Raw genomic sequence first — 52,733 nt, forward strand, 5'->3', positions numbered from 1 at the left:
TTAACGATGTGATTTATCTTTGAGTATTAATAGTGGCATGGTATGTACAACTAGGAAAACACCTTTTCCTAAAGCACATTTCTTGCTCTGGCCAGAGACTCCTTGCACTATTAACTCATCAGATCACATAGGATATCTTCACCCGTAGGCGAACGGTGAATCCCCGACTACAATGTGTTTGCTCCTACGTATTTCGAAACTACACCCAACCTCGCCACCTGATGACCCTCAATGGAGTCGGTAAACGGATCAAAGTGCATGCTAGTACGTATAGCCCCTACATTGTCCCGGGTCAAAGGACTAATGGTGTACAACCATAACTGCGGACTATTCCACTCGATAAGTGAGAACCACTTGGACAGTCCGAGGGAGGGTTGCTCAGTGCATCATCATATGATCACCCATCTGTGTGAATGGACATCTCCATGCCCTTGCCAATGAAACATGGCGTTTACATCACAGATGCTAGTCTCGAGCTCGAGCGACCTTTATCCTTGTTTTAGGCGGCTGATTCGACTAGGAACCTGTTTAGAATATACGGTACACTTCCTAATGAGTTTCATGATCTTACGTTGCGACGCAGACCTCATGGTACCTTTTGTATATTCAAGGACTTTATCTATGCAGCTTGCATGGGTATACAGATAAAGTATAATGCCATAATCGAACGAAATCGTAAAATATTATTAAAATAAAGATTGTTTTACATTAGAGTCAATAAAAGCCCTAGCCACAAGTTGGCTTGCCGGGCACCTACTCTAACAATCTCCCACTTGCCCTATAGCCAACTACCCATAGATCTTAGACCCATTGCTTTGCGATGCTTCTCTTAACAATGGTCCTGGCAGGGGCTTCGTTAGTGGATCAGCAACGTTATCTGCGGAGGATACTATCTCTACCGATATGTCTCCTCTTCCCACAATCTCCCGGATTATATGGAACTTCCTCAGTATATGTTTGGATCGCTGATGAGACCTGGCTCCTTTGCTTGCGCAACGGCACCGGTGTTGTCACAGTAGACCGGGACTGGATCAACTGTTTGAGGAATGATACCCAACTTTTGGATGAAATTCCTCATCCAAACAACCTCCTTTGCTACATCCGATGCAGCTATATGTTCCGCCTCAGTGGTTGAATCCGCTGTAGTGTCTTGCTTGGAACTCTTCCAAGAGACAGCACCACCATTGAGCTTGAATACAAATCCAGAGGTAGATTTCGAATCATCCACATCTGATTGGAAGCAAGAATCAGTGTAGCCTTCCAATTTTAATTCTCCACTCACGTATACCAAGAACAAATTCTTAGTTCTTCTCAAGTACTTAAGAATGTCCTTTACTGCTTTCCAATGCAGTAGTTCGGGATTCGACTTATATCGGCTTGCAACACTCAATGCATATGCAATATCAGGTCGAGTAGATATCATACCATAAATAATACTGCCTATGACAGACGCATATGGAATGCGGCTCATGGTCTCTATCTCTTCATCAGTCTTTGGGCACATAGACTTGGATAGATTCACACCATGAGACATTGGGAGATATCCTCTCATGGACTCCTCCATAGAGAATCTCCTCAGTATGGTATCGATATATGTGGATTGGGTGAGCCCTAACATCCTCTTTGATCTATCCCTATGGATCTGTATTCCTAATACATATGATGTTGCACCCATATCCTTCATGGAGAACTTACTAGCTAACCATACTTTAGTTGACTGCAACATCCCTACATCATTCCCAATGAGTAGTATGTCATCAACATAAATTACTAGGAATGTCATTGTACTCCCACTAACCTTCTTGTATACACAAGGTTTCTCAGGATTTTTGGTAAAATCAAACTCTTTGATAGTGTTGTCAAACCTGAGGTTCCAGCTCCTTGATGCCTATTTGAGTCCATAAATGGATCTCTGAAGTTTGCATACTTTATGCTCACTTCCTACTGATGTGAAAACTTCAGGTTGAGACATGTAAATCTCTTCCTTAATCTATCTATTAAGGAACGCTGTTTTCACATTCATCTACCATATTTCATAATCATACCATGATGTTATGGCTAGAAGTATCATAATAGACTTGAACATTATGATTGGAGAAAAGGTTTCCTCATAGACAACACCTTGCCTTTGAGTATATCCTTTTGCTACCAGTCTAGCTTTGAAGGTCACCACCTTCCCATTCGCTCCAAGTTTTCTTTTGTAAATCCATTTGTATCCTATGAGAACAATTCCCTTAGGTCGATCTACTAAGGACCATACTTGGATCGAATACATGGAGTCCATCTCGGACTGCATGGCTTCAAGCCATCTAGATGAATCGGCATCAGACAATGCTTCCTTGAAATTTCTTGGATCACATCCAGGAATGGGCTCATCTTGGCCCTCTTCAAGAAGCATGCTCAACCTATTAGGCGGCCTTGAGATCCTTTCGGATTTTCTAAGAGCTTGTGTTTCTTTGATTGGCTGTTGGGGTGTGGGTTCTGCTATTTGTGTAGTAAATGGTTCTCGAATCTCATCGAGTTCTATCATCCCGCCTTTTCTATCCAATAGAAATTCCTTCTCTAAGAATGTGGCATTCCTTGAAACAAACACCTTTGTTCCACTAGGATAATAGAATTAACATCCAACAGAGTTCTTTGGATACCCCACAAAGTAGCACAAATTGGCTCTACTATCCAATTTGTCTCTCACTGCCTGCTTCACGTAAGCAGGGCATTCCCATATTCTTAAGTAATAATATTTGGGTGGCTTTCCCATCCATATCCCATATGGAGTTTTATTCACTGTCTTTGAATGGACTTGATTCAACAACCTTATCAATGTTTCAGGCTCATATCCCCAAAGGGATGACGACAACTCAGTGAATCCCATCATAGATCGGACCATATCCATCAATGTCCGAGTACGACGTTCTGACACACCATTCAACTCGGTGTGGCAGGCGAAGTCCACTGTGAGAGAATCTCATTCTCTTTAAGGTAGTCTTGAAACTCAGTACTCGAGTATTCTCCACCTCGATCTAATCGTAGTGTTCTAATACTCTTTCCTAACTGTTTTTCTACTTCTGCTCTGAATTCTTTAAACTTTTCAAAGTCTTCAGACTTGTATTTCATTAAATACACATACCCAAACCTCGAATGGTCATTGGTAAAGGTGATGAAGTAGGAATGGCCATATTTTGTGCTAACACTTAGCGGGCCACACACATCTATTTGGATCAAATCCAACAGATTATGTGCACATTCCACTTTCCCTAGGAAAGGCGTCTTGGTCATTTTTTCTTTCAGACAGGATTCACATGTCTCTAGAGAGTATATGTCTGACGAATCAAACATGCCATCTCCCACTAGCTTGTGCATCCTTCTTTGAGAAATATGTCCTAGTCTAACGTGCCACAAATGTGTTTGGTTTAGACTATCTTGTTTTTCTTTTGGTTGTCGTTGAAATCGTGTTTATTTGGACATTAACTTATCATTGCCAAAACATTTCTGGCCCATATAATTTCTTATGCCCTGACTTCTTGCAGTGAATCAAACATGTTCTAACATTTCGGAATATGTCAAATTCCAGGCCCACCGCCTTCTCAATAGACCCAATCATACTAACATCATGCTCATGGCAAGAGCCCCATCTTGCATGCGTGTAGTAATGTGTTCTTGAAAGTGGCGTGCATCATTATGCGAGTTTCATGCACCATGCAACTCTTGCATGTGCATTCGAATGTCAACAGCATTCAATATTTCCTCAAAACTGTCTCTACAGTTCATTTGACTTAGAAGTAAGCATATTACACTTTAGCTTGCATACTATGGTCCCACCATCTTGCACGCTTTGTCAGTTCAGCAAGACTGACATTAGTGTGTATGCTATCCGAACTTAGAACAATTTTCCCAGCCAATCTTGAAGATTAGTGTTCGGTTAGCTTGTTTTATTAACAGATATGAATTATGTAACGAAATCATAAATATACTGATATGGAAACAGAATAAACGTTACTGACTATTTTAAAATATTTTGTAAGACGTAAAATATGGACTTTTGTTTTTACGAATTGCCTCCCACTATTTTGACATTTTCACCACCCTCTGATGAAAAACGAGAAATCCAATTTCCTTAGTGAGTACGCAAGGCCCAATTGCGAAATTATGATCCCAAATAATATCAGCCAATCATAACTTCCAAAAGGTAGAGCCCAATTGCAACTCTTTTCAACTCTTACCTAATTTTGCCTCACGTTTGAGGAGGGTCCAATAATATGATCCCCTTTCTCTTCACGTGTCGAGCCCGACCCCTCAATGTTGAACCTTAATGGACGGTCGCCATGAGATCCCCCAATAATATGAGCCAGACACTGACCGCGGGTAGCGTTCATCATGCAACCACCGTTGATGGAAGGCAAGGAATTATTAAACTTTCTTTTAATTATCCTTTTAATGGGCTTGATTTAAATTTTGGATCTCATCCAAAATGAGGGATTTTAATTTTAAAAATTTGTATCATCATTAATTTTAAAACTCGTGCCATGATTGTTTGTATGATTGCCGGATTCATGCAACTCTTGTTATTATATTAATAATAGCGCACATACTGATTATTTATAATATATCACATACATCATAAATAATAATAAAGGATGATCGATAACCGAGAGCTAATTGATACGTACGAGCCACATACGGATCCATGTCCATAACCTAGGGAAATGCAGGGATGCAAATGCAACTATTACATAAGCTTCCAAAATTTACATGTCTTCGATCTTCAAAACTCTTTCGAGGATCTCGGGCCCACCGTCTTCAAATCTTGATCTCCCACTAATTCTAATATTTACATTAAATATCCATGGCACATTGGGATACAAATTTAGGGGTGGGAACGGACCATAAACCAAGTCCACTTTAAATTATCAAATAATAAAAAATACAACATGTAAAAACCTAACATACACCTAGCACATTGGTCATGGCTCTCGATCATCCTTTTAACATATAATATCATATATTATATAAATCCGATAATATCACATATTATCAATAAATTGTGTATCTCGTAAATTATCACTAACCGCCATAATTATCAAATTAAATAAACACTTTTATTTAATTTCAAATAATTAAATTTCTTGTAAAACACCTTTTACCATAAAATAATTAAAATCATATTTCAATTATTTATTTTGTAAGAAATTGATTTTATAAAATTATTGCAGGGGTAAAATCGTCCGTATTTTCGTAAAATATCAATTTAACCCAAAATTTTAAAAAATCAGAAAATCGCCCCCGGGCCCGAACAATTCAAGTCCACGACCCAGCGCGGTGCCCGAGACGTTCCCAGGCACCCGCCTGCGCCGCCCGCCCGCTGCCCGATCCGATCGAGCGCTGGCTGGCGCGCTGTGCGCTGGCCGCGCGCACGCTGGCGCCTGCCGTGCGCGCGCGGTGCGCTCCTGCCGTGCGGCGCCTGCGCGCTCGGAACAGTTCCGGGCAGATCCAAAATTTTTTTTTTTTAAATTTTTCAAAACTGATTTTTCAGAAATAATTTTAGGGGCGTTTTTCATAAAAATTATTACGCGGTTAGAAATAATAAACTCAACACAATTTAATTAAAACAAACGATTGAGAATAACCTGGCTCTGATACCACTGTTGGTACATCGTATTCTCGCACCCAAGACGCAGCGGAAGTTTAAAATTTTTGTTCTTGGGTGTCGTGTGATTAAAACCATTCATAGGGTGTTTAAATAATTATACCTTTGCGTTTTAACCGCTGGACTCCAAACTATTCCGGTTTTTACGCGGAGATAGTCCTTCTTGTAAATCCCTACCAACGTCTCTTCAATTTTGATCGCCTAATTAGGTCCACGATCAGAAACTTTGTTCCTTGCTTCGATTGCACTAGAAATCGCAAACAATTTCTTCGTTGAGACTGGACATCCGAATTTCCTAAATCCGGAGTCGGTGTAGCGACGACACAAGGAAGAAACTTGTGGCCAAAATTTTCTTCAGCCGTAAGTTTTCCCCCAAAACCTTTTAAATGGCCGAGAGCTTTTTTTCTAAAAAAGGGTGGGAAATTTTTTTTCTCTTCTTTTATAATTGATTCTCAATCAATTATTAATTAAGCTAATTATCTCCATAATCATGTTTGACATTGACTTCATTTCCAATTTTGCCGTGAGGTTGCTTTGCAATTGAGAAGGAATTCTTGTGAATTTTATGGAAAAAAAAATCTCTCTTGAATTATGCCCTATCATGGTATATTTATAGAGTGAGACTCCTAATCTAATTAGGAGTCCTTCTCCCACAAGAACTCTATATTTTCATTATAATTAAATTCTCATATAATTAATATATAATGTATTTATTAACCTTTAATAATACATGATATAATAATATCATATACCCATATTTTATATCACCATATAAAATATATATATATACATGTATATGCATATTAAATTAAATAACCATTATTTAATTTATAAATTAACTCTTTAGTTAATTTAATTCTAGACTATTCTAGAATATTTATGAGAATTTGTACATGTTAGTAGTCACCACTACTAGCACCACTTATTTAATTAATAAATTCAAAATTCACTAAATAAATGATTTCGAATTCATTATAACCCCGATCGACGATCTGAAAGAACCGATGTACCAAGGATACAACTCTTGTTCATATAATGAAAATCGAAATTTCGAATATCAAAATTTTCACTTACCATATTGGGCAGCTACCAGTTTTAGTGAACTCCTTCACAAAACAGGCAGTTCCACTCTCCTTCCTTATTTAGCAATCATGCCAATTTCCATCCTATGGAATCAGCTCATAACTCCTTTATAAGCTTCTTGTTTGATCTCCATCAAACTATAGTCGCCAAATTCCAACTCCTTGAAATTTGACTATCTCAACGGGAACACAGAATCCGATACTTGTGTGACCCTCAATGGTTCAAGGATACAGCTAGCCGTGGGTTCACATCTCCATGTGATTCAGAATAACATTTATTCTTATTCGGGTTTACCCTAGTTAACCCCATTCTTTTCATCAACTCCTTGATCAAGAATGTCAGAACTTATTTCTGATTGCACCCATCGGATCATGGTAAGAGCGTCTAGTAGCATCGCCCCATGATCCCATAGGTATCACTGATAGTGCCTGCAAGAACCTTTAGTCATGGTTAGCGTACAGTACGGTCCCTTCAACACATATATCCCGATCGAATCTGCAACCATTGGTATATCGAGAGTTGCATATGAATTCGATAACGATGTGATTTATCTTTGAGTATTAATAGTGGCATGGTATGTACAACTAGGAAAACACCTTTTCCTAAAGCACATTTCTTGCTCTGGCCAGAGACTCCTTGCACTATTAACTCATCAGATCACATAGGATATCTTCACCCGTAGGCGAACGGTGAATCCCCGACTACAATGTGTTTGCTCCTACGTATTTCGAAACTACACCCAACCTCGCCACCTGATGACCCTCAATGGAGTCGGTAAACGGATCAAAGTGCATGCTAGTACGTATAGCCCCTACATTGTCCCGGGTCAAAGGACTAATGGTGTACAACCATAACTGCGGACTATTCCACTCGATAAGTGAGAACCACTTGGACAGTCCGAGGGAGGGTTGCTCAGTGCATCATCATATGATCACCCATCTGTGTGAATGGACATCTCCATGTCCTTGCCAATGAAACATGGCGTTTACATCACAGATGCTAGTCTCGAGCTCGAGCGACCTTTATCCTTGTTTTAGGCGGCTGATTCGACTAGGAACCTGTTTAGAATATACGGTACACNCTTGCCGGACACCTACTCTAACAGATGGATCTAAGAAATGACAGACACAAAGTTACTTTTGCATCAGAGATAATAAAAGTCAAACATTGCAAGTGTTTGAATGTTCGAATCGAGAGAAACTATTAAAATGAGAGTTTCTTCATTCGTTTGAAGCTCCCGATTTTCACATAAGCTTATGTAAGGATTATTGGTCTAAAAAATCGAATTCCCTTGATTGTTTGACATAATGATCACCGATGGATTTCAATGCACCAAGAACACAACAATAGAAATTCAAGAATTAAAGTAGTAAAAAAAGAGACAACACAATTTTACGTGGTTCGATCAAAATTTATCTACATCCACACGAAGATGAACCATTTTATTCACGCTCAATCATAGTACAACAACATGTTAAAATCAAACTATGTTTCTCAATTTCAATCTTCTCCCATCACAAACTCAATACCAGAAAATTCCAAAGAAACAAATCTCTTGTGTGTTTTTCCCACTACTTTCTCAAGGTTGTAAAATTTCACCAACTGTTTTGATTTTATAACTGATATAACTGTATGCCTTAAATCTGTTGTGCCTTTTTCCAAGTTCGAAAATTCAATCCCTTGAGTACTAGTTTCCATGGTGGTGAGGAAGACTCGGCACTTTCACCCCATCCAAGTATTTGTGCAACAAGGCGACATTGTTGAACCTCCCCAAATGTTCTTCCAGATCTGTAATCTCGTCGTAATCCTTAATGGTCGGCTGATAAAAATTGAGTGGGAGGTCTTCATTTAGTATTTCTAGAGAGAGCGGGCTATCACTGTCCAATGGCGCCGATCGACCTTTTGTCTGCCCAACCTGCTAATTTCCTCCCACAAGGCTTCCAAAATCTCAGGCGGAGGATCTGGCGGCAGCGGTGGTGATGGAGCTTGATTTAGGCGGAGGGCCTCCTCCGTGGACATATTGATAAACTAGGTCAACTGATCCATACTGAGATTCGTCACGCCTCTTCCTTGATTGCCATTAGGACATGTTCTTTTTCTTTTTCGTCCTCACATAACTACGTCTTTTGCTCAAAAGTTCTCACAGACCGCGCCAATTGATGTTAGTGAAAATCATGATACCCGATGGGAGATTAGATCCGAGTCAGTGAGTGACCTTAAAGAATATTGAATCTCATTTTGGAATCTCAGGTCAGACCATCAGATGATCTGGAAACACAAACATGAACGTTAGAAGGGGGTCGGAAGATTGTTCAGCATAGACCTTCCGATGCTCAAGTAAGAGAATATGAAAATATAGAGAGTATTTTGTGTTCTCAATATGAGTAAATATGTGAATGAATAAACAATCATTGGAACCATATGATTTATAGGAGAAAGTTATTATATGAATAGAGTTCTTTGACGATTAAAACACTAGTCTTTGTAGGGTTCAAAATATTTTGCAATTCTTCCCTTGTTTGACTCTTGATCCTCGGAATCCTAGATAAGATTAAATTAAATATCTATTAGCCTTATTTATGTGGATTACATATTGATATATTTGAGCGGGAGTTCATTTGAGGCATGAGCTCGTCTAACGTGTAGTGAGCTGGTCCAAGTTTTAATTTTATGGGAGCTCGGCTCGAGAGGTTGGCCAAGACTTTCTCAATCGCTGCGGTGATATGTGTTGGGAGGCCGATAAGACCTTGCTTGGAGGTCGGCTCGAGAGGTCGGCAACGCCTTGCTAACCGATAAATTTATGGAAGTATGGGAGGTCGATTGGGCTAAGCTCTAGAATGACCTCCCAACGAATCTGATTAAATGGAGCTCAATGTGAGTCCCTAGATGACCTGATGGATCTGGGTGAATGGGATGACCTTCCGGTGCAATCTGACCCTTGGGATGACCTCCCGAGGCCACCTGGATATTGGGCTCGACTTCGCACGGACTATCGAGAGAAAGATGAATCTAACCACTGGGGTATCAGTAGTAATTTTTCTATATTTTTCTAGAAATTAAAATGATTCATTTTTTTGCAGAAATTAAACTTATTTAGCTTTTAAGCACGTAAAATCTATTTACATTCAATTTTTTTAAAAAAAAAAAAAAACAAGAAGTCAGCAAGATTCTATGAAATTCTTTTTATGATTTCATGACATTTTATAAAAATTCATAACTCAATAACACTCTGTTATTTTAAAAAGTTTATTAAAAGTCTAGAATGAACATTGCACCCCCTAAATTACTTTATTTGAAGTCTTGCAAACTAACTACACATAATCTTATAAAAAGAACACTCCAAAAAATCTTACTTTTTATATAAGTTCTCAATTATTTGTATGTAAATTAATATAACTCTGAAAAATGATTGTAACAAAAACTATTGCATAAGCTTATATATGGGTTAATTGTGACTCAGTTCTTGAGCTCATACATAAATTAAGATTTAGCCTTCATGTAACAAAAACAATAATAATAACTTAGTTTTATCTCTCTGATTTTACATTTTTTTCCATGAAAGCTCTCTAAACGTTGAAACCCAAAAATTATAGTTCACATACTCAATTTTGAGTTAGTTGGTATTATATTGTTTTTACTCCCGTAATTTTTTGTCATTTTTTACCGAAAAACACGATGAATTCTAATTTTAAAAAAATACTAATTGCAAAACTAAATATGAAAAATCATTGAAAAAAAATGCAAGTTTAATGAAAACATAATGGGAAGAATATGAGAAAGCAACACTTTGATTCCCCATGGCGTTTCCCACTCGTTTACTTCTCACTTTTAGGTCAGAAGTGGCGACTGACGTAAGAAATTTTGTTTTATTATCAGCTTTTTTCTTAAATGTTGTCATAAAGAATGGGAATGGAGACGGTACTTAATTTGGTTGAAACAAAAAAATCGCGTATTGCATTGGAAATAGCAGCAGAAATTTGCTATTTTTTAACTTCTCATCCAAACAAATAACAATATAACATAAGCCAACCCCACACACATACCCGTCTCTATTATAAATATATTTTTCTATATATTTATTTTTTTACTTTATTAAATATTTAGTTTAATAACAACTGATGAAAATTAGTGAAGGGTCGCAGTGCAATTTGAGAGGGGTGATATTGAAAATAAATTACGCCAAATCGATGATAATTTAGGAAGAGATGAGTTGTGATTATAGCATGTTTGGCTTTTGATCTATATTGATGATGGACCGAATCTTGGTTATAGCGTGTGTAGCTCTGGAAATATATAGATATATACATGTGTTAGATGTATATCTATAGTATAAAAATTTTATATGTGTGTTAGATGTGTATATGTAATATAAAACTTTCATATCACATGTATATTTTATTGGTAAGATGCATGTGAAATCATATCACTTTATGTTAGATTATTAATTTATGTATTATTTAATTTTATGTTAGATCTAACTAGTATATATAGATAGATGCATGCGTTATAATGTACTTAGTTATGTATTTTGAATAAAATTTTGAAAATGGATATAATGACCATCGGACCAGGATGATGAGGCTCGAGAAAGTCCTAACAGCTACGTAAAATCATTGTATGACATTATCAAATTACCCGAGCAGGAGATCTGTGATGCAAACCCACACGATCACTCTTTGTTGTCCGTTTTGGCGAGATTATTAAAAATGAAATATGAGCATAACATGCCGAAATACGTTACTTCTAGATTTAATTAATTAATACAAGATTTAATTAAATTATCTATAACATATTTAAGCCGAATAATGGCAAGGTGTCGAGATACATTACTTCTAGATTTGCGTTGCATACCTATCTTAGTGGACATTCGTGGAAGTATGTCAAATCTGGATAAAGGCAGTGATACTGGGATGAGTTCGTCGTAAGTACTATAATACTGAAATTGAAGAAAAAATATCAGTGGATCGAAGAAGATGACGAGTTGAACAGAAATATGTGGTTTAGGCAATATGGTAACCTTTATTGCCACACCATACACTCGTGGAGAAATTCTTGGAGGTAACCTCGGACAGTAAGCGATGAACAATGAGCCAGTTTGAATGATGTTTGGCAAAGTGAAGGATGGAAGGCAAAAACTTCAAAGAACAAGGACAACAGAAACAGCGAGCCTGCTGGCCCGGAGACTGACACGACCAAGCATATTGCAGGATCGAAGTCATATGCTGAACATGGAGCTACTATGATAACTAAATTGTTTATTTTCAACAATTTCCATCACATGTACTTCATTTAATCATACTTATTACAGTAAATAATAAGATTATTTTTATTGTTATTCAATTTTGAATGCAGCGTCAACGGCATGGGCGAGACCCTACATCATGGGAGTTATAAGTACACACACATAGGCATGGAGAAGTGACGTTCGTTGATGAGCGGTCATGACGTATGAATGCAAGTTTTATATTCGAAATTTATTGGAGTAATTTTATGTAATAATTCTTAAAATAATCATAATTCAAATAAATAATAAAAATTATATTTTTTCTCGCAAGAAAGTATGAAGACATATATAACTGAGTTGTTGACGTCATACGAGGATTAGACGAATCCGGAAGATCTTAGTACACATGAGGTCAACACAATGTTCAAGTTGGTGACAAGTGGGCCCAAAAGGACTGATGTATGGTTGGGATCCGTGGCTTCCACGATTTATCATGAGGATATGGCTCCACGTCGATGTGGAGATTCTGGTAACAGTAGGAGTTCAAAGGCGGCTACAGCTGAGGTAACCCAAAAATTGAGGGAGGATTTAGTCGCAACAAATGATTGTTTGATGTACTTGAAATGGTGTCACAGGAGTCCAAGAAGGAGAACGAGTTGTTGAGGACTTGAATGTCCTCTTTGTAAGAGCAAGTACATCTTCTGGTTATTGGCATGTATCTAGGAGCATCTATGCAGTCATACGACAGTTATCAGTCGGCTTCAATTTGATATATGTTAGTTTAATGTTTTTTTGAGATATTTTAACTTAATTTATTATGTTGGATAAATATTAAAATACATTATAAATTTTGTTTAAAATAAAAAATATCAATAATTAAAATTCTAATATAAAAAAATGGAGTAGATTTTTATTTTTGTTTGCCTCAATGTTACTCTCCTCATGTATATTGCTTACAGAGTGAATAAATTAACAAACAATAACCCAAATATATTAATGATTTCTGTAATTTAGATCAAGTAGGAAGCAACCAATAAAACATTTACCCAAACATTTTGTACAGATGATTTTAGTTTTTTGAAGTCGATGGAGCGTGAGTCACATTTTTATGACGTCACACGTGACATTCAAGTTGTGATTAATTCTTTTGCTCTTTTCTCTTATTTGACTTTTAAGAAATTTATTTCTATGATTTCTCCTGGCAATGTTTCGGTGTTCTTTTTCCTGATTTCAATTTCTTCTAATGTGTATTGTTTGTGTGAATGTATTTTTGAAATAAAAAAAATATTTCTCATATCCTATTAAATATGATTAATAAATTTCAGGAAAACTTATGTCATATTTTACTTCTATCTGAAAATTGAAATGAATTATTGTCAAATACAAATTAGATTGTTTTCTTTTGTCATGTGTATTGTGCAAAAAAAAAAAAAAAAGCTTCAATTTACCTCAACATATTTCTTTATTTTATTTTATTTTGAGAACAAAACACACATTGTAAGAAAATTAAAACTAATATTTATGGAATTTAACTTTTCTATCAAAAGAAGAAAAAAAATTATTTTATTCAGATTGAAAAAACAAGGAGAAATTTTCAGTTAAAATCTAGCGATATATCAAATACAAATATCGTTATATAATGATCGTAATGTACCTTTAATATTATTTAACATTTATTTAAAAGTAAAAATTTACTGTAAAAAGTAAAAATTTCAAACTCACAAAATATATTAAACTACACATTTTTATAAAATTTTCTCCACTCAATTGTGTTTTTCTTTACAAATTGAGAGACATATTTATAGATTTTTTTTGGAAATAATCCAAAAATAAATACATCATCACACATTAATTTTTAATATTTACAACTCTTATTTTCAACGTTAAATCTCTTATTTTCAACACTTCCTTTTGTGATGATGATCATGATACAATGATTGTCTTCATTACATGTTTTTATATTGTCTCATTAAAAACCTTACTAGGAAATATCCATTAGGATAAAAATCATAGTAAGGAAAAAGAGTGCAGTCACGTAAACTTTCTCTCATGTTAATATGAACGATTCTTCACAAATTTCGTAGATTGAGCATCCCAATATTATATATATGCTTTCTGAATATTGTCATAGGAAGTACCTTTGTGAAGAGATCTGATTCCGTAATCTCATGTCCACATAATTTTAATTGCGAGATTATTCGATACATCGCTGGATTATAATCACTGACTTTCTTAAAATCTTGGAATCTTAACGTATTCCATTCATCACGGACGGTCAGAAATATAACTTCTCTTATATGTTCAAACATTTCTTTTAATTTTTTCCATAAAGCCATGAGATATTTTTCAATGAGATATTCATATTTTAATCTTTCATCAAGATTTCGACGCAAAAATATTATAGCTTTTGTTTTTTCTTGTGATGATGAGATATCATTTTCTTTAATGATATCACTTAGACCCAATGACTCAAGATGCATTTCTACATCGAGAGCCCATGACATATGATTTTTTCCGTAATGTCGAGCGCAACAAGTTCGAGCTTTGCCAAATTTGACATGGTGGTACTAGAAAAATAACAATATATTTTATTAGTTAAGTTCTAAATCTATTAATATATCAATAAAAAGTAACAAATAAATTATAAGTACAATCATTCTTATAAATAAAGAAAAAAACGATGCAAATATTCTCCGATAAATATAAGATTAGTGAGTATAATAACCAAAATAATTATACAAAATAACTTTGAAATAACCATCTTCTTCTTCTTCGAAAATTTTGATGAAGAAAATTTTTAGGGAAGAAGAGTAAGTTTGTTGTGATTGAACGTGTTTGTAAAATCGTATTTGTATGGTAAAAACTAGCAGTTTATGACCGTTACAAAATCTTACAAAAATAAATGTATGTATATGTAAATTTTATGGTAATAATATGATGTAAATAATGTTAATCATGTTTAAATAATTATGTATATCATATCACAATATTATAATGAGATGTCACGGACTCTTTTTATATAATGCTGTGACATTATACAAATATATATATATATAATTATTATATAACATAATAAAAATATATAGACAGTGAAACAATCACATCACGTTATTATAATGAGATATCATATACTACTTTTATATAATCACATGCTATTATATATTAAATATATATACAATAAAAATAAATAAACAGTAAAATAAATATTCTTATTTTTGAATATTATTACATTTTTCTTGTGTTTTGGAGCTTAGAAAAATATGGAGATCCTTCGAGTATCGTGCTGATAACGGGTTAAAAGTAAAAGTTAACGGTAAAAAATAAAAATCTCAAACTCGCAAAATATATTAAATTACACACTTTTATACAAAAATTTCCACTCAATTGTGTTTTTAATCACAAATTAAGAGACCTATTTATAAAATTTCTTTGAAAATAAACCAAAAATAAATATATTATTACATAAATCATCACAAACTAATTTTCAGTATTTACAACTCTTATTTTCAACACTCAATCTATTATTTTCAACACATACACATACACATACATACANGCGGTGTTGGGAAAAACCAGGGGCGCTGCTGGTATATCTCGGTCGCCCGCAGCCACCTAACACACCCGAAATGCCTTTTGACGTTTTATCTATATTCTCTTTATTTACAACTCACATCCCAAATTTTAATTAAACTAATGATCGACAGCTAGATTAGTGGGAATATGAGTTTTTTTCGATTTTTAGAGTTTTTCACATCTTTTTTTGTTAATTAATTAAATAAATAATCAGTTTTTATTTTAAAATTATTGAAAAGATTTATAATATGATGCAGGGAAGTAAAAGTTTGATTTTGATAAGAGAATAATTATATGGATTATTATAATATTATTTTAATTATTATAATTTTTATATTATTTGAAAAAATTAAACTTCTAAAACACATCATCTTCTTGAGTACAAATTATTCATTGGTGATGATAAGAATCTTCCTAAAACCTAAAATGTAAAATTCCAGTAATTGCTTAATTTTATATTTTTTTTAAAAAAAATTAGAAATAATACGTAAAATGCGTGAATCAAAGAATTTTATTCAAACACAAGTTTATAAATAAACGTTAAAAATAGAAAAATATTTTCAATTTTGGAATGCAAGGAATTATAATTTATTTCACATAATAATATATTACAAAGATTGGCCGTACACATATTTAATAAAAATTTCTAACCAAAATTACAAATTTAATATTATATTAGTTAAAAACATATTATAGGGGAAAAATCCGTTCAAGCGAGACCGGAGAAGTGCATTCATCGAAGCTCCAGAGCTCCACCGTCCCAGGTGGAGGGATACTTGCCGCCGCCGTCTCAGATTGCCCATCAACATACGGTAATTGGTAGAAACTCATGTAATTTTCATAAGCAGTCAGCTCCTCAGAAAGCTTCTGGAGCTCGTCTTCCTCCGTAGCCTCCGCCTCAACCAACGCCTCTGGTTTACTAGTGCCATCACCATTTCCATCGACCGCGGAGTTTACTTCTTCACAATGATTCTTGGAGTGAAACTCATTATCGTACCTTTCCAATTCCTCGGAGTTGAAATCATTACACAGGAGGGTGGAATAATCATGGTCTTGATTGGGGAAATTGACTTTAGCTTTCTTCCCTCTGATCTTCCGGGCCTCTCGATCGTAAGCTCGGGCAGCTTCTTCAGCGGTATTGTACGTGCCTAACCAAACCCTAACCCCTTTCCTCGGGTCACGGATTTCCGCCGCCCATTTCCCCCATGGCCTCTGTCTGATCCCCCTGTAGAGGTTTTTCCTTTGCTTCTTTGTCACAACAAACTTCTCCACTTGTTCATCACCTGTTCCCAATCAATCCCTTGTTTAAATTAGACCAAGTAATATATATTACAAAATCTGACAAGTTTAATTACGTACCTCTAGTAGGTTTAGATCTTTTGAGAGATGAGGAGGAGACATCTCGGGTGAAAGAAGCAGTAGCAGACCAGAAGTCTGCGGAGGTGGGACAGCTACCAACGGCTGACTCACGGCGGCGTCCGGGAATGATGCCGGCGAGTATTGCACCGCCACACATTCTTGATGATTATATGTATGAAAGGAAAAGCAAGAAGCAGAAATTAACGAAGAATTGCTTATATTATATGCAAGTAAGCAAGCATGAAGATGAAGGGAAAGGGTTGGTTTTGCGGGTATATATACATACATAATATACAAGGGAAAGGGGAATGGCCACCGTAATTTATTTATTTATATATATAATAAATAAAATATTTAAAAAAGATAAGAACAAATCCAAATTCATTGCATGTTCTTACATAGTTATATTTAATATTTAATATATTAAAAGTTGAGTCTGGAAATCGAGAACGTGTTGCATAAAAAAAATAGGAAAAAATTTGTGTGAGACGGTCTCACGAGTCGTATTTTGTGAAACAGATCTCTTATTTGAGTCATCCATGAAAAAATATTACTTTTTTTGCTAAGAGTATTACTTTTTATTGTGAATATCGTTAGGGTTGACCCGTCTCACAGATAAAGATTCGTGAGATCGTCTCACAAGATACCTACTCTTAAAAATATTTGAATAATTGTAATTTTTAAAGTGATTTTTTTAAAAAAAATAAAACAGGAAAAAAAAATTTACAGTCTAAAAAACATTTTTTTAAGTTTATATATTTTTTAAAGAACTATTTTTTTCTTTAAAAAAAAAAAAAAAATTTAGCGTGTTAGCTTTTCCAAACGTCCTCTAAATGTCAATGTGCATGCATTCTAGGTTTTGCTAGTTGTCCTCAGTGTCAAATTTTTTAATATTCCATTAAGAACGTGATAATTGTATATTTTATGACAAGAGGATAAATTGATAAAATTGGTAAAATAAAGTTAAACCAACATTTATTAATTTAAGAGGGTAAAAATTAAAACTTTATAAAAGTATCTTAAGCTTTTAATTAGAAATTGCTCAAAATCATCACTGTTTGTCGGAGTGGTAATATATTGTCCAAGCTGTGCCAAAATACATAAAAATACTAGAGAGATTTTGGAAAAGTACTACTGTGGAACTACGCATCGAAATATATTTATTTAATATATGTATAACTATATTTTATTATTAAAATATTAAAGTTCGCGAATTATTGAACAAAATAATTTGGACTCAACAAAAAACAAATCAAATAATTTTCGAGTTGATTACGAAAACTCGTGGCACTCAGTAGTCAATCCCTTTACACCCTAATTGGCAACTACACGTATTTTACATAATTTTATAAGAAATAATATTTTAATATAAGAAATAATACAGCCTGAGGAGGGCCCATTAATTTTGGCCTTTGTTACGGTTAACATAAAATATTTTTCGATCCTTTTATCTATTAGTTTGCATAGAGGACATTTCAGAACATGTCTTAGTTTATTTTTATCATTTTTCTTCTTGCAAAAGAAAGGAGTGAAATAATTAAAAGAGACAGTTATCTTATCTTTTTGTGTGTTTTATTTTCTCATAGTCTGGTTTTTTTTTTTTCAAAAGTTAAAAGTGTTCGTCAATATTGTGAGATAGATCTCGACCCGACCCGTCCGACCCATTAAAAATATTACATTTTATATCGAAAATATTATTTTTAAATAAAATATATATCATTTTTATGTTATGAAGAAATATTGTATATAAAATATGCTGATTTAAATGAAAATCATTATTTTTATGTCAACATATACATATTGATTTGAGTAAAAAATAAATAAATTTCCACATTATGTATAAACCGAATCGACCCGTTACACAACCGACCTACTCCAAGTATGTATTGATAATCTCAAAGTAAAACAGGACAAAAGTTTCTAATTACTTATATGTTTCATTAAAGATGATGATAGTTGCCACTAATAAGTAAGTGATATAATTTAGTCAATATTCTTTGTATTCTAACATAACAATGCTCATTAAGTAGGTTTTGACCACCATATTTGACTATACAAATTCAATAAATTTGATCTTTGCATAAAAAAAATAGTACCAATTTTACGACCATTGACTTTCTCATACCCGAAGAATGGTCCTTGGCTAAATAAAAATACACAAAAACTTTTGTTAGACGGTCTCATGGATCAATTTCGTGGGTCGAATATTTTATTTGGGTCATCCATAAAAAATTATCACTTTTTATGCTAAGAGTATTACTTTTTATTGTGAATATCAGTAAAATTGATCCGTCTCACAGATAAAGATTCGTTAGATCGTCTCACAAGAGACCTACTCATAAAAATATAAGCCTAAGACTTCAAATCGTATCCTAATATATCTTTTATTCACTCGGGCAAGCAACACTTTTTTTTAAGGAGCATACATGCTTCATTGGCTTTCTTAACGTATATATATTATCTCCTAACACTAATTGGAGACACTTTTAATATTCACCATAAATATTTATACGAACATCGATAATGTGATATCTATATATTCGATGTGAAGAAATTGTACAACCAAATTAACTTTAAAAGTTATAGATACATTGACTAAAATTTACAACAATTAAAAAAACTAAACTAATTTTAAAAATTACATATACTTCCCTCTAGATTGTATCTATCCTGTTAACTTTATAATTTACATGCATATATCTCGAGGTTTTTATCAACCTTACATTTTCCTTTAATTTTTAAGTTAAAGATTAATACAAAAATAATGAGAGATATAACTAGGTTTGAGCGTTCAATCCATTCATTCACTATATTGACTTTCACCAGCACCCTTAGCTGCTCTCTCATTATATACTCAGTTTCTGACTTGGACGTCGGATGGGATACACTGAGACACCCTCCTGACCATCTTTGTTGTTTCAGGTTTAGATTAAATTCGAGGTCTGCACTCGAACAAATATCACCTGCTGCAACCGAACCTTAAATTTTCAGTGAATATCAAAGATAATCTCTTCAGAATGCTTATGTTATATTTTCATCATTGAATAAGATTTCAAATTTATCCTAATATAAAAATCGTTTCAAATCTCGTCTTCAAATATTCTCTAAATTAATCTAAATGTTTCAGTCTTAGATAATAAAACAAGATTCCTATGCACCATGAAGTGCACGCTTCCTCCCGTGAGGTTTTGTCATATTCATGTAACTGTCTTGTCATTCAATGAACGTGACCTACCCATCCCTAACCCTAACTTTCACTTCATAAATGAGTGGCCGTTGCGGTTGTTTGGATTTGGAACCATCGATTATATTACTGATTAACATATGTTTTTAGAAAATTATTAAAAGGGTTTTTCTTCAAACTAACAACAAACAACCACGAAAAACAAATACAAATTTTTTAAGGGAAAAAACAAATAAATTATTAGTAGGTCTCTTGTGAGACGGTCTCACGAATCTTTATCTGTGAGACGAGTCAACCCTACCGATATTCACAATAAAAAGTAATACTCTTAACGTAAAAAGTAATACTTTTTTATGGATGACCTAAATAAGATATCCGTTTCACAAAATACGACCCGTGAGACCGACACAAGTTTTTGCCATAAATTATTATGATATCATATCACAAATAAAAATGTTAATGTTTGCCATTTCACCTATTTTAGTTGGGAGGAACAATTTCTTATTGATTTTCAATATAAATAAAATGAAAATGGAGAAACAGAAAAGGTCAAATTCGGCGTCCGCGTCGAACTCCGAAATATCCAGTACTCTCTGGTAAAACAGCAGCTCATTGGCTCGCTCGCACGAAAAGCGCATTGGGAATCCCGAACGAATCAGCTCAGAAAAGCGAACAAAGATTCACGTCCCAGAAGTTGGGAGGTGATACACAATTTTATCCGATCGTATAATCATAAAAGGAAAGTGAAGAAGAAGTAGATTATTGTGATGGAGGAACTGAAGAGACCAAACCATGCTCCAGAAAAGAAGCAGGTCGTCGTGAATATCGGGAAAGTCTCTGCACACGGCCGTGGAGGAATTGGAGGAGTTATTCTGTTGGGTGGCGCGTTGGCTGCCGCCGGTTTCGCCTCGACCTTTATAATCGGGAAGATGAGACAGGGTGGTTCCCGCGACAACAGTCGCCGGAACACCCGTATTCCACCACCACCGGCACCACCACTTGCGGCGGTGAACAAGAAGGATGAACGAGAAAATGAAGCCAACGTAAAGGAGCAGTTCACTTGTCTTGACGCTGATAAGCATTCAAGGTTAGCATACTTGTGATTTTATTTTTCTTGATTATTATTTGAGCAGTAATCATGCGTTGTGATGAAGATGAAGGGTTTTTAATGATTTTGAATTGAATTGAATTGAATTTAAATAGTGAAACAACCAAAGAAATTGAGTTCAAGAATGACAGTCAGAGCTTGGTTTTGGTAAGTCTGTTCTTCGACATGAATATTATTTATTACTTGCTATTAAGGCGTTATGATCTAGATGAACGTTTAACAATGAACATTTCTGGAAACGGACTTGATTTTATTGTTCCAATTATAAAGTAAATTTCTACAGCATGAGAAGTACAGGACTGAAATCGATGGAGTTGCTGTTTGTGATAGCGAGACAAGCGAGCAAATTCTCTGCTCTATCACTCCCAAGAGACCACAAAAAGGTGCAATTTCTAATGGAGGTGTGTCCCATTTACCAGCACAGGAACAGAAAACGCTTGAGATCGAGAATACGACGGTACACCAGGTGAAAATTCAGCCATCCGGGGAAGTAGCCATTGATGAAAATGGTACTACGAAAGAATGTAAACAGTTTGAGGAAGTGGAAGCAGAAGGAGAAGGCAGGGATGATAGAGAGATTGAATTGATGGGAGAAATCCATGAGGTGAAATGTGAAGACGCAAAGAAAAGCAATGGAAATCATGTGCCTGTAATTGGTTTGAAATTTAGCGAAGAAGGAACCTTCGTTCTAGAACACGGTAAGGATGGGCAAGAAAGTAGTTTGCCGGTGGTTGGAAGTCCTATCAGCAAACACAAAAATGTTGATGATGATGAGAAACAAAATTTCTTGTCCAGTGACCTGCAGGAAATAATTCATGATGGTGTAGCTATCCAGCAGGATGAAGATGATCAGCTTGAACACATAGAGGAACATTTGATCCAAGAACGCGAGAAATGTAATGAACCTGATGAAGAAATCGTCCCACAGACGGTTGTGGAAGAAAAAGAAGACGCGCAATGTGAAGAGAACATTGAAGAAAAGGGTTACATTGATAATTCAACTCCAGAGAACAGGCAACTCGGAGATTCTGACAAGGAGGATGTGCAAATTTTGGCAGTGCATTTTCCTGATGATGAGTCGATTTCCCCTGAAGAAATGGAAGCTGCAGAAGATGATGCAGTAAACGGAGAAATTGAAATGTCATTTTGCCATCACAAAGACACTGAAGATGAGGTTGAGGACTCATCTGAAACAATTGATACAGGTATTGCCACAGCGGAAGATGAAGACAATATCATTGATGGTACAGATGGTGATGAAGATTTATCAAATGAGACAGAACAAAACACAGAAGGAACTGTAGATACCTCCATGGAATCCAAATTGGGAGGGGGAGGCGTTTGGCCAGCCGCAATTCAGGAACCATCCATCGAAACTCAACAAGAAAAGCTTGTCAATCGAGAAATAGAAGGAAAGATTCAAGAAGATACAACGGTGAAACAAGGGAAATATGAACGCAACCCAAATAAGAACATTGCTGATTACACCAAGATTATGAATGGCAGATGCAACTCAGCAAAAACTTTTATAGAGAGGCATGCGGTGGATCTGGCAACACTGAAGGGTTATTCAACAAATTCAGGCACACGCAAGGCGCTTCTTTTGGCAATCCCCGTGCTGTCATCAGTCTCATGTTCCTGGTTCTTTGGCCTATCATTTGACAAATTCTGCTTCGTTGTCTTATTGACCATTGTTCTGTCTAAATCCATGATTGTTAAATAGTCAGCTTAGTCTATATATGTACCGCAATAAAATATTGTAGCTGACCTCAGAAATTAAGCAAGGACACGGCTGCATAAGAATTTCTTGGTACACGATAGTAGATTTTGATCCACTGAATTATAATTTTTCATGAGTAATGGATTTTGTTTTCGAGTTTAGAATCCTCGATCAAAAGTTGTGTATACCCTTTTAACAAATCTGCACAAGGAATGTCAATAACCATTACAGAAAAAATTGCCGCCAGTTTTTTAGCTAGGAATAGATTGAAGCACTAAAAAGAAGCTCGAGATATGTAGTGATCACATCAACATATTTGAAAGAATAAATATGCAGCCAAGCTATAGTTAATAAACTTCCCCAAATTCTTCGACCATCAATCAAAATGTTAGAAAAAGAGAGATCTGAAAACTATGAATATACTCGTAATATAACGCAATCAATTTATATTGGACGATCTTTATCTTCCAAATCCATTTACACGTATACTGCCGTTTTACTACTACTATGCTACCACTCTTCGTTCTGTACACAGACCCCTCAACCCCGTGGTCTGCTAGCCTTTAAATCTGATTTGGATGCTTGTTAGATTTGGACATAATCGATCAGAGCAAAGGATCTGAATTTCCTAAAACAAAAAGCCCACTTACAAAAATTTATCCCTGTTTTTAGCAATTATGTATGTATGTTGGGCAACCAGGCTAGCACTCTAGAAGCTGTTGGTTTTCTCTTGAGCTCAGCCAGCTGCAACCCGTTGACCATCCCAAAACACCAAGAATTACATCCACCTTCGAACATGCACTGGCCTGATTAAAAGAGGAAAAAGGGTGCAATGTCAATTTACTGGTGAATTTTAAACAACTAGCACTTGAATGTGAAATTAGTAGGCACATTTAAGTCTACCAAATCATCAAAACTTGCTTCAACATGAAAAAGCATGACCCCCATTCCCTTCTTTCGGTCAAGTTCCGCCTGTCAATGTTAACATGGTGACAAGATAAAGAAATGTAAAGCTCAAGGAATTTGATGTCTAGAACTGAAAAACGTCACAATATTATTATTCATCTGAACTCACAGCACAAGAACATATGGTAATTCCTTCAGCTGCCAGAGCTGATGTAATATCTGCCATCATGCCTGATAATCATTTTGCACATCAATACTTCAATTGGATTTCATAGACTATGCGCCCAGAAAATATTATAAAAACCTACTCCATTCCATGTTAAAAAAGTGACTATTCACATACTCTAATGTCTCATTGCTGCGAAATTTCATTCCAGAACATGAACAATTAACAAAAATAACACAAAATTAAGTAGCATAGCTACAGAAGTACCTCTTCGATCTAAGCAGACAATGGACAGCCACTGGATTGAGTTCCCATCCAGATTGTGCCACCCAATAATCTTGCTAGCTTGCCAGTCCTCTAAGGTGGGCAATACTTCCCTGTACAATGGAATATTGGCAAGTATCATCTTGGCGACACCATTACCTTGAGAAAGCACCTCTCCTTTAGCCTTCAAGCTCACGTTCAACATACTTTTGCTATGTTTCCCATTAACTTTGGGTATTTGAATGGAACCCTTCTCAAGTTGAAAGATATCTTCATTACTTGTCTTTGCAGATGCAATTTGCATCACATTCCTCAAAATTTTCTCCCATGTGTGTTTAGCACCTTTAGAATCATTCACAACTTCTTCCACTTCACTATCCCCTTCAGATTCAGCAACAAATTGCTTCACCGAATCAGCAGTTATTTCAGTTTCTGACAGTGCAGCTTGCTCCCTCAGAAACTGAGATAATAGGAAACAACTAGATTAATAGTGTTCATGGAACAATCTGATTTCTAATTTATTCGCATTCTAGTAATTTGTTTATTTACTTCCTTTTTAATTTAGCTTGAGAGTATTGATAGAAACTAATCAAAAGATAAACCTACTTTAATAATCTTGTGTCGGGCACTGCGTGTTTTTGCATGTTCCAGCCACTGCTTATGTCTCTGAAAGGCAGATTTACTAGAGAGTCCCTGATACAGAAAAATGCATTAGCTATGTATGAACTAACTCTGTCTTTGGGGTAATGATATAAGATTTACAAAAAGAATAAGAATAGTCAATGTTAGAGGAAGATAGAGGTAAAACTAGTTTTTCCGGATAGATCCAAATGTGAAATCGGTATTATGAGATGCAAGCATCAGACAATGTACCCAAACTTTCAAACAAGTAAAGCTCCAAGAGAATACAAATCTTTCTTCAAACGAATTAATTATGATGCTTGCCAGCTATTAACTAGAGAAGCAATAGAATGAATCTAGAAAGGTGTAAGAACAAAGTCAAACTTTCAAATCGACTCACGTTATAGGTGATAATCTCCACAACTTCAGCATTCGCAAGCACATGCGCGGGAGAGACAAGATTACCATTGACCTTCGGACGAAAAATTACAGTAAGATAAGAACTCTTAAGAAATGGAAGTAATTAAAATAAAAGGTAAGCCAAGGAAAATAAGCAAGTCGCTATACCTTAGCAGCCACCATTTTGTTCCCAATTTCAGTGTGGATCATATATGCATAATCAGTGACAGTTGCCCCCATGGGCAAATTTTTAATCTGTAGGCAGTGTTGTAGAACTCAATAAGTAATGGTGATAACTGTGAAAATCCAATTTCAAGCATAACTAATTATGATCCTCTAACCTCGCCCCTTGGTGTAAATACAAACACACGACTGCCTAAAAGATCCCTAGTGATAGTATCAACAAATTCCCTAGAGCTCATATTTCCAACAAATTCCTCTTGCCATTCCCTAATTGCATTGAGCCAACCTATCTGTAGGTTAAAAAAAGACCATAAAAGTTAGTATAGGATCATTAATGGACTTTTAACTGAAAATGTACCGAAGAAAAAAGTTTAACAGATACGAGACTGCACAGGCAAATCTATTCTACCCTGAGAGCAATACTAGCATTGTTGAGGCACATTGCTTTCCCTCCAGAGCTATTGCCATTCGGGATCCCAACCACACCATTCACAAAAACTTTCCCACTATAATGTGCAGCAATCCCTCTTTCAGAAATTAAATCCATCTCTTCGGTCCTAATCTGCCAAACAAATACGGAAAGATATCAATCCACAAAGATTACACCAATAAAAGAACAAGTAAATATCTGTCATAAATAAGTAAATTCTATTTAAATGCAAATGATACAAGAAAACACATAAAAAGAACAAATAAGTTAATTAGGACAATGACAAACCTGAACCTCCAGCCTAAACATACTCTCATACAGAAAGGGAATCACTGTAGTATGAAGACTTTGATAGCCGTTAGGCTTCGGCGTGGCGATATAATCCTTCATCTGTCACCGCGAAAAAAGAAAAATGACATCATATGCTAAGCAAGTCTCATACACCAGAGATTACTAAGACATACCGCTCGAGGGATAGGGGTCCAAATTCCATGCACAAGCCCAAGCACATGGTAGCATATCTGTTGCAGAAATTTTAGTAAAGAAAATAAGTACCCAGTTGAAATTGGAAGATTATTATATAAGAGCAACTAAACATTCACCTGTTGCGCGTTACACAAAGGTCCTACTCCAACACATGGTTTTGGTTTTATTATAATTCGAAGCTGGTGATCAAAATATTTACACGAATGAGCATAGATATTGGAATATCAAAGTGGATATTAAAACTACTATAATGATAAACCTGTGCGATCTGGTTAACTTCACTTATGGAGCTTTTAGATTTAAGAGCAGCTTTGTAGATGCTGCACATAAAACAAAAGAACCGAGTCATCACAGCATTATAATCTGTCATAATATATGAAATCCAATAAGAAATAGTTGCACTTCAAACCCAGACCCTTATGTCAGTATTAAGAGTTTGAAGCAATAAGGCTCTGGATGGACATAGCTCTATGGTAAAGAAGAAAAAAAGGAAGCACAAACTTCTCTCTCTCCCCCCCCCCCCCCCCCCCCCCCCAAAAGGCCACAATTTAGTCTAATAAACACATTCACAAGAATAATAGCACGTTATGATTACCTGTACGGTTCTTTACATACAGGCCGAACTTCAGTTTTCACAGTCATAAGGTCTAAGAACTGATCATCCTCAATCCTCTTCTTCAATATTGTGTTTGCCTAATGAGAAAAGACAAATAAGTAGAAAATTACCTGATTGCAATTGCTACGAATTGAAAGGTACAGAAGGAGACATTCAAAATGAAGTACTGCAGCACTGAATCTCGTGGAATTTCAAATAAAAGGCAAAATCACCTCTTTGAGGTCTTTTTCATGTTCATGATAAAGTTCCGCCAATCTTCTATTGACCTTAGCATAATCTTGAGGGTTTGTATACATAAAGGCCAGATTTTCAAGTTCAGACTGCAAGAAGGAAATGAGTAGAAAATTACACAAGAAAAACTCAGAAAACAGATGGGTGAATAATCATAGAAAGAGAATGTCATCGTGTGAGAAGACAGGTCATGCATACAAGACACCGAAGCAGTATGCAGACCAGGAGTACTTGTGTCTAAAGAAGAGAAATAAGTGATCTTGAGTCTGCTAGAACAAAGCCCAAACAGGCTACACCAAGGTATATAGTTGTTTTTGTACATTAAATTCCACCATCTCAATTGCTGATTATTTTCAAATCATAATAAGCATTAGTGAGGAAGGATCAAAGTTTTGACATTTAAAAGGAGATAACTTTTCTGCTATTAATCATTTCTGATGCCAGTGGCCCAGGGCTAAGTGGCAGTCATGCACCTAAATACCTAATGATCTTTATGACAGTTTTGTTGGCTACTAGAGAGCACTTTAGGTTGTGCAAGTGCTTAAACAAGTATAGAAGACAACAAAAAGCTTATCAATCATTCCCTTGCCACTAAAAGGTGCAACATATGAAAATACTTTATTATAAATGAGGTGCTCACTGAAATGGGTATGAAAAGGAATTACTCGAATGAGTGGTGAAATTGCAGTGAGTATTGTTTCTAAAATTACTGCTTCGAAACAGTGAAAGTGAAATTGCCAGCATGAGTCATCATAAACCTACCACCAAGAGAAATGCAGCATCTAACTAAAAAATCGCAATGGAATTAATGGTATAAACACAAATGGAGATTGAATCAAGAAAAGATCATGTAATTACATGAGACAGAAACATAAAGGACTAAGGAGACAAACTGATGCCAGAATGCTAAGTCAATTACGAATTTAAGAATCCTAAATACAAAGATGGAATATCAAATATAGATTCAGAATGTTTAGGATGTTATAAAAACGATCCACAAAGTGCAAATGGCTTACCTTTATTTGATAAATTCCAAGCAGTTTCGCCAGAGGAGCAAAAACTTGAAGTGTCTCCATAGCTATGCTGGACTGGACGTCTCAAAGAAATATAGAAAATAGAATCAAAATAACATATTGGATACTATTTAATTATCTACAAGACTACAACCAACTAAATTACCTGCTTATGTGGAGGCATATGTGAGAGAGTTCTCATGTTATGTAATCTGTCAGCTAATTTGACTATTATAACACGGACCTGGTGCACCAAAACTTTTTGTTGTCAGAGGCTTTCGTGTCATAAAGATGTAAAACCTTTAGATTTATTTCCACGGACAAGGGAAAATAACCTCTTCAGTCATGGCAAGAAACATCTGGCGGAGATCATCAGCTTTCACATCTTGAATGGAATGACTCTCATCCTTTGACTTGAATTTCCCAAGCTTGGATACCTGGAATGCGATAAAAAATCACAATAGGGTATTAAATACTCAACATCGCTATAGACTTTAACATAAAAGCCCAGATAACTAATTTCACAACCTTGATATCAGCCAAAGAAATAGGACACGAATACATTCAAGACCCCTATTAACATGAAAAGTTTAAGTCAGAGGATATAAGTGTGTTTAAATACCTTTGTCTCCCCTTCAACAATGCGGCGAACAGATGTGCCAAAATCTTCTTCTATTCTTTCAAAAGTAACAAGATTTGTATCTTCCACAGTATCATGCAACAAACCAGCAGCTATTGACTCCCAATCCAATTCCTAAAATTACATAGGTCGACATTAAAAATCAATCACAGTTGAACAAAGTAACGTGAGAAAGAAACCAGTGTCCTAGCACTAAATGGGAAAAATTAAAAGTGTAACTCACAAGTTCTCCGAGAATTTGAGCAACTGCAACTGGATGAATAATAAAAGGCTCCCCACTGCGCCTCTTTTGGCCATCATGAGCATCAAAAGCCAACTACAAAATAATTAACATACACGTTTGAAAATGTATGAATTGCTAAATGTTGACATTATAAGTTTCCATCAAGTATATAAACCAAAGAAGTCAGTGCACTATCGAGATAAAAAAGATACAAAAGGCAACAGGAAAAATTAAAGGAAATGCAAGGTAAGAACACATAATGAACACAGCGAACAGAGAATAACAAAATTAAAATTCTGAAGTGATAAAAGAAGATTATTAGAAACTTACATTCAGTGCCTTACGAACCAATTCCAGTTCCTCAGATGGAAGATATGAGATACTACGACTGAGATCCTGAGACAATAAAAACATTAGAAAAATAATGTAATAAGACTGATTTCCTATTCACTATATCAGTATCCCCTTAGCGAAAAAGTAAGCACCGCATATATAAAGCATCTATTGATAGATTGGCTATAGCTCAGACAATCATGATTCACTTAAACATAGATTCTTTTAGCTTCATCAAGTTTTTTGATTCCTATAGTTTCACCAATAATTGCATTAATTGTGATAATTTAATTCATGCAAACACCAATCTATTTGAGGTTTAAGACACATGAGACAACAAATTGGTCATTCTTTGAGTTCAAACCGTCTAGTTCTTTAATGGGTTCAAATCACAGATTGATAAGACCAGATGTTACACTTGGCATTTCAAGTCAGCAATAATTCTAAATCTTTATATCATATCTATCCATCTAAAAAATTTTAAATCAGACTAACAGACTCATTTCATTTCAGATGCTTCTGGAGTGGTTATCCACTTTAAAAATTTTAATGGCATCGCTTACCTCCCACAAGCTATCAGGGGAAACTTCGTACGATTCGGAAGATGAAGATGGAGAATAACGTAACTTCCATTTGCTGCCCGTAAAGTGTGCGATAGTTGAGGTTATAAACTTCGGGGGAGTAACAAAATTTGAGGCTTCGTTTGAAGACCATCTTCTCCAATGATGAACTTGACAGATCTGGAAAATATAATTAAACATTTAGCCACAATTAGAAACAAAGTTAAGAGGAAAAAACTGCCTTCCAAATTAGATTTTGGCCACGGGGCAATGGACTAACTACTATTTCAACTCTTACTGCTGTTAAAAGCAAGCCCTGTGTCCCCGCTACGTTCCTACTACTACAATTTTGGGCCCATATGTTGTTAATCGGCACTTCAATAAGAAGACCATTAACAAATTAAAACATATATAGAAGTTAATATAGTTTGATTGCTTAAAAAAATAGAGATTAGTGATTGGGGGGAATAGGAAATACAAAGTAAATTCTACAAAAAAAAAATTCAAAACAATGCTCACACATAAGATGTGGTTTCTTATTATAACTCTTCCTGATGCCTGAGGAGGATGCGCGGTGCTTGCGAGAAATCCAGTGAGCACTCTTGGAGCTTTAGAAGCACATGAAATCATACTGCAATCATATTTTCCACTCCCATCTCCTTTCCAAAACTTACACGCATTTACGCATACTAAAGAAACTGCCAAAATTCGAAGGAAAAAAAAAAAGAAAAAAGAAATTCTCAATCAAGCATGCCAGAGAACCAACAACAACTTATTCCAAATCAACAAATTCAACAAAATCATCATACTCATAACAAATCAAAGTTGAAAAAAAAAAAAACAATTTTCACACGGCCAAAGTTCCAAAAAAAACCCATAAAATCCTCAATCAAACAGCAGCAACTTATCTAACATCCATAAATTCCAAAAAAGTACAAACCATCCCAAAACAAAAAAGTTAACAACAAACATTCCATCAAAACATCTAGCAAACGAAAAATCAAAGGCGCAAAGTAAAAATGAACCTGCCATTGAAGAACCAGAAGCCATCACCATTCCGAAGCATCGGTAGCTCAGATGTTCATCAAAACACCCCCCTCAAACAAAAAACTCATAACAAATCCAATTCCGCAGCTGAAATCAAACTAACAAGCGCTGGCAACACCTCAAACGTAAAAACTCAGGCTGGTTTCAGCAAATCAGTAGAGGAAAAAAGCGTGCGATTCGCAGTTTCACGACAAGATTGGAGAGGATTTAGATTGTAGGAAGGTAGTGTTAAGATAATCGGGAGGAGATAGAATGGAGGTTTAGTCGAGGCCACACAAATACCGTTCCACAATTTATTTTTCCCTTGTATTCTTCCTATGTGGCTTAATTAATTAATTAATTAATATTTATTATTTATTTTCAATTATATAGGATTTTATAGGTGGAAATTTGTGACTTACACCTAAGGATAATAATTATTGGACTATTTGTGACACGAAAATCGCTCGGGGCTTAATTCTGATATTTTTTATAAAAAAAAAAAATAGTTATCCATCTTATTTGAATATTTTAAAAAACCAAGTTATTCTTATGATTATATTATTATTAAGAATAATTAATATAATTATCACTATATTATTGACGAGATATTACTTCAACTGTTATTTCGATTAATTACTAGGGTGATCCAAAAGAATGGAATAATACTCTTATAACTTCGATTCCAAAAGTTCGGGAGCCATCAACTTTGAAAAGATTATCGACTTACTAATCTCTACAACACTTGTTATAAGATTGTGTTACGTGCAATCACGAATCGTTTTAGGTCGAATCTCGATCAGGTTATTGATTCTTATCAAAGTGATTTTATCTCTTACAGCTTGATTTTGGATAATGTGATTGTTAGAGTTGAATGTATGTATTGGATTAGAAACAACAAAAAATTTAAATCCGGTTATGTGGTTCTCAAATTCAACATGATCGAAGCCTATGACAGAGTTGAATGGAGCTTTTTGAAAGTTTTTATGCTTAAATTGGGTTTTGAAGAAGACTAGGTTATTTTGATTATGAGATGTGTTATTTCAGTGTCTTATTCATTCCGTATTAACAAGTACATTTTGGTGTTATTCATCCGAAGCGAGGAATTCGTCAAGGCGACCGTCTATCCAGTTACCTCTTTGTCCTATATATGCGCACAAGGCGTGTCTTCGATTATCACTAAGGTTGTGGATAGATGGTTATTTAAAGGAGTTAAGATTGCGGTAATCAGTCCTATTATCTCACATATCTTACTTGCTGAAGATAGCTTTGTGTTTTTTAGGACGACGAGAGAGGAATACTTACAAGTGGGAAATTGTTTACAACTTTATGAAAGAACATCTGGGTAAATAGTTAACTATGATAAATTTATATTTACATTCAGCCCAATTACTAATTCAGATATTGTTGTTGATATTAAGAGTGTTATCACAAATGAGTTGGTGAAGAACCATGAGTTTTGTTTGGGATTACCCAGCTTTTTCTCATCTCCTTAAAACACATGCCAAGAACAGTGAATGGTGCAGCTCATAGACTAGCACTTGAAGTTCTTTCGTCTTTGTCTAGTTTCGAACGGTTGTATGGTGGTTTTCCTAGTTGTATCACATGATTTGAGAGATTGATGTTAATGAAAGTTTTTGTTCAAAAATAATAATGATAATTAGTGAAACTATGCACACACATTGTTGTATATGTAAAATAATTGTCATAATTTATATAAGTGAAATGATAATATAATATTTTTTTATTTTATTTATGAAACGTTTAATTTTATGTCTAATTTAATAAGAATTGTTAATTGATTAAGTTTGCAGAGAAAAAATTAGGATAATTTAGTAATTTTATATGTAGTTTAAAGAAAATACTTGTTAAATTTTGTGGTAAAATGATAAGAAATTTTGTGGTGATTTGACGCACCAAAACGGTTATTATAAGGTGTGCAACTATTATATAATAATAATAAATTATTATTATTATTATTATAAATGAGGACCTAGAGTGACTAATTTTGGAGTTATGATGAAATTTTTATAAACATATATAAAATACCCATATAAAATTTCAAAACTATTTTATCTTCATTTAATCAAAAAATATTATAAAACCTATTTAGTCTTTTTTTATATCTATAATTATCATATTTCAATAAAATATTTTTTAACTTTATCTATATTTTTGAGTTTTAAAATGATTATACCACATTTAACATAAAAAGGAAAAAATTTTATATCTCATTATCCTAAAATTGAAGCAAAACTTTTAATTAAATTCGAATTATGAAAATAATTTTTATTTCAAATAATATATATTCTATGCTCATGCAACATATGTGCTTCACACTAGTATATATAATACAATAGCATTTTATATTAACTACCCTTTAGTACAATATATTTAGTTAGTCTTTGCTCTTTAATATTAGAGTATGTTTTTTGTGAGACGATCTCATGAATCTTTATCTGTGAGACGAGTCAACTCTACCGATATTTACAATAAAAAGTAATACTCTTAGCATAAAAAGTGATATTTTTTCATGGATGACCCAAATAAGAGACCCGTCTCACAAAATACGATCCGTGAGACCGTCTTACACAAGTTTTTACCTTAATATTAACCATCATTTATATGAAAATTCGTATATTGGATTAACCAATCAACAATTTTAATTGTATTAAATTAAAATGTTAAAGAATTTCAAATATTGGTTGCCCTTGATGGTTAATTAATAAAAAGAGAAATGTTAAAATATACTAAGTGATATGATTGGTAAGACTAGGAATGCTGATCAGCGGGGCTCCAAGTCCAACCGACAGTTGTCTTATTAGCAACACTTCTTGAATCAGCATTCCTCCTAAATATATGAATAACTAAGGTAAATAATAAAGTCCTAAAATATTTCTTAAAAAAAAAAAACTTAATCTCGACGAATGGTTTTGTGAAGATATAAGAAACATGTTGTTCTATGGATACATATTCCAACCCGTTATGTTTCTTTATCACATGATCTCAGATGAAATGATGTCTGATATCTATGTGTCTTGTCCGAGAGTACAAATCTGAGAAATATAATAGCAATAACAATTGTATTATCAATCTTTTGCTTCAATTCCATAGTCCTTAAGCTGTTGTTGAATCCATAACAACTGAACACAACAACTCCCGACAACTAGATATTCACCTTCAATAGTAGAAGTTGCAATGGAAGTTTGTTTCTTGATAAACCACGAAATCAACTAATCTCCACGGAATTGGCATGATCCACTAGTGCTTTTCCTGACTAACTTATAGCCTACATAATCAACATCTGAATATCAAGCTAAATTGAAAATACAACAATTGGGATAATAGAAACCTACATTCTGAGTTCTTTTCTAATATTTAAGAATTATCTTAGCAGATAAACAATGATATTGCTTATGATCAGATTGAAACGAGCACACATGCATGCAACAAACATAATATCAAATCAATTGACAGTTAGGTATAATGAATTTATAAGACCTCAATACATTGTTACCTCAACTGAGATTCCCTCTTCATTTTTGTCTAACTTAGCTCACGAGTTCATTGGAGTAGCTGTCACAAAGCAAGTTTCCTTTCCAAACTTGTTCAGCAACTGTTTAGTGTATTTGGCTTGATTTCTAAGGATCCCATAATCTTACTACTTCATTTGTAATCTCAAAAAGAGAGTTAGATCAACATCATACTCATTTCAAATTTATCCTACGTTTGACAAAATTTTCACACATTTTGAGTTAGTAGATCTAAACATTATGTCATAAACATATATTTATACTAATAGAATATGATCATTTTTTTTACTGAAATAACTAAACTGTCTTGTCAACCGACCGAATTATGATAAATTAACTTGATTTGATGCGAAGTTTCACTTTTTATATTTTATGTCTTACAATGTAGCATTGTAATTCGTAATAAAAATTATCATAAAATTATGTTGGCCAATATATGATATTTCATTTTTTAGAGTGGATGACATGTTGTGTGAGTTAATAATTAATGCAAGATAGTAAAGTAGGATCATAACTTCACGTATGATGTATGCATATGAAAATATTTATTACTTTTATCAATTGATGGATGTAGAAATTTTTTTTTTAAAATTTACTTGATGAACATGCATGCTTGATACATGGTTGTTACTTTTATCTCCGACTTCAAATCCATAGTTTGTATAAGAAGTTTGTGCACTGTACGTGGTTTGCAGGTAAGTAAAATGAGTTGTAGATATTGTAAATAAATTAAGTTTTAAAATGTTTGCTTGTTTAAAGAAATATATTATTTAAATTAAGTTTCAAGTATAGTAGATGTTATTTATCATTTTGACTGGTGCAAGGAGTTGATTCTGCAAAATCCAAATCATTCGAAATTTATGATATATGAGAAGGATGTCTTGTACTTTAATAATTTGCACGAAGACGAGCCAATAATTCTCTCCTTGTTTTCACGGCCATTGTGTTAGTTGTCCCACATCGGTTGAATAAAATACTTGGGAGTTGTATATATGGGCTTGGACAATCCTCCCCTCTTGAGCTAGCTTTTGAGATTGAGTTAGGTCCAAGTTACAATCTTTACACATTGATTGTCATCTATCACGCTCAGAAAATCTCCATTGATTTCATTGGACTGTTCAACAACATAAAACAATAATTCATATATGAAAGACACCTCCATTCTTCTTCTTTGATAACGTGTTCTACGTCGAGCGAGGTAAGATTGACGTTCTTCTGTCATGTAACGACTTCTTTGATGTTGACGCATTGTAAGATCAATATACTTAAAAATCACCATAAGCAAAAAATAAAAAAAAAACAGTGAAATAGATTGTTTCAAAAGTTTTTTTTAAAAAAAAAAATTTATTATTACATCTTCTAAATCCTAATATATTCATTATTGTACACTGTATAGAACAAAACAACCATGAAAATGAGCAAGATTGTTACATATTTGTATGCTATGGATTTTTTAAATCCCGAGATGACAATGAACACTATCCAGCATATAAAGGTTCAACTATATTATTATAAAAAAGAATGTAAAAGGTAATTAATTTAGTTAGTCTATATATGAAAGGGCATACAAAATATATATCCTTTCATTGTTAATATATGAATAGCCAACGGAGAAGCATTCTGTCACTGTTAAAATATGAATCGCTGACAGAGAAATATGCCATGAGAACAAAAACTCGGATTTAATTACGTAATCGCAAATTTGTAAAAATCATATTCGGCCCTTTCTCGACTCTCAAACATGACTGGACCAAGAACAAAAAGCGACGAAAAAAAAATCGCTGCGAAAGAAAAGTACAGAACACGTGAATCTGTAAAAACCGCAAATAAATTTTAAATACATGTGGTGTTTGTTGGTCCCACTTGCGACAACTTAATATAATAATATGAAAATAAAGTATAAAACTGGACACCGGTATTTACGTAGAAAATCCCTAAAAATTATTAAGGTAAAAACCAGGGGCGGAGCCAGGATTCTTAAATACATGGAGCTGGCTCCATCATGTGTTAAACGATAATAGATTCAGTTAAAATTGAACCGAATATTCTAACATCGAATTAACTGAATTTTTTTCTAACAAACCGAACCGATCGAACTTTACAACGAAAACCTAACAAACCAAATCGAAAAAATCGATTATTTCGATCAGTAACACAATCAACCGAAATTTTAAATTTTTTTTAAAATAATCGTGTTTTAATAAAAATTGCAATATAAAAATTGGATTAAATAAATTTAAATTTTATTTATTAAAAAATATTTTTACATATAGTACTATTGTATAATAAATTTTATTAGAAATTATAATATTTATATCCTTGTAAACTTTATTCGATCGCTCTATCTAATAGGGACAATTATTGCACCTCAACACCGAACCAAATTTCAAAAATAATTCATTTTGATCTATTATTTTGGTTGAAATCAATATTTTATTCACTCATAGACTGTGATTGATGTTTGCTCGTTATTTTTTGATATATGTTCTTTGATTTAAAAATAACTTGACAGTTTTATTTTCTTCATTCTCTTAGTTACTTAACTAGAAAAATTCAATATTCTCAAAATTTTATAACAAAGAATTATTTTTCAAATTTCATACTTATTCAATTTTCGTTTATTATAAATTGAAAAATCACAAAACAAGTCCAATAATAATTGCACATCGATAATCATTATACATTTCAACCAATTGATTATTATTCCGAAAATATGCACGAATAGATTTTTAGGGTAAAAATTCAAATTCCAAAATTCATATACATCATAAGATAATATTATTGCAACTTGAATAATCACATCTAAATATTCAATATAATTTTAGAGTCGTTGAATTTTTTTTATCTCAAAGTTGCATAATTTCATAGCATACGATAATAAACAACTCATAAACAGTAATGGGTTATGATTTATGGGAATTGTTTTATTTTTAATTTTTAAACATGAGACTAAAAAAATTAAAAAAAATAAAACTTATAAAAAATTTGTTTTAATTTTAATATGGGCTGAAAAAATATAAAATTTAAAATTACTAATTTTTTTTAAATAAAAAAGTAGGTGGGGCTGGAACCCACTCTAGCCCAAGGATGGCTCCGCCCCTGGTAAAAACCACATGTAATATGAAAAGAATTACACTATAATATTTTATGGTGTACAACCACTCACTGTGTTTTCAAAGAAAACATACAGTCTCTTAATATAGCAGAACGAAATACCTCATAAATATTATAGGACTAAATACTCAAATGCTATAAAATGATAGAGAACTAATAATGCTTTCCATTGTCTGAATCAAGATGTCAATTTCATTTAATTTTTTCCTCTGCAAAAAATGACCTCATAATTATTGTATACCCACCGTTGCGGACAGCGTTTGCTGATTATGGACACTAGTGCATAATATGCACATAAATGCAAATGTTCCAGATAAATATGACTGTTGGTTCAGACGTGAATATGATGGAGTTTTGTTGTGTTGGAACACGGTGGAGAGGAGAAATTGCGTGAGAGATGAGTATGAGGAACTTTTTAAAGCTGGGAGATTTTAGACGTGGAGGAGAGTGCAGGGATATAAAAGGAAAAAAAGGTACCACGCCAACAAAAACAGTTTGTGTAGGGTTCTCGTACATGATAACTAGTAAAATATATATGCGTTACATATATTATTATTATTTTTAATTTGATCAAATAATACTAAACAATTAATACGAAAGTATATTCAATTTAAAAGAGTTGGTCGATTTAAAAATGAAATTTTTTTTAGATTTTTTCTATGTAAAATATGGAGTGATGATTTGAGGAGGTTTTTAATGTGGTAAGAATGGTAATTATAAATTAATTAAATATTTTGACGTCTTCTAAGGTAGTTAATATGATGACCACATTTTTAATATAGTGATATAGATATAGTAAAAAATATGAATTACAATAAATGAATATTATGTGTTGCTTATTCATAATAGATTTTTATACCCTTTCATAAAATAATATATATCGGAGTCGTCTTTTTATTCATTAGTGCACCACGAACAGGAAATTACGTAGTTCAAAACAATTATAATTGAACCTATATATAAATAAAATTTATAAATTTGTTTCCAACAAAACTTGCGTTGGAATAATTTGCTTGCCAAATATATAAAATACACTATATACAGACATTCATGTGATTTTACTAGTAGCTAATTTAATTAATTACCAGTCGATCGATCATTTGCACTCATTTACATTTTTCTTTAGCTGAATTATATATAAAAAAAATTGATTGCATAACAATTAAAACTCATTGGCAAGTTATGGAGAAAATCAAAACGATGAGTCATCATTGTGACATCGTTAGTGGGCTAAAATAAATAAGAACGACAATAATAAAATTTAAAAAAAAAACGAAGGAATTGCTAAAAAAAAATATGGATATACAGTCTACACACAAAATGAGGGGCCTGGGGGAACCACTGGTCCTCTAGCAAAGAACTTGGCGCTGAAGCATGTCGATCTAAGAGGGCCGACAGGGCCAAAGGGCGCCAAATATATGTTAGACAACTCCACGTCGGTGCAGGGGAATGTGGAACTGCAATTCAGATTTATTGGAACCGCTGAAATTGTTGTCCCTCTTATGTTCCTGAAGTGAACATCTCTAAGCTGGACGTTCGATTGCTGCATGCGAACGATGTCCATGTATGTGTTAACAAGATCGAATTATAAGGATACAAAAAAATCGAGTATTTTGGTGTGCGTTACGTACCTGGCGCTTCTTCTTGGAGTCGTAGTGCTGGTCGATGATGATGGGATTTTTAACTTGGTTCATCACGAGATCCTGGAAGTAGATTCCGGTGGCAAGCAAACGTGGAGATGCGTGGTAGGTTTTGATTCTTGCACCATTTGTTGTTCCCGTGAGTGTGCAGTTGATGATGGTGACTCGGCTCAAGTTTTTTTCATCTGGTCTCTTTCCCAAGGATCCGACGCTATATATATATATATTCAAATCAATCAATCATTTTGAAATCAACCTAGTTTTTTTCGAAGCTCTGCCGAGACTACCAATTTAATGTACCTGAGGCCATGTCCAGGACCACAGAAAATTCTGGCAACTAGAACATTGTTGTTGCCATGGCCTACTGAAACGCAATCATCCCCGGTTCCGATGATTGAATCGGTGATATTAACATTTGTGGAGCTGCTGATATGCAAGCCGTCTGTGTTTGGGCTCTTTCCAGGGGCCGAGATTCTCAGGTTCGAGAAAACCACGTTGCTGCTGTCCGTCACCTTTGTGTGGAAACCCATGCTGTTCACGAAATTCAAGCCGTGCATCGCCCCGTATTGCACAGACTGAAACACTATAGACTGCATGCATGCGTATAGAAAATTTTGAAGGGACTGCATGCATTCACGAAAATCTAAAGAATTTTACAAGAAAGATAATGCTTACGACAGGAAGTGGTGGGCCGCCCTTGCTGCCTTTGCCAAACTGCCAGGAAGATTGTCCCCGGCCATTAATGGTCCCTCCACCAGTAACCTCGACGCCGATAACTTCATCAATCATGAGCCAGGCGCCGGAGGAGTAGAGACTGAGATCGGTGCTAGCCAACAGGTTTCCCTGGAGTTCGATGACGATGGGTTTTACGCAGGGTCCTTTGAACACAACCTCCCCCGTAACAAAATCTCCACGCGGGATTAGAAGCTTCGCTGGTAGGAGAGATCTGCATGCTGCATTCCAGGCCCGTATGAGAGCCTACAGGAATTAATCTTCTTGTAATAAGCACTCAAGAAGTGTATGTACATTCACATGAATTAACATGCACACATATTGATAAATATTAGAATCAAGTATCGTGATGGGAACTTCACCATAGAGTTGTCTTTTCTACCATTAGCCACAGCCCCAAACTTCATAACGTCAAAAACTGTCTTGCCAACTAGGCTACCACGGGCACCAACAGCTTTCGATTCCACGCCGTTGATCGTGAACAAGCAAGCCATCCCCAAAACCAAGCATATTGCCCGAACTCCGATTGGACTCGTCATGTATGGATGCCCTGAAGACAATTTTTGTATGTTAAGAAGGTTGAGTTCCTTTTTTTTTTGTTTTTGTTTTTTGTTTTTTGTTTTTGTTTTTGGTTTTTTTCAGATGCCAATGGTTGAAAATACTATTGGTCGTTCGAAAGCTTTTTATACCTACTTTTGAGTACCATACGTTCCATTTCCTATAATTTTATCGACTAAGATTTGTTGTTGCTTCTAGTTCATCTATTTTGGCGAATGAGTCATGAATTCATCTATTCGCTTACTATTTTTAGACATATATCTATTTGTTTGATTAATTCATTCTTTTTTTTTATGAATCCTAGAAATATATAGATTTACATCTTAAATCACGATGTATAGAAATTAATATTCTCTACTTAATTAAGTATCTACAATATTTATTTGTTGTAACAAAAACATAAAGACAGGTGTAGACCATTGATACCCCTAAAATAGTCTCTTGCCTTTTGCACAAGGTAAAACTAAAGGTATGCATAAACCCTATACTCACAAAATTAATACTCACTTTACTCTCTTCTCATTCTTTTTACACTCCTATGATCTGCTAATTTTGATCACGGCAGGAGAAACCCTGGCGCCCTCCTAACCGATTGTTCATGGTTTTCAAGTCATTCGGAGAAGCTGAGACTATGAATCACTGACAGATAGACGAAGCAATTTTTTGAGAGCATCAACCACATCTCCATGTGATTTAATTTTACTTATATGCTGTCCGTTTTTTGTCGTTGAATCAAGTATATTGTTCTTTAATGCAAATCAAACTTTACAAAAGGTCCGATATTCACATGAAAACAAACGTAAAAAAATACCATTAATTAATTCAACCAACTATGCATCCCCTGACGTTCAAGATAATGTGCATGCAACTTCATTAGACATTCTAGGACAATGCTGAATCTTGATATTCGCCGATGAACACAAGCTTGATGAAGATTAGTCAGTACTGCCGCAGTACGTAGCCGAGAATGGGGAGAAGTTGGCCGGGTATAGCGTCAACCATCTTCGTAATACTTCATTAATGTTGGTAAAAATATATTCTTGTCAGTACTTTATATAGAAATTCTGGCGTGGTAATTTAAAATTATTATATAATTTGTTACAGTACTTGTAAATATTCCGCAAAACTGGTCACTTTATTCGATAATAAAATTTTGCGAGTAGGTCTCTTTTGAGACGATCTCACGAATTTTTATCTGTGAGACGATTCAATCTTACCGCTATTCACCATAAAAAATAATACTCTTAACATAAAAAGTAATATTTTTTCATAGATGACCAAATAAGATATTCGTCTCATAAAATATCACTACAAAAAAAATTCGGTATTAGCGACGGAAAAACCCGTCGCTAGATCAATTAGCGACGATTTAAGCGACGGAATATTAAACCGTCGCTAAATATTACGACGATTTTGAAAAATCCGTCGCTAATTAGCGACACTTTTTACCGTCGTTAATAAATTAGCGACGGTTTTTTAAACACCGTCGCTAAATAAGTTGCGACGGAATTTATAAAACTGTCGCTAATTAGCGACGGGTACGGGATAAAACCGTCGTCATTACAAGATTTAGCAACGGTTAATAAATACTTAAATCGTCGCTAATTCTTTAATTTTTTTTAAAAAAATTAAAGAATTAGCAACGATTTAAGTATTTATTAACCGTTGCTATATAGCGACGGTTTTGCATTACCAGTCGCTACTTAGCGACGGTTTAAAAGACTGTCGCTATATTGCGACGGTGTACAAAACTGTCGCTATTGATCGACGCTTTACGATACCGTCGCCGATCAAGTTAGCGACGGTTTAAAGTAAACTGTCGCTACTTTAGCGACAGAATATTTTAGCGACCGCTTTTATTAAACAGTCACAAATTGGCGACAATTAATATAAAACCGTCGCTAAATTAGCAACGGTTTAACAATGTCGCTAATTTGCGACGGTTTATTAAAAGCTGTCGCAAACAGCGACGGTTGATAAGAAACCGTTGCAAATTTTGGTGACGGCTTGTTTTAAACCGTCGCGAATCACTTTTTTTTGTATATGACCCGTGAGACCGTCTCATACAAATTTTTGCCAAAATTTGCCTAGTAATTTTAGCGGCATAAACTAAAAATTTAATTTTGTCCTCATATTAAAGACAAGTATACTAGTTTAAATAATTTAATTAGTGCAGAAAAAGTATGCCCTTGTAAGTTTAAAAAATGATTCAATAAAAACTTATTAAATTTATTTTTCATAATTAATCTTTTCAAATATTTTGTGGGTACATGAATTATATATGTTTTAAACAATAGATTCCAAAGCTGACAAGTTAATAGTTGTCTCCATCAATTGCAGATGGAGCAGCCGAGGAATCTCTCTTTTATTATTTTTATCAAAATTTATTTATTTAATAATACCTTAAAAAGTCCGATCTGTGTTAGATTTTGCTGTCGAAAACAAAAAAAATAAAAAATGATTGCGGGGATGAAACATAAAAATTAAATTATTAATAAAAAATTAAATTATGAATAAAGAGAGAAAAAGTTGCTCATATTCTACGATATAGAAGTTTGTAGTCTCGTGCTTAATATACCCTAGTGCACATGATTCACATGCTGTGTGCTAGTCCAATTGGTTGTTTTCAAGATTTGTAATTATTTTATTATGATTAGTAATTTATTATTTCGATAATAATACTGTAACTATATATTAAATATATAATTTGCAGAAACGATATGTTCATATTTGATTATTTTTTTAAAAAAAAAAATGGATGAGATATGACAACTATAAGTAAATTATTAATTGAATAAAATAGACTTTAATTATGATATTTTTATTGAACGGAAAAAAATATTTTTCTTTAATATTGACGAAGCACAATTTGTTATAAAATGCGTTAATAAAGTATTTCTCTTCATTTTCTTCTATTTTTTGTTTAATATTTTTCTATATTGACAGAGCACAATTTGTTATATAAAACGTTAATAAAGTATTTCTCTTCATCTTCTTCTCATTTTTTGTTTATGATAGTTTTTTTCCTAATTTTTTTTTAAAATAATTAAATTACGGTGAACACGTGGAAACCACTCGCGATTGTTACTAGCTTAGAACGAAGAGGATTTCGGGGAAGAAAGTAATTCATTGATTGGCTATCAGGAACAAAGACGTAAACCATATCAGAAAAAACCAAATCATAAAGTTTGAATATACCGACACCAAAAAACCATCAATTGACATCAATTCTGTGGGCGTTTATATNTGCATGCACTCATGTCTTCCTCCCATCCATCTTTTGTTTGGGTGAACGACGACTTTTCACATTGACTAGTAAAACCTGTAAAGAACGATCTTCATTAATAATATTACAAGTTTTATTGTCAAAAAAAAACGTAACTGATTATGTCTTATGTGAGACAGTCTTATATACATGAGATTTTTTATATAAAGATAATATTTTTTCAATGATCAGATATGATAAAAGATTTGTTCACAAAATTAATCCGTAAGATAGTTTCTTAAGAGTTTTTGTGAGCATAACATATATATATATACACACATGGTGCTGCAAGAATAGTTGGCATATATTATTGAGTATGTTTTTTGTGAGACGGTCTCACGAATCTTTATTTGTGAGACGGATCAACCATACCGATAGTCACAATAAAAAGTAATATTATTAGCATAAAAAGTAATATTTTTTCATGAATGATCCAAATAAGAGATCCGTCTTATAAAATACGACTCCGTCTCACACAAGTTTTTACTTATATTATTAGACAAGAACATTTATCACAGAGGAAGGTTAGGACAGGTTGTTAGTAACATATATAATTTCCTATAAACTTAATGAAGTATATTTCTAAATATTACCACATCGTTGAATGTGAAATATGATTTAATTTATGAAAGACAATAAATAAGTTAATATTAAATTTATTTTAATTAAATTTTAATTATTCAAGTTAATTTAATATGTTTATTTTATTAATTAATTTTTTTAAAAAATACATAACAAAAAGTTTCAGTATTAATAAATCATCAAATTTAAAATAATTTCATTTATTTTAAATAATTTTTTGTATAAAAAATATATCGATTTGATTTTGACAATATCTCTGACAAAAAATTATATAAGATGATTATTTGTACCTGAAAATAATAATAAGAATGTTAAAATATTTACCATTAGTGTAACTTTATAAATTTTTAATATATTTAATATATTATAGTTATTCTGTTTTAATAAACTTTTAAAATTATATATCAATCACAATAATTTTTTTTTTATTTATTATCATGTACAAAATTTTTGAGTTATGATCAAAATTAAAATATAAATTAACTAAAATTATAGAAATAATTAATAAAAATTAAATTTTGCTTATTAAAAATAATTATTATAAGTCAATAAAATATTATAATTTTTTTGTTATATAGTATAATAAATTTTTATTAAAAATTTTAATAAATATAATTTTAAATTTTACGAGATTTTATGACTAGAAATAAAAAAAATGAATTGTACTAATAATTTTGATTTTAAACTTTTGTTAGCAAAAAAAAATGTTTTAAAAAAGTCCAAATAAAAAGAAAAATATATGGAGGATAAAAGAATGAAAATTTAGTGTTTGTATTAATATTATTTTGAATAGAAATGAAAGTGAATAGTGAGTTTGAGATATTCTAAATTAAATGTACATCTAATTTTTTAAGTCGAATTAAAAATATTTTTTGACATTTTATAGTTGTACTTAGACTTTATTTCTTATACTTAATAGAATTTCATAAAATTATTAAAAGTATATTGATATTTTGAGTATTTATAGACTTCTGTAAAGTTTTAATTTTTACAAAACTTTATAATAAAAATTATTAAAAGTTTAGAACAAATATAAGTAGCGATGCATTAATGTTTTGTACAGGAAATATGGAAAAATTTCCAAAATTGATGAAGCACGGGAAAGCGCCACCTTTTCTCTCTTAACCGGCATAGCCCACAGCTCTATAAAGTCAGTGACTCACCCGATAAACTGACAAAACTGGGAAATATTTTGTATTCCATTGGATAGCCGAAGAACAGGATCACAAAATCGCCATGTCGAGTTCAAAACTTGCAAGATTACCGAGCATCCGGGAAAGGGTCGAGGACACTCTAGCCGCTCACCGGAACGAGCTTGTCTCTCTTCTTTCGAGGTATTTTATCGAAAACTATGTCAAGAAACATTATCGGTGTTTTTTTTCCTTCTTCTTTCATATATTATGTGATCTTCTAGATTTTCGAGAATCGTTTTGGTTTGATTATGTTTTCCGTTGGTTTTGAAGATATGTGGAGCAGGGGAAGAGTATATTACAACCCCATCACCTGATTGACGTCTTGGACAACATCATCGGTGACGATGATTCGAGGAAAAATCTCAGCGATGGCCCCTTTAGTGAAGTGTTGAAGTCTGCTCAGGTTAAATTTTGTTTTTGGGTGATAGCAATTGTTAAATTCCGGTCAAAGTGGTATAATTGAGTGTGGATCAGAAATAAATTGGTGGGTAATTTGGCTTCAAGAATATTTGATTAATTCAAAAATGTATTTCCTTTGATGAGATTAAATTGTGGAATAATTCATAATGATAAATGTCCCATAGTTATACTTGGTGGAACACTGAGTTAGTATGCAACCAATTACTCCTTTCCAGTACTGGATTTTTTGAACATTGTGGAAGATGTTGACTCCTTATTTGAAAACTGGTGTTCGGACCGAGGGAAATATTGTGGTTCTTTACCCCCTTCAACTTATGCTGTATTTCTTTTATTTCAGGAAGCCATAGTTTTACCACCCTTTGTTGCTATAGCTGTCCGACCAAGGCCTGGCGTGTGGGAATATGTACGTGTCAATGTGCACGAACTTAGTGTTGAGCAGTTGACAGTTTCCGAATATCTACGGTTCAAGGAAGAACTTGTGAATGGGCAGTGAGTGGAAATCTATTTTTCTGTATCAAGATTTTAATTTCTCTGTTGGAACATGAATGATTTATAATACCTGTATCTTTTATTTCGAACATATCCTAGGGATGAAGATCGATATGTTCTTGAACTGGATTTTGAGCCATTCAATGCCACTTTTCCTAGGCCGACCCGATCATCATATATCGGAAATGGGGTCCAATTTCTCAATCGTCATCTCTCTTCACTTCTGTTTAGAAACAAAGAATCTCTGGAGCCATTACTTGATTTTCTTCGTGCACACAAATACAAAGGGCATGTAAGTGCTCATTTGCATCATCTCTTGTTTAAACTGACGAGCAGTTCTTTTCTAATTATCTGGAAAAATACTTGATATTGCCAATGTTTATTTGCAAAGGGGATGATGTTGAACGATCGGATACAACGGATATCCAGGCTTGAGTCTGCATTGGTTAAAGCTGAGGATTTAGTTTCTAAACTACAACCAGACACTCCCTATTCTGAGTTTGAATACGAGTGAGTTTTCATATAAGAGAATATATAGAATACTAGTTCCCAAATTTCAAAGTTCACGTGTTGTTGTGGGCCTGTGGCGTGTGGATACACAGATTGCAAGGAATGGGTTTTGAGAAAGGATGGGGCGATACTGCTGCACGGACTTTGGAGATGATGCATCTTCTATCCGATATTCTTCAGGCTCCGGATCCGTCTTCTGTGGAAAATTTTCTTGGTAGATTACCTATGGTGTTCGATGTTGTTGTGCTTTCAATACATGGCTACTTTGGCCAAGCCAATGTCCTAGGCTTGCCTGATACTGGCGGTCAGGTAATCATTTCTTTAGTATTTTGAATGAATTTGCACGGAAATGAAAACTTAATTTCTTGGTTGACTTGTTATCTATGTAACTCTGTTACGAACTTTTCTTTTACAAGTATTCAATTCTTTTTTGGTTTACATGCAGGTTGTATATATACTAGATCAAGTACGCGCCTTGGAGAATGAGATGATCCAAAGAATAAAAAAGCAAGGGCTGAATATCACTCCTCGAATCCTTATTGTATGCTAAGGAGATTTTATTAATTTGCGGTTACGGCCATAGCTAGGATGTTTGTCTCACTATCTTGCTTAGCTTGATTATCTATTATTCAGGTCACTCGATTAATTCCTGATGCAAAAGGCACCTCGTGCAACCAGAGACTGGAAAGAGTAAGTGGATGTGAGTATTCAAATATTCTGCGAATTCCATTTAGAACAGAGCATGGGATTCAACGCCAATGGATCTCGAGGTTCGATGTTTGGCCCTACTTGGAGAAGTTTGCGCAAGTAAGAACGAACAAGTTTTCCTCTGACTCATTTCGATTATTTAAATTGCCCTTCTATCTCAGTTTAAAATTATTGCTCGTGATTCAGGAAGCGGTGCATTCCATTCTCTTAATATAAGGGTGCACCTAGGAAGATGAATTTTAAATCCATGAATTTCAATTATAGTTTTATTGTTTACAGCTAAAGAATAGATCAAATATTAAATCAGCAGTTTATTTATTTAAACATTAGTAATACAAATTAGAATGAATTTCAATTGACACCATAATTGAGTGAACTTGAAATTCATCGTAATTAATATGAAATGGTATATAGATATCTAACAGGTAGATTTGAAATTTATGTTCTTACTTCTAACAACAAAAATACATTTGAAATTCATGGATTTGAAATTCATCAATCCAAACGCAACATAATAAAGGTTTAAAGAAGTTAAACAAGACGTTAATGAGGATCTTGCTCTTTCTTTTTATTGGTGGGAATACTATTTTTCATAACTTGTGCAAATCACCAACTCTTTTTTGAACGATCAGGATTCAGCAAATGAAATTGTTGCCGAGTTACAGGGAGTACCGGATCTAATTATTGGCAATTACAGTGATGGAAACCTGGTGGCATCCCTGTTATCTCAAAAAATGGGAGTTACACAGGTGGAGATTGATATTTAATTTCTCCGTAGTTTCTCTGAGGTAGTTAGCTACGGTAGGCTATCTTATTTTCCTCTTTGTTTCAGTGTACCATCGCACATGCCTTGGAGAAAACTAAATATCCAGATTCGGACATTTATTGGAAAAAATTCGAGGACAAATATCACTTTTCATCTCAATTCACTGCTGATATCATAGCCATGAATAATTCAGATTTTATCATCACCAGTACATACCAAGAAATTGCTGGCACGTAAGTGTATATTTTTCTTGTGTGGTCTCTTTATTTCTTGAAGAGTTTAACAGTGGTCAATATTGTTCCTTGAACTGAATAACAACATTGTGGACATCGGAAGCTATTACGTTGGACATGGCCAATCTAGCGTAATCTATGTGACATGGCTACAATAAATTTCGTTAAAGAAACTTGTGAAGACGTTTTTTCTCGTCATTTTATGGGACGTAATATGATATTTCAGGAAGAACAGTGTTGGTCAGTACGAGAGTCACACAGCATTCACTATGCCAGGTTTATACCGTGTTGTCAACGGTATAGATGTATTCGATCCTAAGTTCAACATAGTTTCTCCTGGAGCAGATGACTCCATTTACTTTTCATATTCAGCGACGGAAAAAAGACTTGTTTCTCTTCATGGATCCCTTGAAAAGTTGCTATATGATTCTGAGCAGAATGACGAGCACATGTAAGTCAATATTTTGTATGGCTCATTGAATTTGAGAAGAATATTTGAGTTCGATTGATTCTTGATCAGAGGTATACTGAAAGATACTTCAAAGCCCATAATCTTCTCGATGGCGAGGCTTGACCGGGTTAAAAACATCACGGGACTGGTGGAGTTGTATGCTAAAAATGAAGAACTGCGTGGATTGGCTAATCTTGTGATCATTGCGGGTTACCTTGACGTAAAACAATCGAGCGACAGAGAAGAAATATCAGAAATCGAGAAGATGCATTCTCTTATAAAGCATTACAATTTGGAAGGCCAGTTGCGTTGGATAGCAGCACAAACAAACAGAGCAAGAAATGGTGAACTTTACCGCTACATAGCTGACAAGAAAGGAATTTTTGTTCAGGTAAGACGTTGGTAATCGTTTCTTCTGTATTAGTTGCATCAGTCAGGTAATATATTTCTTTGTCATACCAATTCCTTTTCTTTTTAGCCTGCGTTGTACGAAGCATTCGGCTTAACAGTGGTGGAAGCCATGACTTGTGGCCTTCCTACATTTGCAACCCGCCATGGTGGTCCATTGGAAATCATCGAAGATGGGGTATCGGGATTTCATATCGACCCGTACCATCCCGAAAAGACTGCCGCCCTAATGGCAGATTTTTTTCAAAGATGCTATGAAGATCCCAGCTACTGGGCGAAGATATCCGATGCTGGTCTACTAAGAATTCAAGAAAGGTATCATGCCCTTGAATTCAAATTTGACATCATTTAAAGTTTCCACCTTTGATTTGGGTAGTGCAAAATTATCACCAAATCCTTGTTTCTGTAAGGTACACTTGGAAGATTTACTCTGAGAGGTTGATGACATTGGCCGGTGTATATGGCTTCTGGAAATATGTATCGAAGCTTGAGAGGCGTGAAACTCGTAGGTATCTCGAGATGTTCTATATCCTCAAATTCCGTGACTTGGTGAGTTTTTACCCTCATTTCGCCGGAATATGTCTGTCTTGGTCTCGCTTTCGACTGTTTTAACATTTATGTTGCAGGTTAAATCTGTACCTCACGCTGCCGAAGGGGTTCAAATTAGATAGACGAGTTACGACTGTTGAAGATGTCGCAGATCCATCGGCTGTGTATTCCACGGATAATGTGTGGGATTTTGAGCTCAAATTTTATTAGTTATTTATATATCAGACCAGAACAAAATGTCAAGCATAAAATGTGTTGATTCATAATAAACTAAACTAGTACTTGTTGGCATATAATCAGCTTCATCGTTGCTAACTGATCCATCGTCTCTGTATGAATATATATCCACGGATCATGTGTTAATGTTTCTACTCGTATAAGTTCTTTAGTTCAAATCTCGAAGAGATAGGCGTTGGCACAGATTGTGCATATCCATAAGCTGTTTAAACAATATTGAAACAACACACCGGGGAAAATCGCAACTTAAATCCAGAAGCCCCTGCTGTTTCTTCTTCCTCTTGCGCGCTCGAACTTCCTACCCTTTGCTCGAACATAAGGCTTGGTGTGACTGTGTGGAACACCGGGTGCTGGGCCAAAATGTTTCACTGCTTCTCGAGCCTTAATTGAACTCCTCGGGAGTACCTGATCATAGAGCATGGTAAGTCTCTCGCGATACTAGCTTGGAAGTTACCATATCAACTAGCAGATTTCGTAGCATCATATGTCGCACATGTATGTGTAGCCTTACATGCTGGTTTTTACAGTGTTATAAAAAACGCTAGGCAGTGGTGGCCGGACGCTAAGGCGACAACAAGGCTGTTTTTCTTTTTAACATAAATATAATTCTTCTCGTTCATTTCTATATTTCTCCAATAATTCCTTTGTAACATATTCAAACTCAAAATCAATTACACATTCTTCTTCTTTATCCGATATAAATAGATTTAAAAATAAACCGATAATCTTTGCTAAAAAAATTAAAAATAAAGAACTTATATGTAGCTTGCATATCTTATATATAGAAATACAATATGATCTTTTTAGTATACAATCAAATGCTCTTGGATCTTGATAGATATTCCCTTTATACTTATCTTCAACAAAAATATTACCCATACTAGTAATAGGAGCATACATATTGCATATGTATAATGTTATTAATTTATAGTTGAAATTATTTATTACTTGGGAAATTTTAATATGTCTAAAAAAAGCCAATTATGCGATTTTATAAGATAATAATCATTTTGAAAAACGATGTAGATAAACCCAAGACGTTGAAGAAACAAATGATAAGAAAAAAGTGTCGGTTTGGAGGTTAAGAAATGAACATGTGGGTGGTTTCCAAGACTAATCTGGGTTTATATAACAAGTGTTCTAAATTTATGTTTTTTATATAAAAATATGCGTGACAGTATTTTTTTTAGAAAATGACAATTTAGTTTGAACATGTCAAATATCAAGACAATTTATCTAAGAGACGATATCTATATTCTCGCGAAACGAGTCAGCTCGATTCATGTTTAAAGTGAAAAGTAATATTTTTTTATGAATTGAGTCAAATTGGAGATTTATTTCACAAAATTGATCGTGAGATTTTTGTGATAATAGAATAAATAATAGTAATCAATGTTATAAATGACCGGAGGCGGTGGAGAGATGGACAATGAAGTATTCCTCAGGCGGTGCGTAAGCGGTTGAATTTTTTTAGCAATTTTTTATAAATAAATAATTATATATAACCATGTAATATAATTAGAAATAATCATATATTTTATGTGATATATGTAATAAGATAATGTTTATGCATAAAAAAGTTTTATACAATATAATAAAATTTAGATAAAGTGAAAATAAATATATAAATACAAATTAACAAGATAATTAAGGTTGTGACGGATGACAAGCGGGTGGTGACCGATGGTAAAGGACACTTAAAAATAAAAATATATACAAAAGAGAGTTATGTGTGTTTTTATTATATCAAATTTTTTTTAAACAAATTATTTGATTTTGACCATTGACAATAATTTTAAAATCATTGTTCTCTAAGGCCGTCTCGGCCACCTGTTCACCCGTTGGATAGTCTCAAATCTCCTATAAAGACCGCTTTAAACAAAAACAAGGAAGTTAATCATCCATCGCCTTAGCACCACCTCTTAAAACACTAATATTATTTAGTAGAGATGGCTCGGACACGATGTATTAATGCTAGTTCAGTACATGGAAAAGTATGAATAATCTCATTAAAAATTCATATAAATTAAGTTATCTTTTCAATACTATCATGACAAATTATTAATAAATATATATATATATATATATTGTTGAAAAATTATTTAAAAATGTGTTACATATTTGTGTTGAAAATGTGAATGTTGAATGTTGAAAATTAGGTAAAATTAGGTGTTGAATATTGAAAATTAGTGTGTGATGATGTAGGTAATGATGTATTTTATTTTTGGATTATTTGTAAAAATTTTCTATAAATAGATCTCTCATTTGTGAAGAAAATCACAATTGAGTTGAGAGAAAAATATTATAAAGTGTGTAGTGTGATAATTTTGAGAGTTTGAGATTTTTACTTTTT

At 33.9% G+C, this 52,733-nt stretch overlaps 5 protein-coding genes across 6 annotated transcripts; 2 read left to right on the top strand and 3 right to left on the bottom strand.

Moving 5' to 3' along the window:
- Window positions 1–16,096: 16,096 nt before the first annotated feature.
- Window positions 16,097–17,147, bottom strand: LOC140972138 (ethylene-responsive transcription factor ERF071-like). The gene is made up of 2 exons (XM_073434605.1): window positions 16,884–17,147; window positions 16,097–16,807 (listed from the first exon to the last, which is right to left on the bottom strand). The coding sequence occupies exons 1-2, from the start codon at window positions 17,038–17,040 to the stop codon at window positions 16,215–16,217; spliced, it is 750 nt and encodes a 249-aa protein (XP_073290706.1). The 5' UTR covers window positions 17,041–17,147; the 3' UTR covers window positions 16,097–16,214.
- Window positions 17,148–20,592: 3,445 nt separating this feature from the next.
- Window positions 20,593–23,015, top strand: LOC140973328 (uncharacterized). The gene is made up of 3 exons (XM_073436025.1): window positions 20,593–21,154; window positions 21,271–21,322; window positions 21,459–23,015. The coding sequence occupies exons 1-3, from the start codon at window positions 20,835–20,837 to the stop codon at window positions 22,896–22,898; spliced, it is 1,812 nt and encodes a 603-aa protein (XP_073292126.1). The 5' UTR covers window positions 20,593–20,834; the 3' UTR covers window positions 22,899–23,015.
- A 285-nt stretch (window positions 23,016–23,300) lies between these two features.
- Window positions 23,301–31,313, bottom strand: LOC140973327 (putative GTP diphosphokinase RSH1, chloroplastic). The gene is made up of 24 exons (XM_073436024.1): window positions 30,992–31,313; window positions 30,486–30,664; window positions 29,970–30,146; window positions 29,404–29,469; window positions 29,074–29,166; window positions 28,833–28,964; window positions 28,546–28,647; window positions 28,377–28,454; window positions 28,214–28,285; window positions 27,179–27,286; window positions 26,946–27,043; window positions 26,610–26,670; window positions 26,467–26,529; window positions 26,329–26,385; window positions 26,153–26,254; window positions 25,844–25,996; window positions 25,593–25,724; window positions 25,420–25,506; window positions 25,253–25,324; window positions 24,838–24,924; window positions 24,235–24,691; window positions 23,971–24,032; window positions 23,799–23,867; window positions 23,301–23,701 (listed from the first exon to the last, which is right to left on the bottom strand). The coding sequence occupies exons 1-24, from the start codon at window positions 31,020–31,022 to the stop codon at window positions 23,597–23,599; spliced, it is 2,643 nt and encodes an 880-aa protein (XP_073292125.1). The 5' UTR covers window positions 31,023–31,313; the 3' UTR covers window positions 23,301–23,596.
- Window positions 31,314–38,796: 7,483 nt separating this feature from the next.
- Window positions 38,797–40,647, bottom strand: LOC140972139 (exopolygalacturonase clone GBGE184-like). Its single transcript, XM_073434606.1, has 5 exons — window positions 40,374–40,647; window positions 39,955–40,257; window positions 39,580–39,869; window positions 39,271–39,490; window positions 38,797–39,182 (listed from the first exon to the last, which is right to left on the bottom strand). The coding sequence occupies exons 1-5, from the start codon at window positions 40,548–40,550 to the stop codon at window positions 38,949–38,951; spliced, it is 1,224 nt and encodes a 407-aa protein (XP_073290707.1). The 5' UTR covers window positions 40,551–40,647; the 3' UTR covers window positions 38,797–38,948.
- A 4,830-nt stretch (window positions 40,648–45,477) lies between these two features.
- On the top strand, window positions 45,478–50,550 carry LOC140973329 (sucrose synthase 2). Of its 2 annotated transcripts, XM_073436027.1 has the most exons (16): window positions 45,478–45,750; window positions 45,880–46,012; window positions 46,367–46,518; window positions 46,618–46,810; window positions 46,910–47,028; window positions 47,121–47,337; window positions 47,474–47,569; window positions 47,662–47,835; window positions 48,369–48,485; window positions 48,569–48,735; window positions 48,962–49,186; window positions 49,256–49,577; window positions 49,665–49,909; window positions 50,005–50,143; window positions 50,221–50,311; window positions 50,488–50,550. In XM_073436027.1, exons 1-15 carry the CDS (start codon window positions 45,653–45,655, stop codon window positions 50,263–50,265), a joined length of 2,442 nt encoding a protein of 813 aa, XP_073292128.1. In that variant the 5' UTR covers window positions 45,478–45,652; the 3' UTR covers window positions 50,266–50,311; window positions 50,488–50,550. The 2 variants fall into 2 exon arrangements, with proteins under 2 accessions (XP_073292128.1, XP_073292127.1); XM_073436026.1 differs by having other exon boundaries at window positions 50,221–50,550.
- Window positions 50,551–52,733: the final 2,183 nt, after the last annotated feature.

This window comes from Primulina huaijiensis, chromosome 3 (assembly GCF_012295235.1).
Source record: "Primulina huaijiensis isolate GDHJ02 chromosome 3, ASM1229523v2, whole genome shotgun sequence".
In the NCBI taxonomy this organism is placed as follows: Eukaryota; Viridiplantae; Streptophyta; class Magnoliopsida; order Lamiales; family Gesneriaceae; genus Primulina; species Primulina huaijiensis.

Excerpts from the sequence above, each read along its gene's own strand:
- LOC140972138 (XM_073434605.1), bottom strand. The coding sequence starts at position 17,040 with ATGTGTGGCGGTGCAATACTCGCCGGCATCATTCCCGGACGCCGCCGT. Across the intron at positions 16,808-16,883 it reads AAGATCTAAACCTACTAGAG|GTGATGAACAAGTGGAGAAG; the intron begins GTACGTAATTAA and ends GATTGGGAACAG.
- LOC140973328 (XM_073436025.1), top strand. The coding sequence starts at position 20,835 with ATGGAGGAACTGAAGAGACCAAACCATGCTCCAGAAAAGAAGCAGGTC. Across the intron at positions 21,155-21,270 it reads GACGCTGATAAGCATTCAAG|TGAAACAACCAAAGAAATTG; the intron begins GTTAGCATACTT and ends GAATTTAAATAG. Across the intron at positions 21,323-21,458 it reads ACAGTCAGAGCTTGGTTTTG|CATGAGAAGTACAGGACTGA; the intron begins GTAAGTCTGTTC and ends AAATTTCTACAG.
- LOC140973327 (XM_073436024.1), bottom strand. The coding sequence starts at position 31,022 with ATGGTGATGGCTTCTGGTTCTTCAATGGCAG. Across the intron at positions 26,671-26,945 it reads GTATGTAAAGAACCGTACAG|CATCTACAAAGCTGCTCTTA; the intron begins GTAATCATAACG and ends TTTTATGTGCAG. Across the intron at positions 26,386-26,466 it reads CTTTGTGTAACGCGCAACAG|ATATGCTACCATGTGCTTGG; the intron begins GTGAATGTTTAG and ends TTTCTGCAACAG.
- LOC140972139 (XM_073434606.1), bottom strand. The coding sequence starts at position 40,550 with ATGACGAGTCCAATCGGAGTTCGGGCAATATGCTTGGTTTTGGGGATG. Across the intron at positions 40,258-40,373 it reads GTAGAAAAGACAACTCTATG|GCTCTCATACGGGCCTGGAA; the intron begins GTGAAGTTCCCA and ends TAATTCCTGTAG. Across the intron at positions 39,183-39,270 it reads ACTCCAAGAAGAAGCGCCAG|CAATCGAACGTCCAGCTTAG; the intron begins GTACGTAACGCA and ends GTTCGCATGCAG.
- LOC140973329 (XM_073436026.1), top strand. The coding sequence starts at position 45,653 with ATGTCGAGTTCAAAACTTGCAAGATTACCGAGCATCCGGGAAAGGGTC. Across the intron at positions 46,811-46,909 it reads CACACAAATACAAAGGGCAT|GGGATGATGTTGAACGATCG; the intron begins GTAAGTGCTCAT and ends TTATTTGCAAAG. Across the intron at positions 49,910-50,004 it reads CTACTAAGAATTCAAGAAAG|GTACACTTGGAAGATTTACT; the intron begins GTATCATGCCCT and ends TGTTTCTGTAAG.